Raw genomic sequence first — 72,089 nt, forward strand, 5'->3', positions numbered from 1 at the left:
TTAACTTATTAGTTTCATTTTTAACTAATTGATTCAATTACTTAACTAATTATTTTCAATGCTTGAAATTTTATGTCTTAACTAAAACTCTGCAATTTATTATCTGAAACTCAAAAATACATAATTAAAACTAAAAAAATCTTAACTAAAACCAAGAAAATCGTAACTAGCTTAAACTGGTAAAATCATAACTAAAACTCGGAAAATCATAACTAAAGCCATGAATGAAAACTCAAAAATACGTAACTAAAACTCAAAAAACCTTAACTAAAACCAAAAAAATCGTGCCTAAAACTTAAAAATTCATAACTAAACACATAGAAAATCAGTCCAGCAATTTCACTAAGAATACCATTATTTCAGAATTATAACTAAAACTAAAACATAATTATTCTTAACTAAATACAAAAAAAAGTGTAACTAAAACATTACAATTCTTAACTAAAACTAAAACGAAACTAAAACAACTAAAACAACTAAAGCACCAGTATATTCGACCAACATCAACAACGGTCACAGTGCTTCCAACTACGAATCCTCAGTCTGCAGCGATTCTATCACAGTATGGACACCTCAGTCTGCAGCCAGACCGCCACCACCGCAAAGCCTCCTCCTCTTGTCGGAAACAAGAACAAATCAACTACATCCACATAAGCTGAAAAAAGGTAAACCTAATCAATCCAATCTAATCGACACCAAAAACCTAAAGGATTGACAACAAAAACCTAATCAATTCAATCGAAACGAAACAAAAACCTAAAAACAAAATCGCAAGAGTTGACCTAATTACATCAAAAATCGAAATCCAAAAACTCATAAACATAGCTTCAACCATCAAAATCGACAACAATAAAAAAACGAATTACATACCTTGAAGATTTAGTTTGAGTGAGAGAGAAGCCGGAAATTTATAGGTTGCGCAAAGGAGATTAGATTTCCGACAACCTTCGATGGCACAGCGGCAAGGCGGCGACGCCGGATTCTCCTTCCTCTCTTTCCTTCGCCGCTCTGGTTCTCGTTTCCCCATCCCGCCGACCACCAGGATCTCCCGCTGCTAAAAACCGCAATAGATTTCGCTGTTCTCCTCCTCCACCACCACTGCCGCCGCTTCTTCTGTTAAAAATCATCAACAATTAGGGTTTCAAAAATCAAAATCGAAAAAATTGAAGAATTCAGAGGAGAGATAAAAGAACAATCCAGATGAAGGAGAGAGATGAGGAATTACCTCAACAAGCCACCACCGACCCACCGTTGTCTATTCCGTCGGCTTCTTAGCCATCTCTAACGGCGATTTGGGCAGGCAACGATTTGAGGAGAGAGAGAAAGGCAAAGAGATTATGAGGAGTAAGAAATGAATTAGGGTGAAAATGTAATGAGATGATATGATAAATACGTATATATATATATATATATATATATATATATATATATATATATATATATATATATATATATATATATATATATATATATATATATATATATATATATATATATATATATTCATTAGAAAAGCTAAAGGTATGCTTACGTCAGCAAATTACGTGGCAGACTAAGTGCCATTAAGGCGGTCTTACGAGAAAGACTGCCTTACCTAAAAGTTTGTATTTACATTTTGACTTTTCTTTCCAACTTCACAAAATCTTGTTTATAATGGGTGTACAGTAATTTACTGTACACCAAGCTCATTTTAAGCAAGTCCATTAGACTCACACGTGTGAGTCCATTTGGATTTATTATTATTATTTTTCTAATTCGTAAGGGGTATGTCTTCCTCGACCTGTCACTCGCTCTTTCTTTCTCTTCAACAATTCTCCCCTCTTTTCAATTCTCTCTCCCCTCTCTCTCTTCTGCGATCGAATCTCTTGCTTCTTCTGCGGTTTCTTCTACGATCTGGCTGCGTTTACCTGGATTGTTCCTCAAGGTTAGTTTTCTTCATATTTTCTTAATCTTTTCGTTTTTTGATATTTAGGTTTTCATATTTTAGGTTTTCTACTGGATCTTCTGCGATTGTTCTTCAATGTTTATAATTTTTCAATGTTATGTTTTGATTTAGGTTTTTTATTAGGTTTTATCGATAATTGCGATTTTTAGGATTTATTCTACGAATTATGTTGAGATTTTGTTTTAAAAATACTGATCGTCTGGAAGTTAAATAACACACCAGATGTAATACTCATGGGGACTTTCATACTGTGATTTCACGAAGGTATTTATTACCAGAACAGAAGACAAAGCTTGGATTTATGGATTACTCCGTAGATGCTATGGAGTATCTAGTTAATTTCGTAGGCTTTTGTCGAAGCCCTAAGGAGTAACTATAAAGCAATTGCAACCAAATCTAAACTCATGACTGATTTGATCAGTAAGAGGAGTCCTAGCAGCAAATGGATGATGTCTTGTTGTGGATTTCAATTGTCTAATTTGTGATTTTTTTCTAAGCTGACGTTTGAATTGTTGATGGGAGGTTGTTTTGGAGTATTTCTCCTTCCTGATATGAAAAGGTTTTGTGTTTACAAATTCATACGAATAGAGTATTGTCGACTATAACACCCGAAAATTGCTCTTTTTTTAAACTTAAGGGTTGGCCTGTTATACCTGAACAAGCAATCTGTTTACATTTTTACCTTTCTTCAGCTAATGTGTGTCATGCAATATGTTTTATTCTACACCTTGTAATTTTATGTGTTAAAATTGTGGTTTTGTAGGTTAAAGTAATGAAAATTGTTCTAAAAGTTAAGATAGTCTTCCGTCGTCTCAAGCCTAACTTTTACTTTTAATAACTTAACTTTAACGACTAAAAGTCTGACTTTTATATTTCTACCTTTCTTTAGCTAATGTGAGTCATCCAATATTTTTATTGCACACACAGTAGTTTTTTGTGTTAAAGTTGTAGTTCTGTAGGTTAAAGTTATGAAAATTATTCTAAAAGTTAAGACAGTTTTCTGTTATCTCAAACCTAACTTTTACTTTTAATAACTTAACTTTAACTACTTAAAGTCCGACTTTTATATTTCTCCCTTTCATCAGCTAATGTGTGTCATGCAATCTGTTTTATTCCACACCTTGTAATTTTATGTGTTAAAGTTGTGGTTTTATAGGATAAAGTAATAGAAATAATTCTAAAAGTTAAGACAGTATTCCGTCATGTCAAGCCTAACTTTTATTTTTAATAACTTAACTTTAACGACTAAAAACCTGACTTTTATATTTCTACCTTTCTTCAGATAATGTGAGTCGTCCAATATTTTTATTGCACACACTGTAGTTTTTTGTGTTAAAGTTGTAGTTTTGTAGATTAAAGTTATGAAAATTGTTCTAAAATTTAAGACAGTCTTCTGCCATCTCAAACCTAACTTTTACTTTTAATAACTTAACTTTAACTACTAAAAGTCTGACTTTTATATTTCTCCCTTTCTCCAGCTAATGTGAGTCATGCAATCTGTTTTATTTCACACCATGTAATTTTATGTGTTAAAGTTGTGGGTCTGTGGGTTAAAGTTATGGAAATTGTTCTAAAAGTTAAGACAGTTTTCAGTCATCTCAAACCTAACTTTTACTTTTATTAACTTAACTTTAACTGCTAAAAGTCCGACTTTTATATTTTTACCTTTCTTCAGCTAATGTGAGTCGTGCATTATTTTTATTTTCACACATTGTAGTTTTATGTGTTAAAGTTGTAGTTCTGTAGGTTAAAGTTATGGAAATTTTTCTAAAAGTTAAGATAGTATTCCGTCATCTCAAACCTAACTTTTACTTTTAATAACTTAACTTTAACTACTAAAAGTATGACTTTTATATTTTTACCTTTTTACAGCTAATGTGAGTCGTGCATTCTTTTTATTTCACACATTGTACTTTTTTGTGTTAAAGTTGTGGTTTTGTAGGTTAAAGTTATGGAAATTGTTCTAAAAGTCAAGACAATTTTTCGTCGTCTCAAATCTAACTTTTACTTTTATTAACTGAACTTTAACTGCTAAAAGTCCGTCTTTTATATTTCTACATTTTTTTCAGCTAACGTGAGTTCTCCAATCTTTTTATTGCACACATTGTAGTTGTATGTGTATTTAGTTGTAGTTTTGTAGGTTAAAGTTATGAAAATTATTCTAAAAGTTAAGAAAGTCTTCCGTCATCTCAAACCTAACTTTTACTTTTAATAACTTAACTTTAACTGCTAATAGTCTGACTTTTATATCTTTAACTTTCTTCAGCTAATGTGAGTCATGCATTATTTTTATTTTCACACATTGTAGTTTTATGTGTTAAAGTTGTAATTTTATAGGTTTAAGTTATGGAAATTGTTAAAAGTTGAGAAAAGTTTTGTACCGGTCTACCCAATATGCAAATGTTTGAACACTAAGGCTATTAGCTCAAATGGAAGAGCAATGTGCATTTATGTACATGGTGTGGGTTCAAGTCCCATATAGCCTACATACTATTGGGTTGTGTTTTGATATGCCCAGAAACGACTATTCAATATAATTAAATTCATCCCTAAATTGGTAAAAGTTATCCAAAATGCCGACTTATTTTTCAAGTAAAACCAATAGCCTATGTAGGATTTGAACCTACATCTCCGCGCAAGTTGCACGGTGCTCGGCTAGTTGAGCTAATAGGCTTACAAAAATAAACACACACAATGTAGAAGATGAAAGACAAATCATGGCTTTAGAATTTATAGTAGTACATTGTTTCATCTGCTAACAATATTAACCTGAAAAAAGTAGTGGCTTCATTCTTTTTTAATACCCAAATGAAAATTTAGGTGGAAATTTGAAGTTAATTGATATAAATTTCATAGGAGATTATATTGAAATGGAATGGAAAATTCTTTGCTTGCAGAATAAGTGATTCCCATGTGAAAAGGGAAGTAGTAAGATTTTAATATTATGGCTCAACATTTAAAAGAAATTGTATATGATTGATGCTCAGGCGATAATGAGAGAGACAAAGATGAGTTCAACTAGTCAATCTACTGATATAAATCATCAACGCAGTCAGCTAATTGATCCTCCATTTCCTAAGTTCTTCACACAAGCCCCTCAAAGACTGCAGAATTTTTTCAAGGTTGGTTTGTGATTTGTTTATGGTGTTCATGTTCAGTTTGTGATTTGTTTATCAGGTTGTGATAATCTAAATTTCCTAAAATTCAATTCATGTGTAACACTGAATGTTTTTTACAGTCACATCTTACAGGACTAAGGAAAACATGGCAGAGAAAAGATGTACGTAGTACACGAATTGCAGCAGGATATCAGAAAGGAACAGAAATCTTCGATTGATTTGGAAGCTGGTCTGCAGAAGCAACTGCAGCTTTGGCTTCTTCTTTTTTAGTACTTGATTATTTTATATGTTTTTGTTTTACCTTCTGTCTACTCTATCTACCCTTTCATAATCAAGGTGTTATTTATTGGTTGCTCTATATGTCCACTACCCTTTCATAATCAACATGTTATGTAGTTTACAGATTTTGGGCCAAAGTTGGCACTTAACCATCCTCAGCATTTTCAGCAGCATCATCAGGATGATCCTTAGGAGAACTATTATACAAATCAAGAGGATCACACCATGACTGGGAATGGGATAGACCTTGTTTATTTCCTCAAATTCCATGTGCTTAGTAACTCACATTCACATATGGTGCCACCGTGCCAGATCATGGTAAAACTAGTAGTATTCATGATGGTAGCAATACTCCACTAATAATAGTATTACCAACAGAGATGGAGGTTTTGGTGATCCTTTTTGAGAGAGAGGATATAGCTACGACCACCAACAACATGACGCGACTACTGCTGGTATTTTGTCAACAACATGAACATTTGCTAACAATCTTATGTAGGAGCTTAACCTATAAACGGCATACTTTACTTACAATTGTTGAAAACATATACTCTACATCTCCTGCTCCATATATAAACAACTCCACACCTTCGCATCCCAAACTATTACCTGTATATGACCAACTTTAACCACAAAAAGGATAACTTTTAAGCAAACTAAGTACCTAGATACATTGATTTTATATCAACCTATATTATACCACAGAGAATAACAAAAACTTACCAAGCCAATTTCCATCAGATTCAGCAACATTATACTACAACTTAACCATCAATCACAACAAGCAACACTAATAAATATATTCAATCCAATTTCAATTAGAGCGAAAGTGATGTTACATCCCAATGGAGAAAAAATCAAGCTCAATTTTAGAGTATTAAACTGACTAATTAAGAATGGCAAGAAAAAAAGAGCAGAATCAAGACCTACGAATAGTTCAATCAAAATCAAATCAACAAGGCATACGAATAGATCGACGAATTTTCCACTATGAATCTAGCAAAACAACAACTAAATCTAAAAAATGTGCTTATATACCTAAATTCCTCAATCTATCAAAAAAAGAACTAAATTCAAATAGGTTTGATACATACCTGATACCTACACGATGATCCTCTGCGAATTGGGGTGAAGATCAATCTCATGAGGGAAATTCAAGCTCGAATTTGAAGAATTTGATCGCAAATCTTCTTTAGTCTTGTTTTCTCTTCTTCTTTCTTATCGCTCTTTGGAAGACTTCCTCTTCAAGTTCGATCTGAAATTCGAGATTGATTTATCTTCTTCAAGTTCGATCTGAAATTCGAGATTGATTTATCTTCTTCAAGTTCGATCTGAAAATCGAGAATGATTTTGCAAAATTTATGGCGTTTCTCTATGCTTTGGTTTTGGGTTTTTTTCAAAAGAATTCTCTCTCCTCTTCTTATTTTGGCAGGGATAGGTGAAACCACGGTGAAACTGTGAAATGCTACTGTTTCAAAAAATATCGCACGTAGAGAGAAGACCAGCATTACACCTAGCCTGGATGGGGGAGGGCGGGTGGTGGAGACTAGGGGGGAAAAGGGGGGAGTGGTCGAAGGGGGTGAGGAGGTGAGGAAGGAAGGGCTAGTTACGAGTGAGGAGATAGGGCTGGGGAAGGAAGATAATTGCCCGGGGGTGACACTGGTGGTTAGCAGTGATCGAAAGTGGAAGAGGGTGGCCTGAGTTAGCAAGGATGATGGAAGGGCATGAGAGAAGGTGGAAAAAGGGGTAAATGGGGGGGGGGGGGGGTAAACGTGACAGAGTGGATGTGATGGAGGTGGATGCTATAGGTATCCCATCGAAGAGGTTCGCTAGCATTGATTGTGAAGTTGGTCCGTCGGCGAGCAGTCGCGATGGGGTGGATTCTTTGGCGGCGGTGGGCTCGACCCACCCCCGCCCACCCCAATGAGTCTCCTGAGCTTTAACTGTAGGGGGCTGGGCAATACCCCTGCAGTTAATAGCCTCCGTAACCTAGTACGGAGAGAGGCCCCGTCTTTGATTTTCTTGTCAGAGACGAAGCTTAGTAGTAGCGAGATGATGAAGGTAAAGGCAAAATTGGTAGGGTACGAAGGCATTGCGGTGGACAGTTGTGGAAGAGCGGGGGGCGTGGCCCTTCTGTGGAAGAAAGAAATTGTTGTGGACTTGCGGTCGATGTCGGTTCACCACATCGATGTGTGGATTAAAGAAGGCCTTGGAGAAGTGGAGTGGTGATTTACAGGCTTTTATGGATGGCCTGAGGTACAAAAGAGACACTTGTCATTGCTGTTACTGAAAGAGTTAGCTGAAGGAAATAATGCCCTTGGTCCAAGTATGCATTCTATGTTAAGTCTAATAAATGCGATTCAGTATTAATTAAAAAGTTAAATAATTCAGTGAGATCAAGTGAGCTGAATGCCTAGCTAGAGGCCGCTTCAGTTCAAGTGGAATTAATGATATTAATCTACAGCTTACTCTTGACTGAACCCGTAGGGTCACACAAATAGTACGTAAACGGATCAAGTATTTAATGGCATTAAATACTCCATCTATGGATATTCGGAATCGACGGATCTTGGTTTCAGTGGGAGCTGAGATCGTCACAGGCAAGAAATGAATACTCCGGGAACGATGATATTGCCGGAAACGGAAATATGGATCGTATCGGAAATATAAATATTATCCAAGTCGTAGATGTTGCCGGAAAAGGAAACATGGTACGTATCGGAAAATATTATCGGAAATGGAAATATTGCCGGAATCGGAAATATTGCCGGAAACGGAAATATTGTCAGAATCGGAAATATTATCGGAATCGGAAAATAATTCCGGAAACGAAAATATTAAATATTTGTTCGAAACGGAAATTAATTCCGGAATCGGAAATATTAAATGTTGTTCGTATCGGAAATGAATTCCGGAATCGGGAATTTAATCGGAAGCGTATCGTACGAATTAGCATCGGACGAGGCCCGCTAGACGAAGGCCCAGCACGAAGCCAGGCCATCGCCCAGCGAGCCGCACGCAGCAACGCACGCCTCGACCAGGCCAGGCCCAGCCAAGGGCGCGCGCGCACGCAGCACGCAGCACCGCACATGGGCTGTGCGCTTGTCGTGGGCCGCAAGGCCTGCGCGGGTGCACGGCTTGTACGATGCGTGTGCGGGAAATCCTAATTCTATTAGGATTCGTGCGAAGATTAAAATCCTAATCTTATTAGATTTGCTTTGTTATTTAGAGTCCTAATAAAGTTCTAATTAACAAATCCACATCCTAGTAGGATTAAAATTCCTTTTCCATACCTCTATAAATAAGGGCCTAGGGTCATTATTTATATATAAGTTTTCAAGTATTCAAAGCTAGGATTTTTAAGCAGAAAAATCAGCCATAACTCTTGCCCATTTAGCCGAAAATAAGTAGCACCTTAAGGGAGATTCTAGTTGGTCAATCTTAAGGCGGATCCGGACGTGCTGTGGACTATCTACGGAGGGACGACACTTGGAGTCCTAAAGACTTGTTATTGTTCGGTTCGGGCGCAGCTAGGGAAGGCACGCAACAAAGAGTATGCATCTAAACTATGCTAAATGATTATGTGTAAATAATATGCTTTCCTGACTTTATGGTTTTTTCCGCATGATTTATGAATTGTCATATGTATCATAACCTAACAGTGGTATCACGAGCCTCTTATTATTTTCATAATCTAAATTGCATGAACATGGTTAAATATTACAAATTTGCAAGAATTAAAAGGGGTGATTAATTTTCGTAATTGTTAATTAATTGCAAATTGCGTTTATTTAATTATACGTACGCTGTTTTTCGGCAGTTTCTTCGTTACTCATCCAAATCCAGTGATTTTTGTGTCAATTCCACATGTAAAAGGCATTCTAAAATTTTGACAAAAATAATATTTTTCGGCCGAACCCAGAATTCTCAAATTCGAAGCCTAACTATGACGTTTTGGAGGTTTTAGTTTTTCGAATGCAAAATTTCGTAAATTTAAGATGTTAAATTAAATATTTGCGATTCTAGTTGATAAATCTTGAATTTTTGATTGACCTACTGTATATGTTTAACAAGTTTGAATGCCTAACCTTGTTAATTATGCAATCTAATTTGTAATTATGATTAATTTGTTGAAAATTGGAATAATTTAGAATTAATTTGATTTTCATAATTAGTTATAATTTAATTAGATACCTATGATTAAAAACCACCATAAAAATTGTAAATTTATGTTAAATTTTAAATTTTTATGACCTAGACTTGAATCCATGTTAATCGGAAATCAATTGAATAATAAATTTTCGATTTTTCGCCCTAAAATTATGAAATTAATATTATTTATTAATTTGTCATTAATTTTGAATATAAATTTTAAAATTTTATGCGATTCGCTCATATAACTTGCACGCACAAAGCAATGGACGCTACGTGTTACCCTTAAGGGTGTTGTATAGTGCGGGCATGTGACGACGAGCAAGGGAGCTCGTCGCCCATGCGGTACGAAAGCAATGAGCAAGGCCATGGTGCACGAGCACAAGGCAGCAGCCCTGCCTTGTGTCGTGGGCTGTGTGCAATGGGCGAATGGGCGAGGGCGAGAGCAAGGCACGAGCAGTCGCGTGTGGGCAGCAAGCGAGCTGCGCCACAGCGCGCACTGCCTCGCGCAAGCGTGCGGAGCCTCGCGCGCAGCGAGCTCAAGCTCGCGTGCCACGAGTGCTACGCCCAGCATCGATCGCTCGCGCGGAGCGAGCGCTGTTGTGCGTGCAACGAGCGCTGCGACCAGCGATGGCGTGCGAGTGCTTGTTGCGACATGCGACGAGCGCTGCGCCCAGCGATGGCGTGCGAGTGCTTGTTGCGACGTGCGACGAGCGCTGCGCCCAGCGATGGCAAGCAGCTCGCTATTGCGACGTGCGACGAGCGCTGCGCCCAGCGATGGGCTGCGGCAGCATGCTCGTGCGTCGAGTGCTGGCGCGCGCAGCGAGCACCAGCTCGCGTGATGCCTTGCGATGGTGAGCAGCGGCGATGCGACGCAGCGCATGGGCTGCGCGCACATGGCCAGCGATGGCTGTGTGCGTGTGGCCCATGGGCGTGCGATGCGTGGGATTGTTACGTTGCGATTAAATCGTTTTGAAATTTTATTTTGAAATTTTCAGTTTACGTAATTTTAATTAATTTTAAAATTAATAATTTAAATTATTTTCTTGGATTTTAATTTTGGATATTGTAATTATAATAAATTTTATTTATTCTAATTATTTTACTAAAATTAAAATCATGAATTAATTTGAATACGACTGAAATTAAATTAAACTTTTTGGATTCAATTATAAATTTATATGAGCTTTAAATTTTAATTAAATTTGTATGTTTCCGGTTAGACTAGAAATACATTTTTATGTTTAAAATTAGTAAAGCATATGAATTTATTGGTTTAAGTGGGAGCCACTTTTAGTCATAAACTCTTGATTAGGTCTACAAATCCTTAAGGTTAAAACAACTTGATTAGAATTAATAAGGACTGAATAATTGGTAGATTATCGGTGCCCTTGATTAATTGCTGCAAATGTTTATGTGATGCATAATGTGTTTTACTAACCAGCTATGTGGGCCATTCATGATAATGAATGGGTGAATGGTATATATTGTATATGTACTGTTTTGCAGGTTATGAAGTGACTAGTATGACCCAAATAGGATAGAAAATATGGTCTGCGTACCATTAATTTGAATGTAATTGGTCTAAAGTACCAAAGTTGTTTTTCAATTCAAATATGGTCTGCGTACCATCAAATAGTTGTAATTAGTTTTAATTATAGCTTATTCTATTTGAAGAAAATGATGCCTCCCACAGAGATTTTCAAGACGGACTTTGAAGTTAAAGCTTCAAGATGAAGTCGGGCCATACTAGATCACATTAATCTTATGCATGTTTTAAGTTACTAGTTGTTGGACCGCGCGCTAACGCGCGTGGTCCCCCAAGATATTAAAATCAATTGCCAAAACTAAATTAGCAAACAAGCAAAACGATTAGGAGAGAAACCCCGGAAAAAGGAACTTAGGGAAAAAAATAACAATTGGAAAGATTACATGATTCATTAATACGTATGTTAATATGTTAGGGTTGGATATATCTACGTAAATAACAATTTCCATCAATTTTGTTGCATTCCCGTGATACATAAATCTAAAACATAGTACTTCCCGTTGGAAACTAAATAATATTAATCATAAGATATACTGCTCCTTCAAAGTTTATGGAGAACTAAGATTTGGCTACCTCTCCTCCAATTCTTTAAAATGGCTGGACTTCATCTCTAATTCTTTCAGTTTAGTGTTTACTTTCTAGCACTGCTTCTCTGTTTCTTCAATCGTAGCTTCAAGCTTCCTTTCTTCTTCTTCAACCTTTAACCATCACGCGGGTAGTATTTAGTTGCAAACCAACACTCAATATTAAAAATAGAGTAAATTTATGTGGTATCCCGGTAGAATGGTTTTCAGCTGTAGAAATTAAGCCACTACATACCAGGAAACACCCAGCAAATCCATCAGCCTTCTCAATCAACTCATCCACAAGAAGACCAGAGACATTGTTATCTTGTCCAAGCAATGAAGACGAGGGCTACATATTGGTCCCTATTCCAAGTCGCCATCCAGTTCCCTTGGCAATGGCAAGGTGATCACTTGTAGGTTGGCAATGGAAATAAGAAAAGAAAAGCAAGATTAAAGAAATATGGGATTGCATTACCTATTATCATATTTACATTGATACCAAGATTAAGGGCTTTACTAATTGTATCAGCACTGTCATGTCTGGGAGGGTCAAATAAGGGCAATGAACCAACAAACTTCCATGGACCTCCTGGACTCTCAGCTCTTTTGTTCTCTCCGGTACTTCTTACAGAAAGACAATAACAAAAGATGTACTTAGTCATCTCTAACTCACAGAAGAAATATGTGAGAGAGCTTCATGCACTTGAAGCATTGACATAGGGCCGGTCCGCCTGATGCACAAACCTGTGTCGCAACAGCTAGAGATCTGAGCCCACGATCAGCATAACTGTCAATAACAGCACGAACCTTCTTTTTGACAAAGATCGATGATCTATAAATATATAGTAAAATGATACAAACTATGCAGTCTCATGCCTACAATGATTAGCACAATGGCGAGTTGGCTCTTCCATTTACATGGCTAGTTTTAATTAGTATGTAAACAAATAACATACCTGTTCAGGGGCACCTTTAATCAAAGTAAGCAAACTGCATGTACTTGATCTCCTTGGAAAGTTTCAATAAAAGAGATTTTTCTAGCAAGTCTTACTTCATTTGATTTGGAGTAACTTCATCAGTAGAATCGCACTTGAACGTTACTCCCTTCTTTTCGTTTCCAGAGCGATTGAAATTCATGCAGACTTAACCTTTAACCTTTACCAAAATAAGTTGAGATAAATATACCCTTCACCTTTTTAGCTAAGCTCATTCCCAGTACATAATTCTCATAACCAACATATAATTAATTATTAGTTGAAATAGGAGAGCCTACGTGGGATTTGAACCCACATCTTTTGTGTATTTGCACAATGCTCTACCATTTGAGCTAGTAGGGTGATTAAAGAAAAAAGACCTGGTAAAAAACAATAGGCATTAGGAACCTCTGACTTGGATATGATAGCGTTAGTATTGTGGCTTATATTCACTACTTATCTGAAATTATGAGGAACAAACTTTGAAGTCCCTTCGGTCGTCATGAAAGAATGATTGACTCACGATAAGAGAGTTCCTAGGAGATGTTTAGGCCACCGATTTTTCAATATATAATAAACATATAAAGGAAATGAATAAAAAAAAGTTATCCAAGCTTCAAAATTTAGCCTACAAATTCAAATCCATTCTTACCTGAAGCTGCCATCACCCATGACACCATCTGATGTCCTTTGTCATACAAGTTCAACCAACTTTACGATCCTTGCATAAGTATCTTTTCAACGTACAAATTATCATTAGTAAAATAAACTTTATCCAAATAAAAACCATTTTCTAATCAGTAGCAGTGAAATCAATTCATTAAAATCAGGTTACTCAGCTATAAACATCCAATACATTTCTCCAAAATAATTGGAATATACTTAAATCAACAACAAAACAGGAATAATAACAGGATACCCATGCACCCAACTCTCAAAATTTGAAATTATGCTCTATATATCGACGCATCCCCAAAGATGTGTGCAAGAAATACTATTTCATGCACCAACTACACCTTATTCTCAACCTCGAAAGGCGAAAAAGCTACCCAATTTTCATCTTTTCCTCCACTACTAACAATCAATCACATCTCAGTACCAACCACATTGAATTTGGCTTTTGTCAAATTATGCAGCAACCCCAAAAATTGAGAGCTCCATAAACTAAAAAAAACATCCAGAAAGTGATCTAGCTAGCACCGTAATAGTAACTGAAGTAAACACATTAGTTCATAATTCATTCCCCTTGTAAGGCGTAAGAGAATTCACTGTTTTATTTTAAAAAGTAACTGGATTAAATACATTAGTTCATGTTTCATTCCTTTCGTAAGGCGTAAGGCGATTCAATGTTTCATCGTACAAAAACTTAGAGTAAATACATACCATAGGAAAGTAATTTTAAGAACCAGAAGATCCTTTAACCTGACTGAGATACGGATCAGAAAAGAGAGGAAAGAAATGCATAAATTGAAAAAAACTGTAAGCATCAATGAATTCAAGATACGGATCAGAAAAGAAATGCATAATAGAATATTGTTTTGATACGGAGTCCCCTGTAACTCTGTAAGCCATCTTTCAATTCCTATCTTTTCTCAATTTATATTTATATTTTTAAGGGTTTTGCAGTGTCCAAATTCTTATCTTCTCTCAATTACTGAATTGTCTAGGTCTAGGCATTAACATTTTGATTTTAGGTTTTGATATAGGCTGCACAATTGGGCTTTAATGTTTAATTAATTATTAAAGTTTCTAATTTTAGCCTATATAGTACATTTTTTTCCTTGAATTTAAGTTTGAAGTTACACTGGTTGCGGTTTGTGGCAGATAAAATTTCAGAAATGCAGGATTTTTTAAATTTGTCATCTGTAAAAGTCAAGATTAAACCATTGAGGAATTTACTCTTATATGATACTTCAAAAATCAACTGGGAGGAGATAAAATATAGAACCAATAACAGAACAAACAATTAAGTAAATCATCAAGAAAAGAAAATGAACAACTCACCAAAATGATTTAATTTCTCAACATCCAAAACTAAAGCAGGTTGTTTAGCTTCAGCGTAAATCCCAAAAAGCTTTGACACATTAAGCTCCACGGTTTGATAAAAGATCACATCATCTTCAAGCCATGAAGCAATAGAAAGCTCATCATTTTCAGGACCCTGCATATAACAAGTTTACATAACATTAGATAGGAAGGCAAGCAAGGAAAAAAAATATGCAGTGTAAAAACTTAACCTTGACAACAAAAATCTGGGCGAAGACACAAGTTAATGAGTACATATCCAGCCAGGATATTCACAAACTTCAATTGTGAAAGTGAGAAGATCATAGACAAAGACATTACCTGTACGAGCTCGTAAGAATCGTGTTTTCAATAGTCCTTAGTCGTTTTCTGCGCCGTGGTCCAGGGGACGGTGAGCACAAGAGCCTGTCTTGTAAACATATAATGTAGGCACATGATTATAACAGAAAATATGTCGGGCGTAAGCATGAAACACTCAGTTGTGGACATAATTATGAATACCCTAAAGCCAACAGTATACCCATGTTTATGCAGTTCCGACAACCATGTTCAAACACCAACTAAAAGGAGCAGACCTGCAGGAAGAACAAAAAAGGTGGTATGTAGTTGCAAATTTTGACAAAAACTGTATCTTCATAACATCTATTCAAAAGCTGCTATCTCACTTATTGATCGAAAGGGTTAGCTGCACACTATGCAATATACATACAATCCATGTTTAAGTTAAGTTTCATTTCAAATGGTTTTTGATTTCCAAATAAGAAACAATAAGTTTCTGATTAGGTACCACATGCAACTCGAAAGAAACTGTTGCTGAAATACTGACGAAGTTACAAGAACAACATCACTATTAAGATGACCTTCTAAGTTTACTTGGACTTGAATGTAGCTCTTGACAACCTGTTGCAATGCCGACTAAAGACACCAAAAACTCCCAGAATGACGGCATATAGAAAACATGTGTGGATTATATTCTAAAAACAATAGGCATAATGTTATAAAAGAGGTACGGGGAAATCTTAGACATTTATCAGATAGTATGCAAATAATTAGGTAATTAATTGACTTGATAAGCTACTATGAACATTCTCAAGAAATGAACCATCAAAGTTCATGCTCTAAAACCAAAGAAAGAAATAAAATAATATTTTAGAATATGATATAATAAGATTAAATTGGTTTATAGACAGTTGGGTTACCTCCCAAAATCAGCAGGAAATAAAAGGAAACGCAAAGGCTGCACTAATGCTATTATGAACATTCTGCACCTTAAAATTCTTTAGAAGCTGATGCATAAGAGTGAAAAGGAGAAACTTGTTAATATGAAGATGAGAACGGGGGGGTGGAAGCAGAATAAACCCAACTGATAAACTTATGCAGAATAAACCCAACTAATAAACTTATTCAACTGATAAAATTATGAACCCAACTTACAACAAATTTAATTAGCCTGATTAAAGTGGCCAGTAGCCCGTGTCAGAACTCTCGACCTTGAGAGTGATGATTTTTCCGGTAAGAGTCTTGACGAAGATTTGCATCTGTACAAGATCACAAACAGATCAATAACTGTATAAATCATACTATATTGTCAAGACAAGCAACAATTAAACAAGCTTTTGATCCATTTATACCAGCAAATATTGCTAGTTAAACCACCTTTTAATTAAATCCCCTACATTGGTTTAAATAATGGGATATTCAATCTAACACCCAAATTGCATAAATAAACAATAAAAACGTGCAGATTAAAACCACTACCACCAAATTAACTACCTAAGAAGAAAATAATCAAACACTTTTAACACGATTCTTATCTAAAGAACAAACCCTAAATTGAGGACCGCATTGATGTTGATGAAGATGAACTCGGAGGAATTAGCATTTTTCGATGAATAAGTCTTGCTGTGTGTGACGAAGTTGGAGAGAGAAGGAGTCTTAGTGTTCCGACAGGAAAAATTGAAAACGATCCAGGAGGTGGATCAGAAGAAAGAAAGGAAAGGAGAAAAGGGATAGCAAATTTTTTTGGAAATATGCAAGGACCAAGAATCGAACCTTGGTTGATTGAGCAAGGCTGATAGAGCTTTCAAAGGGAAGGAAAATAAAAACTTTCCTTATGAATAGTGAATTTCACCTAAATGTGACTCAATACACTATTGTTAAGCATAGTATTTTGAGTTCATGCATTTTAAAGGTTTGGGATTTATTGCTTTTAAATATGTCTTAAAATGCATGAGATCAAAAGCTTGATTATGTTGCATGATTAAGGATTTTAGTTCACTTAAAATCTAACCAACATAGTAAGAGCCTTAAGTTCCAAACTTAAAAATTGAGTTAAAAGGTGCCATGCCAAAATATACACTTGCTTGGATATCCTTTACATCAATCTAGTAATAGTTTTCGCTCAGCGAGGTGTTACTTATTGGTCCTAAAGGGGCAAGGTACACAAATAATTGTGAGTACATGTTAGTTTTGGTGAAACTCAACGATATAAGTAAGGAGTCCTTTTATGTCGTGGAAAAATCGATAGGTTTACCTAATAAGTTCTTAGACGTACCTATCAACCAAGAATAGTTTCTAGACTATTAGCAAAAGGCTTTTGCTTACCTAAGATGTTTTAGGATTAAGTCGACAAACTGTGCTTAGTTCTTCAATGATTTTAGGATCTTGGAATCATTTTATTCACACCTGCCGGAACACATAACTTGAATAAAATGCTTAATGAACATTGAATTATGCATGAATGCTAGAATTTAAGTTTATTAAGAGAAACTGTGAATGGTTATTTATTTGTTTATTCTTTTCAATTGTAGTTTTAAATATGGCAAACAACAATTCATTCAACATTCGATCAATTCTCGAAAAGGAGAAGTTGAACGGGAAAAACTTCCTTGACTGGCAAAGGAACTTGCAAATAGTTCTTATGCAGGAAGGAAATGAGTATGTCCTAGAAGAGGCGATGCCCGAAGCCACAGGCGACGGGGTCACTCAGGCAGCCCTCAATCGTTGGATTGATGCCAACAAGGATGTGAAATGTCTAATGCTCGCCACCATGAGTGCAGATCTACAGAAAACGTTCATCAACTCAGATGCTTTCACAATCATCAGTGAGTTGAAGAACATGTTCCAAGATCTGGCTCGAGTCGAAAGATTCGAGACTCATAGGCAAACTCTTGAGACCAAGCTTAAGAAAGGCGAGCCCGTAAGTCCACATGTTCTCAAAATGATTGGACTCATTGAGAATATGAGTCGGCTGGATCAGCAATTTTCTCAGGAAATGGCTATAGACACCATCCTCCATTCTCTTCATAGCGGGTATGATCAGTTCAAGCTGAACTACAGTATGAATAGTCTGGAAAAAAACGCTCACTGAGCTTCACGGTATGCTGAAGACCGCTGAAAAGACGCTCAAAAGTGATAAGCAGGATGTGCTTATGGTGCGTGGGGGCAAGTTCAAGAAATCTGGAAAGAAGAGGAATGCTAAGAAAGGTGGCAACAAGGCCAGCCCAACTAAGCAAACTGGCGCCAAATCTGTAAAGAGGAAGGTCAGTCAACCCACTTCTGAATCCGAATGCTTCTACTACAAGAAGAAGGGGCATTGGAAGAGAGATTGCTTGAAGCTAAAGGAAGATCAGAAGAACGGAACAGTCGTTCCATCTTCAGGTATTTTGGTTATAGACTGTATACTTGCTAATTCAACTTCTTGGGTATTAGATACAGGTTGTGGCTCACACTTATGTTCCAATCCACAGAGACTAAGAAGAAGTAGAAAGTTAAGCAAGGGTGAAGTCGACCTACGAGTGGGAAATGGAGCACGGATTGCTGCATTAGCTGTAGGAACTTTGAAACACCCCGACAATTCTCTCTTTTCTAAAATAATCTTTTAATATAAAACGTAGAGAATTATCAAGGCATTATCGCCCGTGTGAAAACGTAACGGCTTATTCAGAATTTTGCAGCGGAAAACATAAAACTAACTTTAGGTTTATAAATAATCGATTACAGATTTAGTCCCCAAAAATCATCCAACGAAAATAAGGAAATATAAATAGTACGACAAGTTTAAAGTCCCAATTAACAAACCCAAGTTAACTTAGCAAATCAAAACTAAATACAAGCTCTCTATTCCCGATCCCAATGATGCAACATCTTCAAACCTGAAGATGGACAATGTTTATTGATCCTTAGAGACTGCTCACCAAAGATTGGGTCATCACAGGATCAATAAGGCATAGCCATGATCAACATGCACAAGCAAAAGCACGTAATCAGCAAAGCTGAGTACTACATACTAAAACAATAATAATCCTAACATGATACTGTTGAACGAACACACCTAACATGGTACTAATAAAACACGAGTAAGGGTAGACAAAACATGTTAATTTGACGACAACACTTTACTAGGCTAGGCTACACTGGAATAGACTTTTACAACAATAACATTATTTTAATTGAAATAGTCAATGGACCGAGTTGCTACTAGAAACTTCTTCTTCTTCACTAAGGAAGACGAGGTACGGGCGCGACTCCGTAAACCCCAATGACCTGCGATATCGAGGGACTTTTAAATAAAAATAGAACCGGTGATCAATCCGGCCCCAGAAAAAGTCATAGGCTACCCATGACCCCAACTCCTGATTGTCCGTCACTTTAGACGTGCACAGTCTAAAGCTATTGCTACTCATTTTCACTTTACATGACTTAACTTTTAATACTTGGTTATGACTCATCAAACATAAATATTATATTCAACAAGTAAACACAACTTCTTTTATCTTTGAATTAAACAAGTGATCACAACGTTCGACCAAGAGCCAATTCCAACCATTTTAATCCTTCCTTTATCCATATTTAAAAACCTTTATTAGGTATAAGGTTCAACTACCAAACAAGGTCCTCGGCCCTTATAAAGTAGTGAAAATCTAAAGAGGAACAACGATCAATAAAGATCTAAACCAATATTAAATAATATCAAGTTCCACAAAACCAACATGCTTGCATCAATATTCCATGCTAACCTGATTCAATTCTTATAAATAAAGTTCTATGCTCAACGCATTAATTCAACGACATTGAACATGAAATTCCAACATAAACAAGTTCATAAATATATTCATCATATTCTCAATACAACACACATCCAAGCACACGGTATGTACGTACCTTGTGTAAACAAACTGATAGGCCACTTTAACGAATTCAAAAGTCGCCCACAAAGAATTCTCCGCCTAAAATAATCAAGAAACGTACCCAAATCAATTCCTAATAATTTACAGCAACACTAACGTACTCTAAACACATCGTAAACATATTTAGAACATTCCCCAATATCGAAACTTAATTAATTAACTTTCTAGAATAGTGATTAATTCCCTAACGATCCCTAATTATCATAAACTCCAACAAACGTTCCTTTTTAAAATTTCCAGCAATATAAAATACTTTCAAACGTCCACAAAACATAATCCACGTTCTTAAAATCTTAAAAATAATAGCTTTAATAATATATAGTCATTCTATTATGATTTAAATCATTAAAACCTTAAAAATTCACACTTTAATAATTAAAAACTCTTATTTCAATTCAATTATGTAATCTGAAAGTTAAATTATTAATTAAGCATAATATATAATCTGAAAATCTAACTTAATCATAAAACTTATAATTTATATTCAAGAAACATGAATTAAATTATTAAAACTCCATTAAAACCCCTAACTTAACGTAATTAACAAATCTGAAAATAATTAAATTAGTTTCAACAACATATAATCTGAAATTTTATAACTTAATCATAAAAATTATAAATTTAATTCAAGAAATATAAATTAATTTAATAAATAAAATTAAAATAATTAGTTACTTAGGGTTTAAGAAATAACCAAAAAAAGGAAGAGAGGGGAGGTGCTGGCCGGCGGGTAGGGCAGCGCGACGGAGCGGATCGACTGGGCGGCAGTGCGACGGTTGTCGTCGTGATGCTGGGTGGTGGTGAGACTCGCGGAGAACTGTGTGAAACAGAAAGGCAATTGAGGAGGAGAGCAAGAAATAGCAGCGTGAGAAAAGAACGAGCAAGAGGAGAAGGGACTACCGTGAGCGGCGACGGCGATGGTCCGGCTTGTAGTGGCGGCGGCCGGCGGCTGAGGCTGGAGCGGTTGCTGGCGGTGACAGGGCGTGGCTTGCGGTGTTGCTGCGCAACAACGAAGGGCTGAGAGGAAGGACGAAAACAGAGAGGGAGGAAGAGACGACGGAGGAGATGAGGAGGGATTGGCTTACTGGCGGCGCGGGCGGACGGCGGTGGTCGCCGGCGAGGGTTCAGGGTGGCGGCTGAACAGAGGGGGGAAGAGGAAGCAGGTTCCACGAAATTGGGAGGATGAGGGTTGAGGGTTTTTGGTGCTTGATTTTCACGTGAAATTGAAAAGGGAATGGTTTTGGCTTTTGTTTCTTTTGTTTTACGTGAACTCAACAAGTGTGGGGAGTTTTGGGTTTATCTATTTGGGCTTTGTCAACTTGGGCTAGGAATTAGAATTGAGTTTGTTTGAATCCAAAACCGGTTATGATTATTTTCCAAATTCCAATGTATTTCGTAATTCAAATTCTTTTCAACATAAAATTCTAAAATCATTCTTGATTGCACGAACCGTTAAAATATTTAGGATATATTTAAATAAAATTAAATATACATTAAATATATAATAAAGTTCTAAAATCGTTAAATATTTAAAACGTAATTAAAATAAAATAAATATACGTTAATTATATATTTATTACTTAAAATTCATAAATTCTATTTAAATATAAATAATGTACGTTAATATATATTATAAAATTTATAAATTTACGGGGGATTACAATCTACCCCTCTTAAAAGAAGTTTCGTCCCGAAACTTGACACGAGAATTCCCCCATTTCTCAAAAGCTTTTAACTTATTCTTACTAGAGAAGTACTTGTGCTACCTATGTGCACTCTTTTGCCGACTCAAAGCTGTTTGTGTTACTCATGAACACCTTTTCTTATGCGGAGAATCTATTTGCTTTGCATTAACTTGTAAAATTTGCTAAAATAAGCAATAAAATGCATAAAAATTCCATAAAATAGGTAAAAAGCGTGAATTTCTATCGCATTCTACCCCCCTTAAAGAAAACGAGTTACGCCCTCGTAACTCACCTCAGGGAATAGCTAACTAAAATTCTCTTTCGACGAATTCTATCCTCAAAATTCCTATTTCACTAAAACTACTCACTTTAGAATTTTCACAACAGATGACGAAACAAAAGAACATGTCACCACGAATTAAATAATGCTTGACTTGCGCGGAGTTAATAGAAAAGTACCAGAATCCATATCGGCAGATCGTTCATCCTCATTCTGATTCATCATGTACAACTTTCCTGGAGCCTTATTCGGGTTGTTGTTATCGTTTGCAGGCTTATTATAGTTCTCTTGATTGTTTTGTGCCCCTCCAGGCTTTGAATTTTGACCTCCAGACTGGTTAAACCTCACTTGGTTTCCACCTCCATTATTATTTTGTTCCTTTCTGTGCTTAGTGAAGCACTCATACTCCCTATGCCCCCTTCTCTGACAATAGTTGCAGGTCACTAATTCTCCTTTGCAGTTCTTACCAGGGTGATTGTTACTGCACATTTTGCAATGATGCACTCTCTTAGATTGGTTCGAGTTATTGTGGTGCCCCTGATTGTTTCTTCCCTGGAAATTTCCATTCCCATTCCCATTTCCATTTCTATTCCTTTTAAAGTTTTCTTGGTTACCCCCAGCATTAAAATCTTTTCTCTTTTCCCCAATTATTACAGTTTTCTTGTCCCTTCTAAACTGCAGACCATAAATATGAGCGGCTCTCCCATACACTATGTCTAAGGATGTAAAAGTTTCCCCACCTAATCCCAGTTGAATTTCATCAGTTAGCCCCTGCTCAAACCTTTGAGCTTTTAGCTCCTCAGTAGCTACCACCTCAGGTGCAAACCTCGATAAAGCTATAAACTTGCTATAGTATTCAGCAATAGTCATATTCCCCATCCTAAGGTTGATGAACTCCTGCGCTTTCTGCTTTCTCATAAAAGGAGGATAAAACTTCCCCCTCAAGGCAACTATGAATGAATTCCAATTGAATCCCTCGACAGCACTTAGTCTATTTCCATTTTCCTTCCACCAAAGGTCGGCCTCATCTTTCAGATAAAGGACAGCTTGACTTACTCTCATACTCCCAGGGCAACTCACAGCCTCAAATAGTTTCTCAAACTCCCTAATCCAGTTTTCCAGGAAGGTTGGGTCTGCTTGCCCATTGAAATACGGTGGCTTAACCTTAGAAAGTCTTTCAAACATTTCCCCTGCAGAATCGGGGCGCTCAGTTCTCTCCTGGGTTAGCTTTTCCGCCAAGAGGCGAATCGCAGCAGCTAGATCATTGTTGTTGGCCATTCTAGAACGCGACCTGCAATTAGTATATTCTACTTTAGGTTTGAAACATCACCTATACGTTATCCCATACAATTTAATACTTGAATTGACCATAAAGATCGCCTCAACCAACAATGTTCACATTAATACACATCATTTACGAAGGCACGACAATCGTTTACGAAGGTGCAACGATCGTCTACAAGATGCAATAATCATTGGAAAATAATCATCCTCAATAATTCACGAAAGACATTTACACACTACACATAAGGCATAACATTTTGAATCATATTGGTAATGAGGATCTAGATTGACCCTCACTTCCTTTATGTACTCAAATCATTTAATATTTTTTTGTGGCAATTGAATTGATCCACAATTCACACTGAGTATGCAAACAATTAATCCACGACGTACTACCTAGAGGTTGGAGTATTATGGAATCCTCAAAATAGAATAAAGGACATTTCCTTGAAAACTTTAACTTTTATTGCTAACTCCATAGAGGTTTATTACATCCTTGAAAATAATAAAGAACATTTCAAACTTCAATAAACTTAAACCTTAAACAGTTGTAGCTTTGCTACTTATTCTTTAAAACATAAAAGAGCTAATTAACTATTTATGACTTCAAAATATTTGTGGCCTCTTGCCTATGTATTGCTCCTGAAACTTGCGGAGTGAAATTTAGATCTCAAGATCATCAAATTCTTCCTCAGGGTCTTCATCTTCTTCCATATCTTCATCTTGATTAGGCTCATTTGCCGCCTGCTGTTCACTTTCGAGCTCTGCATCTGAATCACTAGAAATTTCAATGGTTGGCTCATGGGCCACTAGGTTAGGATTCTCTGCCTCAACACCTACATTCTCATTCTCCACAACTACATTATTTTCCTCTAGGTCATTATTTACACTTATTCCCAAAGGTTCTTCTGTAACTGAATCCCCAACATGACTCCCTACGATTTTACCGTCTCTAAACCCACTTTCTGCCGCTTCAATAATGGTGGTCAGAATTTCTGAATCATATTTCCATCTACCATCCCAAGTCCCATACTTAGTCAAGTTTGGAGTTCCATTATCAGAATGCATGTCTTTAAACTTTTCCTTGAGTTCTAGGTATGGAAATTTGTTAGGTAAGCAATTAATGATAGTGGCTGCTATGATATCCTTTCTCATTAAGATAGATTGCCCTTGAACTTTAGCATAATATTCACATCCAAACATGATTTTCTTCACGTAAATATCTGGGGTTTCTATATCAAGTTTCTCGAAGGATCCTATGTTGGTATACTTGGAAAGAAACATTTTATTCCTGAAATAAACAATTCAAGGTCTCACTAACGATTTTCCAGCCAAAACATAAACAAGGTTCAATGATCAATAAGTTTGGTGGAATCAAACAATTCTTTATGCACATGTAAATGTAACACTTAAACAATTAGCACACGCACGTACATAACAATCAATTTCTAATGCTAGCGTTGACTAGTCACTAATGCACATATAATTCTATCTTATATGCCCTTCTTATACTACCCATCTCTCATAAGCTAAAGCATTGGAATAATTTAAATAACAAGGTAAAAGGACGCTAATATAAGAAAATTATAACATAGAATAATAACATAAATAAAAATATAAAATAAATAAAATGAAATAAGTTAAGAAAATGCGTAGCGAATAAATTCGAGAATAAAGTTAAAAAATTCGAAAAGATTTATATTTCCTAATTAACGAATTCTAACTCTTGAAACAACTAAAAAAAATTGAACTCCTTTTTAAGAAAAATGTATTCATATTATTTTTATTTATTTGTTTGAATAATAAATAATAAGAAAAATAAAAATGTCGAAAGTATCACTTTAACTTGGAAAAATAATTTGATTTCGAGCGTAAATAAGGAATATCGTATACTTCAAACAAGGTAAAAGGAAATCGGCCCCCCAAAAAAAAAGTACCAATTTTTGAACACTATAATCCGTAGAAGCTCGATTTTTAAGAAATTTATTTTAAATAACTAGATAGTTAGGCGTCTAAAAATTTATTAAAATAAAACCTTAGCTTCTAGATACCACTTTGAAACACCCCGACAATTCTCTCTTTTCTAAAATAATCTTTTAATATAAAACGTAGAGAATTATCAAGGCATTATCGCCCGTGTGAAAACGTAACGGCTTATTCAGAATTTTGCAGCGGAAAACATAAAACTAACTTTAGGTTTATAAATAATCGATTACAGATTTAGTCCCCAAAAATCATCCAACGAAAATAAGGAAATATAAATAGTACGACAAGTTTAAAGTCCCAATTAACAAACCCAAGTTAACTTAGCAAATCAAAACTAAATACAAGCTCTCTATTCCCGATCCCAATGATGCAACATCTTCAAACCTGCAGATGGACAATGCTTATTGATCCTTAGAGACTGCTCACCAAAGATTGGGTCATCACAGGATCAATACGGCATAGCCATGATCAACATGCACAAGCAAAAGCACGTAATCAGCAAAGCTGAGTACTACATACTAAAACAATAATAATCCTAACATGATACTGTTGAACGAACACACCTAACATGGTACTAATAAAACACGAGTAAGGGTAGACAAAACATGTTAATTTGACGACAACACTTTACTAGGCTAGGCTACACTGGAATAGACTTTTACAACAATAACATTATTTTAATTGAAATAGTCAATGGACCGAGTTGCTACTAGAAACTTCTTCTTCTTCACTAAGGAAGACGAGGTACGGGCGCGACTCCGTAAACCCCAATGACCTGCGATATCGAGGGACTTTTAAATAAAAATAGAACCGGTGATCAATCCGGCCCCAGAAAAAGTCATAGGCTACCCATGACCCCAACTCCTGATTGTCCGTCACTTTAGACGTGCATAGTCTAAAGCTATTGCTACTGATTTTCACTTTACATGACTTAACTTTTAATACTTGGTTATGACTCATCAAACATAAATATTATATTCAACAAGTAAACACAACTTCTTTTATCTTTGAATTAAACAAGTGATCACAACGTTCGACCAAGAGCCAATTCCAACCATTTTAATCCTTCCTTTATCCATATTTAAAAACCTTTATTAGGTATAAGGTTCAAATACCAAACAAGGTCCTCGGCCCTTATAAAGTAGTGAAAATCTAAAGAGGAACAACGATCAATAAAGATCTAAACCAATATTAAATAATATCAAGTTCCATAAAACCAACATGCTTGCATCAATATTCCATGCTAACCTGATTCAATTCTTATAAATAAAGTTCTATGCTCAACGCATTAATTCAACGACATTGAACATGAAATTCCAACATAAACCAGTTCATAAATATATTCATCATATTCTCAATACAACACACATCCAAGCACACGGTATGTACGTACCTTGTGTAAACAAACTGATAGGCCACTTTAACGAATTCAAAAGTCGCCCACAAAGAATTCTCCGCCTAAAATAATCAAGAAACGTACCCAAATCAATTCCTAATAATTTACAGCAACACTAACGTACTCTAAACACATCGTAAACATATTTAGAACATTCCCCAATATCGAAACTTAATTAATTAACTTTCTAGAATAGTGATTAATTCCCTAACGATCCCTAATTATCATAAACTCCAACAAACGTTCCTTTTTAAAATTTCCAGCAATATAAAATACTTTCAAACGTCCACAAAACATAATCCACGTTCTTAAAATCTTAAAAATAATAGCTTTAATAATATATAGTCATTCTATTATGATTTAAATCATTAAAACCTTAAAAATTCACACTTTAATAATTAAAAACTCTTATTTCAATTCAATTATGTAATCTGAAAGTTAAATTATTAATTAAGCATAATATATAATCTGAAAATCTAACTTAATCATAAAACTTATAATTTATATTCAAGAAACATGAATTAAATTATTAAAACTCCATTAAAACCCCTAACTTAACGTAATTAACAAATCTGAAAATAATTAAATTAGTTTCAACAACATATAATCTGAAATTTTATAACTTAATCATAAAAATTATAAATTTAATTCAAGAAACATAAATTAATTTAATAAATAAAATTAAAATAATTAGTTACTTAGGGTTTAAGAAATAACCAAAAAAAGGAAGAGAGGGGAGGTGCTGGCCGGCGGGTAGGGCAGCGCGACGGAGCGGATCGACTGGGCGGCAGTGCGACGGCTGTCGTCGTGATGCTGGGTGGTGGTGAGACTCGCGGAGAACTGTGTGAAACAGAAAGGCAATTGAGGAGGAGAGCAAGAAATAGCAGCGTGAGAAAAGAACGAGCAAGAGGAGAAGGGACTACCGTGAGCGGCGACGGCGGTGGTCCGGCTTGTAGTGGCGGCGGCCGGCGACTGAGGCTGGAGCGGTTGCTGGCGGTGACAGGGCGTGGCTTGCGGTGTTGCTGCGCAACAACGAAGGGCTGAGAGGAAGGACGAAAACAGAGAGGGAGGAAGAGACGACGGAGGAGATGAGGAGGGATTGGCTTACTGGCGGCGCGGGCGGACGGCGGTGGTCGCCGGCGAGGGTTCAGGGTGGCGGCTGAACAGAGGGGGGAAGAGGAAGCAGGTTCCACGAAATTGGGAGGATGAGGGTTGAGGGTTTTTGGTGCTTGATTTTCACGTGAAATTGAAAAGGGAATGGTTTTGGCTTTTGTTTCTTTTGTTTTACGTGAACTCAACAAGTGTGGGGAGTTTTGGGTTTATCTATTTGGGCTTTGTCAACTTGGGCTAGGAATTAGAATTGAGTTTGTTTGAATCCAAAACCGGTAATGATTATTTTCCAAATTCCAATGTATTTCGTAATTCAAATTCTTTTCAACATAAAATTCTAAAATCATTCTTGATTGCACGAACCGTTAAAATATTTAGGATATATTTAAATAAAATTAAATATACATTAAATATATAATAAAGTTCTAAAATCGTTAAATATTTAAAACGTAATTAAAATAAAATAAATATACGTTAATTATATATTTATTACTTAAAATTCATAAATTCTATTTAAATATAAATAATGTACGTTAATATATATTATAAAATTTATAAATTTACGGGGGATTACAAACTTACTATTTGTCGTTGCCCTCCGGGCTAGTTTTGGAACTGGAAGAATGTTTCCATGTTCCAAGTCTTACTAAAAACATCATTTCAGTTTCTTGCTTAGATGCTAAGGGATTTTCCTTTTTAATAAAAGACAATAGTTGTTCGTTTTATTTTAAAGAGATGTTTTATGGATCTGCTAGATTAGTCAATGGACTTTATTTATTAGATCACGACAAACAAGTATATAACATAAATACCAAAAAGGCCAAAAAGGATGATTCAGATCTCACCTATCTGTGGCATTGTCGATTAGGCCATATAAACTTGAAACGCTTAGAAAGACTTCAAAAGGAAGGAATTCTAGAACCATTTGACTTAGAGGATTATGGTAAATGCGAATCTACTTGGCAAAATGACAATGCAACCTTTCTCTAAAGTTGGAGAAAGAGCAAATGAAATATTGGGTTTAATCCATACAGATGTATGTGGACCAATGAGTACAAATGATAGAGGTGGTTTCAGCTACTTTATCACTTTCACTGATGACTTCAGTAGATATGGTTATGTCTACCTAATGAAGCATAAGTCTGAATCCTTTGACAAATTCAAGGAATTTCAGAGTGAAGTAGAGAATCAATTAGGCAAGAAGATTAAGGCACTGCGGTCTGATAGAGGCGGTGAATATCTGAGCTATGAATTTGATGACCATCTGAAAGAATGTGGAGATGGAATTGACTCCTCCTGGAACACCACAATGGAAAGGTGTGTTGGAACGGAGGAACAGAACCTTGCTAGACATGGTCAGGTCAATGATGGGTCAGGCCAAACTTCCATTAGAATTTTGGGGACATGCACTAAATACAGCTGCACTCACTATAAATAGAGCTCCGTCTAAAGCTGTCGAAAAGACTCCATATGAATTATGGTTTGGAAAGCCTCCAAATGTGTCTTTTCTTAAGATTTGGGGATGTGAAGTATACGTCAAACGATTAATTTCAGACAAACTTCATCCAAAATCTAACAAATGTATCCTTGTGGGCTATCCAAAGGAAACAAAGGGGTATTACTTCTACAATACATCTGAGAACAAGGTGTTTGTTGCTCGAGATGGTGTCTTTTTGGAGAAAGATCACATTTCCAAAATGACAAGTGGGAGAAAAGTAGACCTCGAAGAAATTCGAGTCGAACAACAAACTCTAGAGAATACTCAAGATGACATTCAGGATGAAACTCAGAGATCTTTAGAAGAATCTGGTGAGAATCATGGTCAATCTAGAAATGTTACCCCGCGTAGATCGTAAAGATATAGATCTCAACCAGAAAGGTACTTAGGTATTTTGACAAACGAGAGCTATGACGTTCTATTACTTGAAAGTGATGAACGTGCGACTTACAAACAAGCTATGACGAGCCCTAGCTCCAAGCAATGGCAAGAAGCCATGCAATCTGAATTAGACTCCATGTCTGAAAACCAAGTATGGGATTTGGTCGATTTGCCAGATGGCTACCAAGCCATTGGAAGCAAATGGGTTTTCAAACTGAAAAAGGACAAGGATGGGAAACTTGAAGTTTTCAAAGCTAGATTGGTTGCAAAAGGTTACAGGCAAGTCCACGGTGTGGATTACGATGAAACCTTTTCACCAGTTGCAATGCTAAAGTCTATTCGGATAATGTTAGCAATCGCTGCATATTACGATTACGAAATATGGCAGATGGATGTCAAAACTGCTTTCTTAAACGGCGTTTTAACAGAAACTGTGTTTATGACACAGCCTGAAGGTTTTGAGGATCCAAAGAATGCTAAAAAGGTATGCAAGCTAAAGAAGTCAATCTACGGATTGAAGCAGGCATCCAGGAGCTGGAATATACGTTTTGATGAAGCAGTCAGTGACTTTGGTTTCATCAAGAACGCAGACGAATCTTGTGTATACAAGAAGGTCAGTGGGAGCAAAATTGCTTTCCTAGTATTATATGTCGACGACATATTACTTATCGGAAATGACATTCCTATGTTGAACTCTGTCAAGATTTGGCTTGGGAAATGTTTTTCGATGAAAGATCTAGGAGAAGCACAGTACATATTGGGCATCAAGATTTACAGAGATAGATCTAAAAGGATGATTGGACTTAGTCAAAGCACTTATATCAATAAGGTGCTTGATAGGTTCAAGATGGCGGACTCCAAGCGAGGCTACCTACCCATGTCTCATGGAATAACTCTAAGCAAGACTCAGTGCCCGAAAACACTTGATGAGCGTAGACGAATGAATGGGATTCCATATGCATCATTGATTGGTTCAATAATGTATGCTATGATATGTACACGCCCGGATGTTGCGTACGCACTCAGTGCTACGAGCAGATACCAGTCAGACCCAGGAGAGGCGCATTGGACTGCTGCCAAGAATATTCTGAAGTACCTGAAAAGGCACAAAGATGACTTCCTGGTCTATGGTGGAGATGATGAATTAATTGTTAAAGGATATACGGACGCAAGTTTCCAAACCGACAAAGATGATTTCAGATCACAGTCTGGGTTTGTCTTCTGCCTCAACGGGGGTGCAGTAAGCTGGAAAAGTGCTAAGCAAAGCACCATTGCGGATTCTACAACTGAAGCGGAGTACATTGCTGCACATGAAGCAGCAAAGGAAGCTATATGGCTAAGGAGGTTCATAAGTGAACTTGGTGTAGTCCCCTCCATTAAAGGACCAATAGCCCTGTATTGTGATAATAACGGAGCTATTGCACAGGCAAAGGAGCCTAGACACCACCAGAGAGTCAATCATGTACTTCGTAGATTTCACCTTCTACGAGAGTTCGTTGAAAGAAAAGAAGTCGAGATAAACAAGATTGGAACTGATGACAACATATCAGATCCATTGACTAAACCTCTGCCGCAGGTGAAGCACAACTCGCACACTGCAGCTATGGGAATCAAGCATATTGGAGAATGGCTTTGATGTCCCTGTTTAATGTTTTAAAGTTTTAGAGTTTAAATATTTGTAAAACATTATTGGTTAATCATTCACAACAAATGAAAAGAATTCATTTTTCCATTTAATTAGTGGTTTATTAAATGACGAGTCCCTTCAATTTGACGATATATTCAAGATAGACTGTCAGGACCAGTCCTGTGACTAAGAAATGTCTATCAAGTGAACTTGAATGTCAAAGGTTGAAAATGGTCCCTAGTCGGAGTTTTCTATAAAATTGGACGCATAGAAAACGTTAGACGATTAGAATGCAAGATGACTAGTAGTTCTGTTTCTTGAACTATGTGGACATGGCAATGTCATAATCATTTGCATAGATACTTACTTTGGGAAGACTAGTATCGGACAAGACCTATGAAACTTTACTGTAAGAGATGAAAATCTGTCATAAGTAAATTTCATTAAAATTATTAGACACTAAATCCTCAATACCTGAGTGATTTGAGATTACTTGTTTGAGAACTGGTTGCTTTGACGTTGACCAACCGTCACACCGTAAAAGGAGGCTATAAAGGCAACGCTCAGGTAATCACCTATCAAACGGAGTCTAATCTCAAGATCGCAAGATTGGGATTGTCCTCCCATAAATCGGGATGAGATGCTTAAAAGTTGTACAAGGCCACTCGGAGAGCTAGAAACTGTGAAATGCATGGCCGTGCTCGGATGAATCATAGGCTATGATTATCTGTTTATTTGATCAGTTGAACTCTGAAACCGAGGAACACCTCTGGACATAATAAGGATGACAACTCTTACCTTATGTTCAAGAGCAAGCATCGAGCGACAAAGGAATTAGGAAATGCACACTTGTCCCTAAGGACAAGTGGGAGACTGAAGGAAATAATGCCCTTGGTCCAAGTATGCATTCTATGTTAAGTCTAATAAATGCGGTTCAGTATTAATTAACAAGTTAAATAATTCAGTGAGATCAAGTGAGCTGAATGCCTAGCTAGAGGCCGCTTCAGTTCAAGTGGAATTAATGATATTAATCCACAGCTTACTCTTGACTGAACCCGCAGGGTCACACAAATAGTACGTAAACGGATCAAGTATTTAATGGCATTAAATACTCCATCTATGGATATTCGGAATCGACGGATCTTGGTTTCAGTGGGAGCTGAGATCGTCACAGGCAAGAAATGAATACTCCGGAAACGATGATATTGCCGGAAACGGAAATATGGATCGTATCGGAAATATAAATATTATCCAAGTCGTAGATGTTGCCGGAAACGGAAACATGGTACGTATCGGAAAATATTATCGGAAATGGAAATATTGCCGGAATTGGAAATATTGCCGGAAACGGAAATATTGTCAGAATCGGAAATATTATCGGAATCGGAAAATAATTCCGGAAACGGAAATATTAAATATTTGTTCGAAACGGAAATTAATTCCGGAATCGAAAATATTAAATGTTGTTCGTATCGGAAATGAATTCCGGAATCGGGAATTTAATCGGAAGCGTATCGTACGAATTAGCATCGGACGAGGCCCGCTAGACGAAGGCCCAGCACAAAGCCAGGCCATCGCCCAGCGAGCCGCACGCAGCAACGCACGCCTCGACCAGGCCCAACGCAAGGCCAGGCCCAGCCAAGGGCGCGCGCGCACGCAGCACGCAGCACCGCACATGGGCTGTGCGCTTGTCGTGGGCCGCAAGGCCTGCGCGGGTGCACGGCTTGTACGATGCGTGTGCGGGAAATCCTAATTCTATTAGGATTCGTGCGAAGATTAAAATCCTAATCTTATTAGATTTGCTTTGTTATTTAGAGTCCTAATAAAGTTCTAATTAACAAATCCACATCCTAGTAGGATTAAAATTCCTTTTCCATACCTCTATAAATAAGGGCCTAGGGTCATTATTTATATATAAGTTTTCAAGTATTCAAAGCTAGGATTTTTAAGCAGAAAAATCAGCCATAACTCTTGCCCATTTAGCCGAAAATAAGTAGCACCTTAAGGGAGATTCTAGTTGGTCAATCTTAAGGCGGATCCGGACGTGCTGTGGACTATCTACGGAGGGACGACACTTGGAGTCCTAAAGACTTGTTCTTGTTCGGTTCGGGCGCAGCTAGGGAAGGCACGCAACAAAGAGTATGCATCTAAACTATGCTAAATGATTATGTGTAAATAATATGCTTTCCTGGCTTTATGGTTTTTTCCGCATGATTTATGAATTGTCATATGTATCATAACCTAACATTAGCATCACAGGGGAGTGCACCTTGGATATGTATGGGGGATTTCAATGAGATAATGTATGATTGTGAGAAGAAGGGGGAAGAGATAGAGCTACATGGCAGATGTCTAACTTTCGAGATGGAGTGGTGGCCTGTGAGCTATGAGATTTTCCTTTCTCGGGCTACGAGTTCACATACGATAACGGACAAGGGGGAGAGGATAATGTACAATGCAGGTTAGATAGGGCGTTGGTGAATGATTCGTGGCTAGGGTTGTTTGATAAGGCAGTGGGAAGAAACTTGGACAGGGAGTGGTCCGATCATGCCCCAATAATGGTGGCTTTGTCTAGGAACGAGGGAGGGGAGGAGCGGAGAGAGTGCCCATTCCGGTTTGAACAAATATGGATCGAGAATGAAAAATGCGAGAACATTATTGATGAGGCATGGCTGGTGGGGGGACCGTCGACGGTCGAGAAGATAGCTTTTTGCGCCTCGGACCTAAAGGCGTGGAGTGATGATGAGTTTGGTCGAAAGTTTAGGGAGCTTCGAAAGAAACAGAAGAAGCTGAAGGAGCTTAACGGTGGAGGTCTTAATGCGGTGCAGCTAGATCGTCGAAAGAAGGTTGTAAGGGAGATCTCGGAGTTGCTACACTTTGAGGAGGTATACTGGAGACAGAGATCACGTGCGATTTGGCTCTTTTCGGGGGACAAAAATACCTCTTTCTTTCATAGGAAAGCGACGCACAGGAGGCAAAAAAATCTGATCACAGGGCTAGTAGATGAAGATGGGATTCGTAAGGTGGGCAATGAAGAGGTGGGGAGGATAGCCAATAATTATTTCGCCTCCATATTTTCTTCGTCGGGGTGCTTGGAGGTGGATAGGGCACTCGACGGTTTGGATGGTAGGGTTACTGAGGATATGAACGCCATGTTGAGGGCACCATATACAAAGGAGGAAGTGTACCAAGCCCTAAAACAAATGCATCCTCTTAAAGCTCCAGGCCCGGATGGTATGTGCCCGCTCTTTTTCCAAACTTATTGGCACATTGTTGGGAATTCAGTAACCAACATGGTGGTGGGAGTGCTGAATGGTGCCCCGTTGGCCGACACGGTGAACCATACTTTCATCGCTTTAATTCCTAAGAAAAAGGATGCGGATAGAATGGTCGACTTTCGGCCAATAAGCTTATGTAATGTTATCTACAAACTAGTGTCGAAGGTGCTAGCTAATCGGCTGAAAATGTTCTTAGATGATATCACTTCAGTTAATCAAAGTGCCTTCACCCCCGGGCGGCTAATTACGGATAACATTCTTGTGGCTTTCGAGATGTTTCATTTCATGAAGAATTTGAAGCATGTGGAAGGCTCGTTGGCATTGAAACTGGATATGGCCAAAGCTTATGATCGAGTGGAGTGGGAGTTTCTTAGGGCATTGATGATAAGAATGGGGTTCGACGTGAGGTGGATTGAGAGGGTCATGCATTGCGTTGAATCTGTGTCTTTTTCGGTGCTTGTAAATGGGTTCCCTACTACGAAGTTTAAGCCGGAAAGGGGCTTGCGCCAGGGGGACCCGTTGTCCCCGTATCTCTTTATTCTTTGTGCGGAAGCGTTGTCGGGGCTCATTAGGAAAGCGACGGAGCAGGGGATTATTCATGGTGTGCGGGTTGCGCCCACAGCCCCTTTGGTCTCGCATCTCTTTTTTGCGGACGATAGCATTATCTTCTCAAGGGGAAATGTGGGGGAGGTGGATAAGATAAAGGAGGTTTTGGGGGTGTACGAAAGGGCGTCGGGACAGCTAGTCAACCTTAACAAAACCACGGTATCCTTCAGTCGAGGTGTAAGTGCGGGCAGGAAAGAAGAGTTGGCGGGTCTGTTGGGTGTAGGGGAGGTGGATATCCATGACAAATACCTTGGCCTCCCCACAGTAGTAGGGAGGTCAAAAAAAGTAATAACTAAAAGTGTTCGGGAAAAATTATGTAAAAGGCTCCAAGGGTGGAAGGGAATGTATTTATCAAAAGCGGGAAGGGAGGTCTTGATTAAGGCAATTGTCCAATCTATCCCTACCTACGCGCTACGTTCGATGGTATCACACTATTGGTTGGGTCAGAAAAAAGAGGAGAGGAAGGTGCATTGGGTGGCTTGGAGGAGGATGTGCAGGCCAAAGGCAGTCGGAGGATTGGGCTTTAGGGAATTTAAATTATTCAACATGGCACTATTAGGTAAACAAGCATGGAGACTTATCACTAATCGGGGTAGCTTGGTGGAACAAGTGCTTCGAGCTCGCTATTATCCGAGCGGGGACTTTATGAATGCAGACCTGGGGACCAACCCGAGTTACACTTGGAGAGCAATTTGGGGAGCGAGATGGGTGGTAAGTAGGGGGTTGAGGTGGAGGGTTGGTAATGGACAGCAGGTACGGGTGTGGAAAGATAGATGGATACCACGGACCCAATCCGGTCTGGTGATTTCCCCACGTGGTGGAGAGGATGAAGAGATGCGGGTTAGTAGTCTCCTTGACTCATCAGGCATGGGGTGGGACTCAGTACGGTTGGGTCAGTTGTTCCTTCCATTTGAGTGTGAGAGAATCCGAGGTATTCCGGTCAGTGCTCGCAGACCAAATGATGCACTATATTGGGACCTGGAGAAGAATGGCTCTTATTCCGTACGATCGGCGTACCGAGCTATTTTTGGCGACGAGGACGGGGAGGGGAGTGCCAACTCTTCGGAATTGAATGCAGGTATGTGGAATAGGATATGGAGTGCTCGCACACTACAAGGGTGAAACTCTTTTTTTGGAGAGCTTGCGTTGAGGGACTGCCCACAGCTTATGGTCTGCATAGGAGGATTCCGAGTATGAAGGGGGTGTGTGGAGTGTGTGGGAAGACTGAGGAAACGGTGATTCATGCTCTTAGTGGGTGTATATTTGCTCGGTTAGTATGGGAGAAACGGCGTTTGTGTGAGGAAGTGGATGGCAACTTCAGGTCTTTCATGGAGTTCGCGGAGGCATGCCTCACTAAACTCTCGAGCAAAGATCGTGCGCTATTCATGACGTTGTGTTGGGTGGTTTGGGGTGCCCGTAATAAATGGATTATGGAAGGTGAGGCTTTTGAGGTGGAGAGGGGCATTGAATATGCGGACAAGCTCTTATTGGAGCTAGCAGGCGACGAGGGGGGGATTGAGGAAGAAGGGAATCAGTGTGCAGCAGCTGAGGAAGGGTGGAAAGCACCAAATGGCGAGGTCGTTAAAATTAATGTTGATGCAGGGTGTCTGCAGGGATTAGGCTCGAGTGTGGGTGCAGTAATCAGGAACGCAAATAAGGAGGTCCTCGCGTGCGCGGTGTGGCATTTTTCTGACATGTGGGAGGCAAAAATTGCTGAAGCAAAGGCGTGTACTATGGCCTTCTTGCAGCGGAACGTGGGATTGGAAGAGTGATACTGGAGAGCGATTGCTTAACCGTAATCAATGCGGTTCGATCAAAAGAGGAAGGGGGCAGCCTCTTTCACCTTGTCCTAGATGATATTTATCAAATTCTAGACTCTTTTGAGAGTGTTAGTTGGGCTTTTGTTAGGAGGAATTGTAATAGAGTAGCTCATGTGTTGGCTCATTGCTTGCCATGGTCTGTTGGTAGACGTATCTGGTTGAGTAGCTTCCCAGATGACATTGCAGTTTGTTTAGCCCAAGATTTTTCAAGTAATGAAAATTAATGCCTTTAGGCTCCCTCAAAAAATAAAATAAAATATCGCACTTGTAATAGTTTGGTGTAACCTATTGCGGACAAGATCAATTGTTCCAACTTTTCCCTTCCCTTCCCTTCCCTTCCCTTCCTTTACTAACGTTGTAGAAGAAAAAAAAAAAAAAAAAAAACTAAATTCGGGGCAGAGCTTGAAACAAAAGTCGAGGATTCTTTGAATTTCCATTCCTCTACCATCTTGAATTTCTTGTTTCGATCCAGGCTTATTGCTTGAGTGTAGAAGATAGAGAGGTTTGTTAAACACACCGTTCGTCGTAAACATTTGCAAAGCATTTTCCAACACCGGGCTATTGACAACTGTGTTCGAGTAGTGTTATCGTAACTCACTCTCTACTCTCTACTCTCTACTCTCTAGTCGGCGCCGCCTCTGTCAAACTGCCAAGTGCCAACCACCTCTCCTTCTCTGCTGCTCATATTCTCGGTAATCATCTGCAACTCGTTTGAATCCATTTTTCTGTTGATTTTAATTTATATTTTCATTGATTCTAAAATGTTATTTTCTAAATTTGTCAGACGGTTTGTTTGTTTTGGCGTTGTTCATAACGGACGAAAATGGCGGCTTCAGGGTCAGATACTGCAGATTCTTCATCATCTCATGATAATACAGAAAATAATCTTCAGGTAATTCTCAATATTCATTTTAAAAATTCAATTTATCTATATTATTATTATTATTATTATGTTTATTCAAAACCCAATTTAATTGGAAGCAAAATACTAATTAGGGCATCTTATTTTTATATGGGTAGCCATTCTTTGTTCTTCACAGAGATTGTTCTTCCCCTCTCTCTTCGTCGCGGCCGAAATCCAGGCGGAAGTTAAATGAAGAAGCTCTGCATGAGTTTGACGATCATTATCTCACTAATCTGAGAATTAGTGCTTTTCATTCCGTGTGGTCCAATATTGAGACTACCATTAAGGTAAATTTGTAAAGAATGTCCTGTATAGTTATTGATTTCCCTCCCCCTTTTAAACATTTTGTTCCAACACGGCAACACCTTACACTTTTCCAAGATACATTCGCGTTGATTAGAATTGGGTTTGAGGGGTAGACGATGAGTGTGCTACCACTAAAAGTTACTTCAAATAAGAATGGTAGCGAATTTTAAGGTGTTGTGTTCGACAAGTTTTTGCTCGAATGCAGCTTCTCAGGATTATATAGGACTTAGAAGTTGTTACTCAAACTCAGGAATGGAAGCATAATTTTTTGGGGTGATGGAATTCCTTGATTATATTTTTTTTAACAACTATTTTAATAGTTCATTGATACATTTCTTAAAGACTTAAAGTGATCATGTCAAACTAAAAATAAAACCTTGCACTATGTCTGGATAGGAAAATTAGGAGGGGAAGGGAGGGAAGGAGTGCATTTTATTTTCCTTATTTGAATAACACATAGGGGAAAGGAATTGGAGATATACGTTTTCCTTCTCCTTTTGATAAATCAAATCCCTCCATTATTGGGAAGATTTGAAAGGAAAATGGGAGGTCTTCGTCCCTCACCTCACCTCCCTTTCTCTTCCCTCTTTTACCTCCCTCTCTTTCCCTTAAAAAAGCTAACCAAACAAAGCGCCAGTGTTTGAAAAACTATTTTTTTCTTGCAGGGTGTCCTCAGAGACATCAATTTAAGCATATTCAATGAAGTGGATTCCTGGGTTCACCAGTCATTTAGAGCGGTGAGATCTTGTGGGGAACCAGGCTTTGCTGAAGCCACTCATCCATATCCTATAGCTCTTGATGCCTTGTCGAAACAAATCTTTACTGGGTTTGTATATACTAGTAATACTTCTATCCAAGTATTTATTTGTGCTTATATCTGAATGAGTGGCATCCTTAATTTTTTGAAATAGTGTCATCCTTTATTTTTTGTTGCACTTGTATAATTCTTGAAGCATTCAGTAGCAAATGGCATGGAAATTACGTAGAGAGAAAATAGAGAGCATAAAGTGGATGCGTGGGTGTGGGAAGTGGGGAGTGGGGACTCAACTTAAGAGAAGACTTAGAGAGAAAAACCTACTAAAAATAGATTTTACTATACTTTATTATGGGACATCCATCATTGTAGATGTATACTTTAGTATGCGTATGAAATTCTCAGGACGATAGATGCCTAGAGAAAATGATATTTCCAAAGCTGTCTCTTTGGGTGTCAATGAGATTGTCGTACTAGTGATTTCTTCTTAAGCTTATACTACTATGAGTTTGACTATCAAGTAGCTGGCATAATCAAAATGATAAATTTAATACTCAGGGTTTAAAATGTCATGTATATTATTTGCAGAAAACATGGAGTTTGTTGATGATCAACTTACCTTTGAAGAACTTGGCAATCACTTGAAGTCTAGCGGCTGCCATGTAGCTAACATGTCGTCACTGGACTTCTCAGCTAAGAATGGGATTGGTGGTTGTTTGACTCGCTTATTGAGAAAGTTTCTGAAGGTTACGCTGGATGTAAGTCCCTTGTATTATATCCATGCCGCAAAAGATTCACTAGCTACAATCTACACTTTAGAGTTTCTAACTTTTGTGTTTATTGAGTAGGATGCTGATATGTCCATTCTGGCATCATGGTACTGTGGGCATATGGAGTGTACACCAGTGGTCTTAATCATTGAGGATATGGAGAGATGCTGTGCTTCTGTCTTGTCCAACTTCATTCTGATGTTAAGGTATTTAAGCTGGTTCTCATCCCTTGTTCATTCCTTGTTGGCAAGATAGAAGAAAATATAATTTGAGTTCACTTTTCTTGAGACAGATGACGTTTCATTTCACAGTTTTAAACGCCACTGAAGCATAACGTTTGCCTTGTAAAGTACATGCTCCATTAAGTTTATTATAACTAGCTTTTTAGCAAAGCATTGTTTTTTTGTTTTGTTTTGAGCAAAGTATTCTTGCTTTTGATTCATGATGGCCTCCATATTTGGTTGCTTCTGCATAGCTACTGTTGGACAGTGGTGAATATCAGTCTAATCCAGATACTATTTCTTGTTACGAAACATAATGGTCAAGCTGAAATTTTGGTTGGTTCTTGTTGGTCTTTGTTATTTTTGTCTTATTTGTCTTATGCAAATGATGAATAGACGCTTCTCTTGCACTCTCTGGTTTTAAGATAACTTCTTTGCACCCACTATGCCTATAAATCCTTAGTTTTGCTCTTTTTCTTTGCCAGCAAGTGGGTGGTTAAAATTCCAGTCATCCTATTAATGGGGGTTGCAACAACGTTTGATGCGCCAGGAAATATGCTGTCTTCAAACGCACTGTTGTGTCTGCGTACTTGTAAATTTGTCTTGGGATCTCCCACTCAAAGAATGGATGCTATTGCTGAAGCTGTTCTCTTAAGACCTTGTTCATGGTTCAGTGTTGGCCATAAGGTGGCTCTTTTCATGAGAGACTATTTTCTGAAACATGATGGAACATTGACTTCTTTTATCAGAGCCTTAAAGGTACAACACCTGATTCTATTTCACGGTTTGCACCTTATATTTTATGTAGAAGTTCTAGAGCTTGTGTTCTGATCGTTGCTCTTTTTCTCTTCTTCCCAGATTGCTTGTATGGAGCATTTCTCCTCTGAGGCTCTAAGCTTCCTGCTAAAAGACATAGATGCTGAAGATGATTTTCAGGTTTGATTCCTATCTACTCTTATAATTTGAAATGATTATCACCTCACTAGTTATGCATGTTTGATAATTTCCATCAACAGAATTTTGTTTTCTGTTGATATGGATAACCTTCTTGTTAACCTTCTTTTGGACCCACAAATTATCATTTTAATGAAGAAGTTTATGCCAAAGTTTGTCTGGCGAAACAACTAAATCTTGTGCTTTGTCGTTGCTTTAATCAACAATATGTATAGCTATTAGTTCTATATTTCTTCACCATTTAACTAGCTTTTGTGTAAAATGATATTCCCTCAATTTCAGAATACTGTATTGTATCCGATTTGACGGTAAAAGCTTGTTGACTCTGGTCAATAGTAAATATTCTTATTAAATTGACGCCTAGAGGTGTTTTGTTTGACTACCTTTTTTTAATTTTATTTTGCTGAGGTTTTGTGATGAAGAATAATAGTTAATGTAGATTCTTTGCATGAAACTGAGTAATATTTAGTATGCATCGTCATCTGTCTTATCTTTTAAAAGCAAAATTGCATGGTATTACTCTTTGTTTGTAGATCAAAGATACAAGTATTCTCGTAGTGTCTGCTGTGTATGCCTTATGGTGCTATATTCTAGACGAGATTTAGCATCAGCAACTACTTGGTGATAGAGTTGCCTCCATTATTGTTATATTAGGAATAATGAAGTCCTTAAACAGTTAAACCTAACACTTTCTATTAATTTCTCTCACATGTAGGAAATATGGAAAGAGAAACATGCTTTTATTCAGGACATGGTGTTGAAATATTCTTCAGAACTTCTTTCTTGCAGAAGGTATGTAGGGATGCCATTTTATTCAAGTTTTTGTATATTGATGATTCCATTTGCTCTTGATATTAAGAAGTCATCCATCTTTTTATAGTGACAATGTTGGTGCGCCAACCAGTGAAAACTTGGTCCAAGCTATTGGAGAGCTCAAGAGACTCCACCAACGCTGGGCCACAGTAGTCAAGGTTAGGGGTCAAGCTCCTCCTTGCTGTTCTCCTTCATTCCCTTTTTTTCACTCCTTAGTCCCTTTTTTTCACCATGGTTTTTGTCCTTTTCATTTTGATATATTGATTATCTGACTTATCAATTTTCTTTCTGCATTGAATGCACAGCTCTAGTAATTGTCACTCATTGATTTTTTATCTACTTTTTCTCAACATTAAAATACTGGATTTTGTTAACATTTAAGCTTCATGCATTTGCATCTCGTTGCTACTGATGTGGTTGTGAATTCTGAATGTATAAAAACTAACAGATAGAATCTACTTGCAGTGCTTACAAGAAGCTGGAAAGCTCCAAAGAGTGCGGCTGTTAGATTTGTATAGTGAAGCCCTTGATCCTGATGTACATAGATCCATGATTTCTGATAACCAAGGGGAGTCTTCTTCAAGGAATGGGTCTTTTTCTAGTCAACACGGTGGGTTTTCCAAAAGAACTTCCACATTCAAAGCCGTGCATAAGGTAAGGTACGTATCATATTTTTCTGAATATGGTTGAGATTGTTTCCGATTTGCAAGATTTATTTGTCTTCAGCTTGTGAAACTTGATAAAGTATTTCTAAGAAATGAATCTAGAGAATGTAAAACACATAGGTGAGCTTGTATGAGCCTTTGAGCACTATCTTTCATCAACCCTCAGTGGTCACTAATGTTAGCAGAAGTGTTGTATTAAGCAGCCTATACATTAAGTAAAAATTTAATCATTGTTTTGTATGCGTGTTGGTGCTGTTATTTCTAAGTTGCTGAACATATCTTGGTGGGGGTGAAAGCTTTGGTTAGTAGTTTCATTGCCTAAACAGGGGTACCAGTTTCATAATTGATTTCACATATTTCTATTCTGGAGGTATGTTTTGAAACAACTGTGCTACTTCATCTATATGTCTATTAGTCTTCACTGCAAAACCCGCCTGCTAATTTTATACCCAGTATCTTCTAACATGTATCTACGCTGTACATTTTGTAACTTTTGGGGGTGGAGTGGGGGATGTTTTTGAGAGACAACATTTTAGACAGGAAAGATAATGAAGAGTTTTTTATCTGTTTTCCTGCAAATGTGGTTTCTATGAAATAATTTCATTTTGAGGCATTGAATAATGATCGAGGTAGGGGGCTCATTGTTCGCAAATTAGATACCGGGCATGGGTGCACAGTAGCACCTGGACTTAAAGGATTACAATATTATAAAAGAAGTAAAGAACTTGGGATATGTTCCTTCACATATGCTCATGTGCACTTGTGTTCTTTTGGTGCACGCTGAACAATGTGCACCTGGGTTCTCAGTTTAAAAATTAATGTCTTAAGTGGTGAGTGTACTTCCTTCCTCTTCATCTGATGCGTGGCCATTTTTCTGTTGTCCCTTTCTTTTGTTTCTTTGTGGGTTTTCTCGGGAAATAACCTTCCTTCTAATTCTTGAATGGGATGAGCAGGGCTGCCAACTGCAAAGGTCTAGATCATTTCTGCTATAAGTGAGATAAATACTGCTGCAGTAGTAGTTTTTCTTGTTAGTAATTTAGCATTGACTTTAGTATTTGTTATCCTTCCAAAGGTTGCATCTCTGCCTATGTCGAGATCTATACTGAATGTTATTATTGGTGGTTCTAAAAGAAGCCTTTAAGTTTTAACTAGGAGTTCGAACGAAAATTCTGTTTTATTGATTCTCGAATTATGAGCTTGACAAATTGAATACTTCAAGGCCTGACTTTGAGCAGGAACTTGAGCTGTATGACTATGTTTTTACAAAATACAGCCGTGGTAAACTGGTTATACTTGTATACTTTATCTTTAGCATCCCCTTAGCGAGGGGTTCATACTGTATATGAAGTTAATGTACTAGTCTACCAAACCTTACTCCTTATCGTGATCCAAAGTGGTTTCGGAAGCAGTTGGTATTCTAAGAAGCTGAAAGCTGATCTTATCTTGATACGGACGATTCACAGGTGGATCTCTTACTTTCTATGTATAGATCCTATAGGAGAATATTAAATAACTTCAAATTATACTTTCTTCTAGTTGCTGATTTATAAAAGATCTTTTCGTTATAAAATAAAAAACAAATCACTTGAAACTGTAAAAATTGTTTAATGGTGAATTTGCAAGGACTTCATAGTTTTACTCATTTGGTTTGTTGATCATATGTGGGAGTTAGAGTAAATAGTTAGGGCATCTGCCTTTTAATTTTTGCAAATTCATATAAGGACAATAAGGTGGTGGGAATTCATGATAACTAGACAGTGGATAGGTGAAGCTTAGATAATTACAATAAGCTAGGAATCATTAAAGCGTAGATAACTTCACTTATCTATCTTTAGTGTTTACTCAAAATTAGTGATATCAGTTTAAGATAAACTTCCACACATTTAACAATTTTTAAGAATATTTTGGTAGATTCAGAAAACTATGTACCCAAACGGGTGTCAGAGTATCTGTGTAAGAAGGCCAAGCATGACTGGCTACTGGGCTTTGCATTAGCACACGGCCTCTTACTCTTTGGGAACCCCAAATCTGAAGTTTTAGATACAAATAACTAAATTTTAGCGCCATAATGTAGTATGACTTCAAAGTGGCAGAGTTGGTACAGCATCTTTAGAAGATTAATTAGGACCAGGGATCAAAACCCTTCACAGTCCCCCCTCAATTTACCCACCTTTCCCTGTTTTCCTTCTAGATTTTCCTTTTTTTGGATTCTTTGAAGTTTTGTGTTCCATGTTTGGTAATGATTTTCATGTTTACTGTGTGTGTCTTATTACGAAATACTGCTGTGGTAAATTGGTAATGAGTTTCATGTTTACTGTTTGTGTTTCATGTTTGGTAATGAGCAGGAACAATATGAGCTGTATGACTATGTTTTTATTTTTTGTTGTTTTTTTTATTTTTTTTATTTTTGCTACCGAAAAAAATGTTGTCATCATGTAATAAAAATTAAATAGTTGCCTCCAAAATAATGATGATGTTTAGAAATTTTATACTCCGTATAAAGCTTCTTACCTAATATTTGCTTTAAATTTACGATTTTTTTAGGAAATGCCCCGAGGTTTCACGGAACGCACCAAATACCCCTCTTGTTTTCAAAAAACATAATATATCCCTATTTAAACTTAAGTGCATCAAGTACCCCTAGATTTAACGGCCGTTAGTGCTCCGTTAGCGTTACTTTATCTTTATGCCCTTACTCACCCAATATTCTCTCCTCTCCTCTCATCTCTGTTGTTTGACCCATCTTCTTCCCAGTTTACCAATTTCCCACTTCATCATCTTCTTCTTTCTCACTCCTGCCATTTTTGCTCTTTTCAAAAACAAAAAATATTTCGATGTCAAACAGCTTGGAATGGCTAATTGGGCATTTTGTTGGGATTAAATCAGGGGATACCAGGGAAATAAACTCCGAAAATTCATTACATTGCTGTTCTTATCTGCTGCTTGAATTAGGGTTTCCACCTGATCTTCGTTGGGTTTCAACCCTAATGATCGCAACAACGATCCTAACACTAATTGAGTCAATTTCCATCGTTGTTTCGATCAAATGACTGAAAAATCTCCCTCAATACTGCAATTTGCTCGTCGTCTAGCTTCACTCCTTCCTTATCACTACTCATTTCTCTCTCTCTTTTCCCCCTTAAATGTCTACTAATTATCGACTTTTCCAGAATGGAATATTTCAAATGCGATTGGTGAAACCCAGAAAACTAAAATCAAGGTTTTGACCAAGAATTGGCTGAACTCCAGAAAATTCGGTTATATAGAGAATTTTCGGATCACAAAAACAGGGGAAGAGAGAGAAAATGGTGTAATTACGGATCTAGAGGAGGAACTAATGGGGGAAAAAGGAGAAGATGGCGGATGTTAATCAGAAATCAAAAAAATTGACGTTGATTGCAATTTGGTGGTAAGTCAACGACAATTGCTACTGCATAATTGAATTTGATTACGAACCCTAACTATCAACCGAAAGGTTAAACAATTCCAAATTTCCAATTGAATACTGTAATTAAACTTCTCAATTATTTAGCAGATAATGTTAATTGGGAAATTAAATTAATTGAAGAACTTTGATTTGAAAGACTAAAGATTTATTATTAAAAAAAAAGTTTGACAAAGTCAAACGGTGTGCATTTTTCAATTAAGGGGATGATGATTAATGGGGACTATGGGAGTGTTTATGTGACCCGCTAATCAAGTTTGAAAATACCTTGTTTGCATCAATTGATTATATATTTATATGAATGTTTGGAATGGCTAATTGGGTATTTGGTACAACAAATTTAAAATAGGGGTATATAGTTTAATAAGTTTCTTTTAGGTGTATTTGGTGAATTATAAACATGACTGAAAGGGGACTAACTAAAGGTCAAAACTAGGGGCATTTGGTGCACTTAAGTTTAAATAAGGGTATATTATGGTTCATGTCATGGGCATTTGGTGCCTTCCGTGAAACCTCAGGGGCATTTCATGAAAAACCCGTTCAATTTAGTATTATTTTTGGTTACAAAAAGTTAGAGAACAAAAATATTTACTCTTATAAATAGCACACGGCCTCCAAAATGTTTAAGACGGCCCTGCAGCTGGTCAAGTCACCCAGTCTCATTTAGAGTCACTCTAGTAACGAAGTACAGGGTACACCCATCGTACGTAAGACTTCCAATTCGAGAATTATCCAGTGAAGCATGTACACTGTACTATGTATGAACTTTTTTATTCGAGTAATTACATTTATTAAGTACATTAATTTTCTGTTCTAGTTACGCCACACATATACTTCTGAACTTTAATGTGGTTCTCTTTGTGATTGGATATTTAAACATGTGTTTGACCAGGGATCTTCCATCAGCAGCATTGTCTGAATTGCTTAATAGCTGGGAGAGACATGCGGTTGACATATGTGAGGTATGATTATGACTTGTGGTATTTTACTGGTAATGGCTGATAGAATATATCATGGGAAATTATAATTGTGTGATACCAAATGTTTTGGTTGACTCAGTCAGAAACACTGCTTCGTGTTCTCTTAACCTTGCTGGATGCCTGTTGTAGGATGTTTCCTCTACCAAAAGAAAGGGTGGGGCTTCTCAGTTGACATTCGTTTGAAAACTAAACAAACAAAGAGAACTGCATGGAAGGAGAGAGTTTCCTACAAACTAGTGTTTGCTATTTTTATGATGAGACGACTTGTGTGGGGTCATGTTCTGGAGTCTCTTAGTCTTACAACTTAGGACAGCTTCAGTAGCAAATTGTTATATACTTCCTCCTTTTCTTTATAGTTGCAACACTTTGTTTTTTGCACTATTCACATAATCTACTTTGTTTATTTTATATGATCTACACATAAGGAAAAACATACTCCCTCCGTATTTATCTAAGGGATACACTTGCCTTTTCCGACCGTATTTATTTAAGAGATACACTTGTCATTTTTAGTAACTTATCAACCCCAACATCTAATTAAATAATACATCTAATTTACCCTATGACCCACCATCCTATTAAACAAATAATTTCAGAAACCCACCCCACCTCCCACCCCCCAAAATGACATGGTCCCCACTTGTTTATCTATTAAAATATATCTACCCAACCCCACTTGCTTTATTATTTTATTTCATTCAATTATTCTTCTTAATACCCGTGCCCGGCCAAGTGTATCCCTTAAATAAATACGGAGGGAGTATTCATGTAGGATCTTGTTAAATTCGTCTTAATATATATTTTCCGAAATTAAATATCACCTTTTTTATATAATTTTAACTTATCAACAATTGAAGATATTAATTGTTCAAGTTATGTGTTGGCAAGCATGAAAGCGAAGTGTTCAACTAAAAAGAAACGGAGGAAATGCATTTTTTCAAATGCATATATTTTGGTCTTTCTGGAAATTTGTCCACAGTTTCTGTTGCTAGACTTGCTACTTATTGTTACCGAGTAATATAAAATCCAAATAAATCCGAGGGTCTTATATCTCTGACAGCCTTGTCAGAGATGTGATTTAACCCCATCAGATTGAAAAACCTTTAATTTCTCTCTTTTTGATAAAAATTTCTTGAATTGCCTTTTAAGCTCTAAGATATCAAATTTGCAACACTCTGATCTCTTTCTTGGAATTTTTTCAAAGGGATACGAGGTTAGAAAGCCAAAGTGTGATTTAAGTCTGATGATGTACCTCTTTTTGGGTAATGGGTATTATCTAAAATATTGGAATGACAATGTGACACCAGAACTTATTTCGATGTGCATAACATCATATACATGAGAAAGATTTCTTACGTTTTTCTCTTGACGTGGTGTGGCTACATATATCCTTCTTTTGCATTGGTGAAGTGTACAATGGATGATCTATGTGGTTTGAATTGTTTTAGTGTTTACCGAAAGTATCCTGAGGATAGCATATCAAAGGAAAACACTAAGTAAACAAATATAAAATAAGAAAAAAATATAACCTCTGATTTATTTCGATGGAGTTTGTGTAAGATAGTGCCACACAGTGTTACCTAATACGCCGTGCACTTGAATAAGCATACCGGGTATGCGAACGCAAATCACTACCTAATTTTGTTTAATTAGTCCAAAAGTGTTCCATGGTACGAGTACATTTGTTCCAATAACATGTGTTTCCAATACGCGATTTTGCCAGGGGAACTGGTGTGTTAGGTAACATTGTGTGTCACAAAGTTGAGAACCAAAGTCGAATGTGGTAATCTTTCATAGAGAAATTCACACTTGTAAAAACGTCCATTTCCTTAGCTGAAAAATTGGTTGTGTGGGCATTGAGTGAATGCAAATGATATTTGTAAGAGGTGGTTTACTTTAATACACTACTTGTTAGGAAACTTAGCTACTTCTGCATGCAGATTTAACAATTATTAGTCATTCATCATTATCGTTACCACATTGCCTTCAAAGAGGCTCCCTCAACAAGTCAGGTAGGGGGGTATGCAATTGTAGAGAGGTTGTTTCCAATTAACCCATAAGGCGATAACGGGGTGACCATCTTCTACTTCATGAAAAGGAAGCGAAGAGGTTCTGAGAGCCATTTTGATTTAGTCCATTATATCCCAAAGGCAAAATAACAAATGGATCTTTGGCTCCATCAGAGATGGACATGAGATTTAACAATTGTCAGTATCTGTAACTTCCCGTTCTTTACCTTACTACATGTGCCTAATTTTGGCTTTATAAATGTTTTAACTTTATCACTTGGGAGGGACTAACTTTGGACACTTTCCTGTATGTAGTGAGACTGCATCAACAAGGAAAAAAGGGTTCACATATTCTGTACTAGTCTTATATGCGCGCGATGCTTGCGAATATAAGAAACATTTATGTTATTCCATTTAAACCTGAAATAACATGTAATAAAATATAAATAAATGCAATGCGTGCGAATATAAGAAACATTTGTATTATTACATTTAAACCTGAAATAACATGTAAAAAATATAATATAAATGTGATGCGTGCGAATGTAAGAAATAGATAAATTAGATAGAGCCGAACGCATATAAACATATTGATTAAAATGGTAAAAGTTTATTTAAGGGGCTAGATTGATTAAAATGCTTCTTTGGGCTTTTTCTATTGGGTAGGTTGTCATTATATTCTTTATTCTATAAGTGTGGAGGGTATTTTAGTAATCCAAGGGGACACCAAAAATGAATTTACTAAAATAACCTCAGCTCTTCACTTATATAATAGAGATAAATATCTATCTTCTTATAATCAACTAATGATGCATTGTTTCAATCATCCATTCTCACTCATTAGCCTGACGAGCATGATGGTTCTGCGGACTACTGCATTGATGCATATCGTGCACTGGTTTAGTCGATTATTAAAGATTATTTATGCCCAAGTCAAATTAGTCATAGTCATAAGGGCATATACACCTAGCATTTCAGGTTTTATCATCTTGCTCTGCCGTTAAGATTTGAGAGATGTTCAGATTCCAGTTACATATTGGTAACTATCATACTCTCATGGAGTTCCGTTTCTTTCTTTGTAGTTGCTGACTGTCTGGATAAGTAGCAGCTTTTCTTGATGTTAACACACAATAGATATAAGTTTGACGAATCTTCCCTCCAATTCTCTGCTGTTTAAATGTCTTTCTGTATTTTCTTCTGAGTAAAGTTTCTGTGGTAGGTGCTTTGTGTATGCTGCTTGTGCTTCTTAAATATACTATATGCTCAGTTGCTGGAAATATTGATCTTTAAAGTGAAAGCTGATTTTAACCTCTCCATCATTTTTCTTTTCATAGATTCGCGATAAAGTCAAGGAGTTGCAAGTATTGATGAATTCTGAGGATACCAAGAGTTCAGGAAATGATTTGGTGAACGTTTCTATGTAATTTTCTAGTCTATACTTTATAATGTTGTTGACTGAGATTCTCTGTTCTTCCTATTTTATGAACATGACTAACAGCTTTATTTAGTGACTCAAAAGTCAAAAACTCAAAACTGTAATGGTCAGACTTTTCAGTTAACTCGGATGTATCGTTGGCAACATGGCCCGACCCTGGTTTGGAAACGGAATATGAGAGGGACCTGTGAGGGTGAAAACAAAACAGTACCCCTTAGCTTCTGTTAGTGCTTTTATTTTACTTTTCCTTTTTTTAATGGGTTTAGCGGTCAAATGGATGGAAGTTAGTAAAAAACTAAGAATTAAAGGTTTCCATCCATCTCGAGGAACAAGACTGCCACCTTTAAAAGTTGAGGGACCTAACTGCCACTTTTGGCAAAGTTTGGGGACTCTCAGTGTGCTTTAAAAGTACCTTGAGAACAGCGCCACTACTCTCTCCCGTTTTTAAAAAAACAAATGAAGTAGATAATTAGAACATGATTTTTTTTCAATTTAAGAGCCAGGGGAGTACTGAAGTGTTGAAGCGGCTGTATACACCTTCACTGTAAGCCCAACTTCTTCACTGAGATAACACGTTTATCCGACCCTGTATTCAAGTTGCACCTTCGAGTCCCCTGCACCTGTATGTGCATCATAGACAAAAGAAAAACATTTTTTCCATTTACTATTTTGGCTTACTATAATAAATCTGAGGAAGGTGTATGTGAAAATTTCTGATTTGGCTAGTGTGAATATGAAATTTGATTCTAGTACCCACAAATAAAAAAGTTTTTTAGAGAAAAATGAAACCTTGGTATCTATGTGGACTGCATCTTAATCAATGCCATAATTCTTCATGTGTATAATATTATTTACATGTTATTCACTACAGATGCCAATAATTCAGAATTTTTTTCTCCTCCACTAAACCACTATACACATATAAGAGGGGAAACAGGAAAGATAAAGAGAAGACGGTCGATTTCAATGACACTTGAATCCCTGTGAATAACATGTTCTCTTAATCATATAACGTCCTCTAATATTTTTAGGTATTGGTAGGACTCGTAGGAGCTTCTTCCCCTGCTGGTGTAAATAAAATCTCTACGTCCTGAAGAGCAGGTGACTGTAAAGAAACATGTCATCATGTTAATATATGCATCTTATTAGGTGCCAAATTTTATAAGCTTATTGTAACTATCCTTGCTTTGTTGAGCAGTTGCTCGTGGTTTATTACATTGTTTGTTTAGTTGGCTGTTTGCATCTCATCATTTTCGTATTTGGATGTTGGAGGCAATAGGCAATATCATATCAGAGTTGAATACTTTGCTGAAGCCATTGTCCTTTACCTTGTAACGAGTGATTAATTTTCTGTACAAAATGTTTTCAGGAGGTCCCGAGGGACAGATGCACCTAAAGATCCAAAAGTATTGAACAAGAAAGCTGTTGCATTGATTGAATGGATGCTACAGTAATGATCATCTTCTCTTTGCTAGACAATTTATATTACTTTTGGGGTTTATTTATATATTTTGCATTATCGCTCTACCTCTGCTCGGGAATCCCTGGTTTACTTAACCATATTAAAAACCTTTTTTCATGATTTAAGAGGGTTCCACCATCAGTTTACTTTCTATTTCATGTAACAGTATGCAGGTAAATTTTATGTAATATGCTGGCAATCCCTAGAAGATTGTTACATACTTGCATCAATTCAGATTTATTTGTGGGCTTTGGGCCTGAATGGTTCTTATGTAGTTTCATGTTACAGTTGCAGATCCTTTTTATTTTCTGTTTAACCTTTACAAATCGAATAAAATTTATCGATGAGCATGCATGTCATGTCAGATCACAAAGAGTTTCCAGACTGTGACAGATTCCTCGTGAAAGAACTTGAGAAAGACTGGCAAAAGAAATATTTTGGACACTTGCCCTCTAATTTCAGTGCTGCTCATTGCGTTTTCCCTTTTTCCTTTCTTCAAGTGTTATTTAAGTTTTGTCCTCGGCTCTATTTGAAAAAATCACAAGTGATGCCTAAAGTTTCCACCTCCCAGCGTTTGAGATATCTGCAAAGCTTCAAATACTCTGGCTCTGCTACCTTTCTTTGGTAGTCATGCTAACCTCAAAAGTTCCTACATGTTACAAGTTTCTCTTTGTAGCATGATTGGTTGTGGTCTAAGGAAATGGATCTGTATCTATCTTTGTGTTTAAAATAATGAATTCTTTTGATTGCTGAGTGCTGACTCTTGAATCTTTATTGAATTCCTCAGCACTAATCCTTAAGAGACTACTACTGTACTTCTTTATCCACCAACTGATGCTCAACTCATTTATACCCTTACAATTCCTGCCACATAAACTTTGAACTTTCAGCAATAGTAAGTTCCTAAACAGGCCTTTGGTTCTTTTTATCCTTTTTTAAAGCCTATTCTAGACAAGCTTGATCCATTAAATGCTATGCCATGGCTATATTTTTTTAGTAGTAATGTCATTAAAGTGAGAATGTTTCTCAACAGTCTTTCCAGCTCACATGACCAAAAATATATTTCTCATCTGCTTCTGTTCTGTAGTTCCTGTTCCTAATCTTGTATGCTTGCTTCTGTCTTATTTGGGGAAGTTTGACCTGGACAACTTAGCTGCCGATAATTCTTAATTGTTTGATTAGCTTTAATTTCCTCTTCTTCCTACTTTCTCAATTGATGATCAACAAATATTTCTTTGACAGATATTTATATAACTAAGCTGACAGTCATAGAATAACGTTTTGTTTCCACAGGGATCAGATGAAGCCCATTGAGAGTTTTCCCTTCCATGAAATCTTGTGCTTTAAGACAGTTGAAAAGCTTCAAACAGTAAGTATTTTCTTGTTTGTCTTACACTTGTCAAAAGGATTCCATGTTTGCAGGTCCACAGCAGGGAATATCAATTCTGTAAACAGATGATACAAAATTAGAAATTTGGGATTTTACTAGTTAATGATGTGTTGTCATCCTGAGAACTCAGCCTAAGTTCCTAATTATCCCATCATAGCCCAATAGCCTATAACCTCACATGCTTATACCATTAGACTCATGCTTAACTATGGCCTTAAAGTATCTAGCTCATATACATGAAGATGGAGAATAACTTCAAGGGGGAAGTCTTCAAAAACAAGTTATGCTTTTGTGTCTCCTATGAACTTTTTGTATGCACCGAGGGCATCCTGTAGAATGTAACTTTTCTTTGGTTGAGTAGGTGGGACTTGGATTTTTTTTGTGAGGCAACAGTTTTATCTTTAGCTAAACAGATAAAGGGATCAATGACTGTTAATAATCTATAGACGATTCTTCTTTGTGTACAACTATTCATTATTGTAGTTTTCAAAGCATCATAACTTTCATCTTTGCTAGGCCTTACTGGGAGATCCTAGGAAAAGAATTCAAGCTGATCTGCTGGGGTTCCAGAAGTACCTGCACTGCAACTGCTGCAGCACCAGGGGAAGCAGATTGCTGCCATCTCTTCATGACACTTCAATTTTGTAAGTAGTTTCTCACTTCTGTTAAGTACTGGCACTAAGCTATTGTTTGTCTCGTTTTTTATACTTACATGATATTTTGCAGAAATATCATCGTTAGTGCTTCTTCGATCTACTTTTAGTGAGAGATTTTCCTTGTATTTGTTATATACTCTTTCCTTTATTGATTTATTATTACTCTGGAAAACACCTTCTGGGTGTCTGAATGTATCTGTAACATGGAACTCCAAAACCCTGCCAGCATCAGTATCCTCATTGGGAGGAGTCGTTTTTCTGCAAGAACTAGTGATATAGCTTTGCTAGCTTGTTAAATTGGGTGAAGTTACAGTCACTGGTGTTGCTTCTTGCTATAATATAGCTCTGCTAGCTGGTTAGATTGGGTGAAGTTACAATCACTAGTGTTGCCTCTTGCCGTGTCAGAGGGAGAACTCTAAATGGAGCTTCATCTTCCTCTGTGCATATCATGTACATCATTTTATATCGATTGTGTATTTGTTCTTGTAATCATTTAGAAGACATATTGGGTGATCTTGTGCTTCCCATGACTCATGAGTACCATAAATTTCGTTCCTTTCTTTATTGAAAATTACTAAATTTGTAATTTTCTCCTGTCAAGGTATATTCTGGCGCAAGAGCACGGAGATATCATTAATGTTCATGATTGGTTCCAATCTTTCAAGGCAATTCATGTAAATCCACCTACCAAATCTAGGAGTAAGTCAAAGCATTCTTCAACACCTAAGAAAAAGAAGGATATTGAACATTTCAATAACCACAGTGAAGCAGCGATTCAGTATCCTTTGGGATTCTTTTTTGCATCCTAGTTCTCTTTATTATCCTTATATTGATGACGTTTTTAGATGGTGTACCAAGGTCTTGTGTACTTTTCTTTTGGTTGGTAAGTATTATTCAGAATAAAAAACCAACCAATACAACGTAAGGATAATCAAGTAGAGACAGCAAATCTAAAAATCGACAATCCAAGAACACTATAGCCAACAATCTGGCCTCACAATAACAAACAAGAGTGAACCACTCATAGAATGTACAACCAATCTACATTCTTCTGACTAACTATCTTCACTATACAACCTTTGATTCTACATTTCTACCTAAAACATCATGTTTAACATCATCACAAACTTTTTGTACTTGAGACAACTTGGCATTCCATAAAGCATTATTCTGTTCTTGCGATATTATGTACCCCATAGCTACAATAGCAGCAGTGATAACTGTCTTCCTGAACTTAGAAGCCTTACATCTTTTTAAAACCCTTTGAATTGATGTAGGAAAATCTGTAGCTGTAGCTTTAATTCCGAGCCACAATTTCATGTCTTGGATACACTAATTACTATAGTTACATTGTAGAAGAAGGTGTTTATGAGATTCACAAGCACTCTCACAAATCGTACATCTATCAGAGTCAGCAATTCTGAGATGATGAAGCCTTTGTCTTGTTTGGAGCCTGTCATGCATCACTGACCAATCCATGATCCTATATTTAGGACATATAAACCTATCCCGAATCAGCCTTTACCAATGTATCTTTTGATCCACCTCTGTGACGTTCAAGTAACAACTTGAGATGGAGAACTCGCTGTTAGTTCACCATGTATCACTGAGAGCGCTATTGAGGAGCTTATCTTTGGTCTTGGAAAAATGCTTCCAGACCCAGCTGGAACTGGAAGGAGCTAGGTATTCTTTCCAATTCGTCTCTTTTATATATACAGTCTGAACCCACTTCACCCAAAGGTTATCAGTTTTACGAGTTATATGCCAAGCCTGCTCACCAACTACTTTGTTCCATAGGAGAATTTTCCTAACTCCAACCCTACCTGCGGACTTAGGGCTACAAACTTTCTCCCATTTAATGTAGCCGGGCCTTGAGCTAGTATGCACACCAGTCCACAAAAAAGATCTGCAGACCCTATTAAGTTTCTTGGACACAGATTTAGGTAGGATAAAAATCTGTGCCCAATAGACGTTAATACTCAGCAATACAGAGTTGATAAGTTGCAAATACTAGCAAAAGACAAGTTTGTAGAACTCCAGACTTTGATTCTCAAAATTGTCTTCTCAATTAATTGCTCTGTCAGCTGCATTTAGTTTTTTCTGCACTAATTGGAACAACACCCAAGGGAAGTGTACCTAGTCTGAAACAGAACTGTCAGTAAGGCCTTGCATCTCTGTACTGTAAGACTACATGCATATGTTGCAGATTTTGCCTTATTAGCTTGTAATGCAGTGGTAGCAGAGAAAAGCTGAAACCCCTGTAGCATCATCTGCACAGATTGCTCTTCACCTTATAGAACAAATCTAAATGATTAGCAAAACATAAATGATTTAGTTTCATACCCCCTACATCTTGAGTGAAACTTAAACTCCTTCTGTGAGCCAATATAGGACATAATTCTAGATAGATAGTCCATGCAAAACAAAGAGAAGCGGGAAGATAAGGGTCCCTCGGCCCAATCCCCTTTTGCAGTTGAAGAAACCAGTAGGGGGGAACCATTGGTCATCAAGGTGAAAGTGTGATTAGGAGCATTTGACAAACAAAATTCCAGTCTACAGTATCATCTGCTTTTTGAATGTCAATCTTAAACATACAACACTTCATTTCTTGACTTTTCCTGTACAATTGAACCAAATCTTGGTAGACCTTCCGACAACAAAGCACCGTGGTTACTAGCAATCACATCCAGGAGAACCAACTTCATCGTTTCACGTAACAATTTTGTTATGCATTTATAAATGACTGAGCTGCAAGAGATAGGCCTAAAATCCCCAACGGTGTTCGGAGATTTGACCTTAGGAATCAAGGTAATGGAGGTCACGTTAAGTTCTTTTAAAAGCTTTCTTATTTTGAAAAAGTCCAGCACCGCAGCTGAAACCTCACGTCCAATAATGTTCTACAAAATAGCTATTAAACCTATCAATCCCCGGAGCCTTCTCATTAGGAATAGAGAAAAGATCCCGAATGTAATTGTTGTATTGACTTTGTGGCTAGCTCTTGTTGACTTTAATGGACTATGTTGTGATCTTTCTTATATTGGATTTATTTCATGGCTATGTCTTGCCTGTAGCCTGGTTCTGGTGTGGGTTTCGATATTAAAAATAATTGGTCTTGGTGTATATTACCACTGCCTCCAAGAAACCGCCAAAATTTAGGGGAAGTGGACTAAATGTTTCATTCTTTATGTAAATTGCTGCCTATATGTTTGCATTGGAAATAGCCCCAATAAACAGGGAAATAATTCTGGTTTGATATCCTTAACCTTGTCTTTCAAAGAGCACGTTTTTGCAAGGCTATATCAGAGCTCCAGGTCACTGGACTACTGCGGATGCCTACGAAAAGGCGCCCAGATTTTGTGCAGAGAGTGGCCTTTGGATTGTAACAAGAATCATGAAGGCTTTACTTTTTTTTTATTGTGCCTTATCTGAAAACTGTGACAAGAATTGCGCATTTGTAGCCTGTAAGTATATTTTCCATGCCTTCATTTTCTCTATGATTCCTGCTTTTACGCTATTTACACGTCAGTGACAATCTGCAGATTCATCGATGCTTCATTAAGAGAAAGAGATATCCGAAGAAAGTCGTGGCTACATTAAAGTGAAAGCCTGCCTAATTGTTGGAAGGCTGGAACTATATTGGTTCAGCTTATATATGGTGTGTAATTGTGTATGAAGATGTGTGTATGTGAGAAACCCGAAGAGTCTATGCATATGGCATTTTCTACTTTAAACCAAGTTCAGCCTTGCTGTTTTTCGCGGTAAAGTAAGGAGAAGCGAAGGTGACGAAAGAGGGAATTTGAGGAGAAAAGGACACTCGGTGAAAGAGAAAGAGAATCGGACGGGGAAGTTACAGATGAACATGACATGGCAATGCACTGACATAGAATTTGGGAGTCAGACAGACTAAATTGTATTTTCGAAGTTAAAAAAGAAAAAAGAGAAAAAAATGAAATGCAAGGGGTACACGTGATGCTATATATTTATTTTATTTCCCTGTTATTAAATAGTATGAGTAGTGTAGATATTTTCCTCTGTTTTTTTTTAACATTGAGGGTTTGGATACAAACACTAAGAAAACAAGTAGATATCAAGAATGTCCATGCGATAACAAATAAATTGGGTAGAAAAGGTTAAGTATAATGGTAAATATAAAATAAAAATGTAAGGGTAAATGAGTATATGGTGTGTGAACGTATACTATAAAAGGACATCGTGCAAGTGTCCCTTCAAAAATGAAAAATGGTGCAAGTAATGGATATTTTCAAGTTGATTCATTAATTAGGAAAAAGATGAAAAACAACTTTATTTATTCATCACAAAAAATTGATAAATAATGCCCCGATTTTGTAATTCTTGTCCCTTTTCGTTTCCCATTTGCCATGTTAGTTCGTCCCTAAAAGATTGCACGTGAGACGATAAAGAAGCACATAGTAAAAAGATTCTAAGCATAGAGTATTTTCATCATGCCACATGTTTGACAGTAAAGAAGCACATACTTAGGTGGTGGTGGTTTTAAAAGTTTCATCTTCAATGTCTTGTTGGATGGATGTTGTCTTTGGAGCATTAATTAATTTCGTTTGGTTTGAGGGGGTTTGTTTTTAGGGTCTCTACTCCATGTTTTTGTTGTAGCTTGTCCAAATCTTTTATGATAATGTATTTATAGCCGGAAGTGGTACTCTGTAGTGGCCGAGCAATTTCCCCAAGATGTTATATCAATGTTGATAACTTGTGATTGCAATATTTTATAACTTGTGTTTGCTTGTTCCTTGGAAATAGACGGCATTACTATCACCAAACACAAAAGAATAAGAGAAGAGGAGTAGGTTCACAATCACCATTTAACAAATGAAAAGCACTAGGATCTAATAATCATCTAATAATCATCTAATAATCAACAGACAACAACCATAACAATAATACAATGACATCAAGGGGTTTAAGCTAGGAAATTTATTTGTTAAGAAGGGGTTTGTTAGTGAGCGCATGAACTGACTTCAAGAAGTTTAAGTGGAAGGTGGAGTTAATACTTCCTAATAGGTTATCATTTAGGATGGTGTAGTTAAATTTGTCATAGCGATTGTAGGTATATGTTTATAAGAATCAGCTCCACAAAAAGGAGGCAAGAATTAGGTTATACGGAGTAGGTGTGTGTCTAACTATCCACTTTACCTATATGGTTCTTGGCATTCTCATAAGGCTACTTTCATAGTTAGGGTGGTGAGGGATAAACACATATATAACAGAGATATGAAAAAGAATTGACAACTTATATAAGTCTACATAGGTGGCAAAGAAACTGTTTAAGGTGTTTAAGGCTAGGCCACATTGGCTGGTAAAGGAGATAATGAATATTGTGAAGATAGCTTATTCATTATTGGTGAGCAGGGATTTTGCATATAAGGTCGAATATGCATCTCACAAGTTGTTGCGTGGGTCCATGACAGGCTAAATCGCACTCCTATCAAAGATAAACCTAACGTTCACCAACTAAAAATATAGCAAGGGAAGCAGAGATCGTATCCACAGGGAAACAATGTTCTTTCTACTATTAAAAGACTAATCTAGACTATTGGTAACAAGAATTGGATTGGTTTGTATATTAAACTAAAGCAAATAATCAAATCGGAAGATAACAATATTAAAGGAATCTAGGGCAGCGGTTCACCATAAATGCAGATCGGGATTGGACAACGGACAATAACAATCAATTAACAATCATAACTAGGAAAACATGCATCTCTCGAATCTTATGAATTCCTTAGGATAGAACAACTAGCGGGCTCTCGCTACGTACTAGAAATAATTCCTATCTAATAGCCACAAACCAAAACATCAGATTTATACCTCTCGGCGCATAATCTAAGGTTAATCAAACTCAAATCAAAATAGTCCGGCCGAACAGAATTGACGAGCAATAATAATAAGCTATAGAAATTATAATCAATCAATCAATTAATCAAGTCCACATATAATCCCAATCATGCATTCATGGATCCCCTAAACCCTAGAAATTAAACTACTCACTCATGATAATAAATAACAAAGCAATTAACATAATAGAAAACATGATCAAGCAATAAGATAAATTAAAGCAAGAAGCAATACCTAATTGAAGAACAATGAATAATGAAAGCTTGAATTTTTGATTGAAAATAAAACTAAGTATTGGAACAAATTTGAGAGAATAATAAGTAGGGCTGAGCAAAACTATCTGAAAATCCGAAAATCCGAATACCCGATCCGCATCCGATCCGATTTTTTTGGATATCCGATCCGAAATCGATTTCGGATCGGATATCCGATCCGTAATTATCGGATACGGATACGGATACGGATCTTATTTTTTCTGAAATCGGATATCCGATATCCGAAAAATTATCGGATATCGGATATCGGATATCCGATATCCGACCCAAGATCCGAAATTGTACTAAATCCAAGTTTTTATTTTTTAGTTTTCAAAATCAAAACAAATGTTGCCCTAAACTCAAACTCATATCTCTCTCAGACTCTCACGGCCTCACGCCGTTTCTCTCTCTCATCTGTGTCCTTTCCCAATCTCTCATCTAGATCTCTCGCCGGCAACGATCGATCTCTCACCGGAAGCCCACTCTCACCTCTCACTGGCCGCTCTCAACTCTCAAGCTCTCGTTTCACGGCAGCGTCTTATCGATCTCTCACCGACCATAAGCTCTACTTCTGTTGTAATTCACCGGGTAATACAATTTATCTTAGTTCTTTGCTTTCTATTTTTTTATGTGAATTTGCAAGGTTGTTGGGGTAATATAATACTGAATGCCTGATTTTTCGATTTTTGGTAATCTGCAAGCTCAGGTTTTGGGTTTTCTCCTTCTAATTATTTTTGCCTTGTTGCTTAGTTGTTCGACATTATAGTCAGATTAGTCACCGGAGTACTTAACAGTGTGCAGTGGAAAAATTATATTTTACAATTTTATGGACTATTAGATAGCTATATATTGAGTTCGTAATATAATATTGAATGCCTGAGTTTTATGTAAGATGTGTGCTTTGTGTCACCAATTTTGGAGTAGAATATTTACAGTATTTACAGTATGAAAGATGTGTGCTTTGTGTTACCAATTATGGAGTAGAATATAGCTAGAACCATACCAGATTACCAGCACCGCATCACGTTTAAAAGTTAACTACCTAAGCAGTGTTTAAATGAAACTATATAGTATACACGGAGTATGCCTAATTGCAATAATTAATAAAAACAAAACAATATTTATTAGTTGGATAATTATGATAGATCTTCCCATGTGACAAAATCTTCAAAATATTAAATTAATCTATACTTATATTATGAATTTTATGATTTGTAATTCTTTACCGACATTAATATACTTCAAGTACTCCATTTGATAATACCCAAGTTTCTTCATCAATAATAATTAATTTAACTCCAAAGCTTAAATTCGGATGGATACAAAGTTTGTGACTTTGCAATGTCATTGTTGTTTTAGTTTTTATGTGAAATAAAGAGTCTGGTAAGTGGTAACAGGGATAGAAATTTGACAAAAAAAGTTTTGAATTGCTTTGCTCCTCTGCTTACTTAATTAAAGAGAAATTACAAGATTAACAAAAAGTTTTGTATTGCTTTGCTCCTCCTCTGCTCAAGCCTTTCTAATTGAGATATTGTTGCAGATTAATGGATGAAACGACCGGTGAAAGTATTACCCCCACCGGTCCCTCGAGCGAGGACCCTGTTGTTTCAAGTGCTCCTTGTGAAGGAGGTCAAAATCAACAAGAGCAAGGGGCTGCTGCAGTACCAAAAGCTCCAGCCAAAAGGCCCGCAACTGAAACTGCCACTGATGCTCAAAATAAAGGTAAGAAAAAAAAATCTTGGCTCTGGGATCATTTTGAGTTGATCATAAAAAATGGAGAAGAAAGAGCTAAATGCGTGTATTGTCCAACTGATGTTTGTGGTAGCTCTAAAACAGGCACATCTGTTATGAAAAATCACCTTCTTAGATGTAAAGAATACCCTCCTAACATCGATAAATCACAAAGGCTTCTTTCTTTGCAAAGTGAACAAAGTCAACAGAGTATGGGAGATGGCAGTGTTGGTGAAAATGTAACTGGGGAAAAAAAAGGGAAATTAGAATTTTGGAAGTTTAAGCAAGAGGATACTCGGAAAGCTTTTGCAAAGATGATAATAATGGATGAAATGCCATTTAGAGTTGTTGAGCGTGAGGGTTTTCAACTTTTCATGTCAGTTTGTCAACCAAACTTCCTCATTCCCTCACGTTTCACAGTGGCTAGAGATTGTTATCGTGTATTTTTAGATAAGAAAAAGAAACTGAAAAGTTATTTGAGCAAGTGTTCTTCTCGTATTTGTCTCACTACTGATACTTGGTCATCTTCTCAAACTTTAACCTACATGTGTTTAACTGCCCATTTCATAGATCAAAATTGGAAATTGCATAAAAAGATTTTGAACTTTTGTCCAATTAGTGGTCATTCAGGTGAGGCAATTGGTAAAGCGGTTGAAAAGTGTCTTCTTGAGTGGGGAATTACTAAGGTACTTACCATTACAGTAGACAATGCAAGTTCAAATGATGTAGGTGTCCAATATTTGAGAAAGAGGTTGCAAAGATGGAAGGATGGGACTGTTTTGGATGGTAAATATGTTCATATGCGTTGTGCAGCCCATCTTCTTAATCTTACTGTGAAAGATGGTTTAAAAGATTGTGAGGATTCAATCAAAAAAATTCGTGGTGCTGTGAAGTTTGTTAGATCTTCTCCTGCAAGATTACAAAAGTTTAAAAATTGTGTAAACCAAGAGCAAATTGAGTCAAAACGTCAACTTTGTTTAGATGTCGAAACTAGGTGGAACTCCACTTATTTGATGTTGGATTATGCTATGGTTTTCCGAAAAGCTTTTGATTTGCTTGAAAATTCTGATGGTGGTAAATACGTTGCTGAGTTAACAAAACAAGCTGGTGTACCCGTTGATTATGATTGGGATCATGCTTCTTCTTTTCTCCCTTTTCTTAAGATTTTTTATGATGCTACTTTGAGGCTCTCTGGATCTTTGTATTCTACTTCTAACGAATATTTGCTAGAGCTTGTGGCAATAAGCAAAATGATAAAAAGAAAGTGTGAGAGTAGTAATAGTGGTGAGAGGTTAATGGCTTACAAAATGAAGAAAAAGCATGATAAGTATTGGGATAATGTGGATAACATTAATTTGATGTTATATATTGCTGTTGTGCTTGACCCTCGTCGTAAAATGTTCTATGTCAAGTGGGCTATAGATGATCAATATGATTTAGACAAGGCTTCGAAGTTGTATGGCATGGTCTCCGATGCTTTGACTTCTTTGTATGAACATTATGCTTCTTCTCAAACTCAAAATGTATCTGTTCCTTCGGAAGTAGTAGATTTGGCTTCTATGGATACGGATGTATACAATGAGCGTGATGTGGCAGACTATGAATTTGAGAAGCATGTTGGTGCACAAGTTGTTTTGGAAAAAAAACTGATTTGGATAAGTATTTAAAGGATGATAGAGAGCCTAATATCATTGGGAAGAGCTTTGATCCTTTAGGATGGTGGAAAAAAGCCGAGGAGAGGTATCCAATAGTTGCTCTTATGGCTAGGGATGTATTAGCTATTCCGGTTTCCACAGTCGCTTCAGAATCTGCATTTAGCACCGGGGGAAGGATACTTGATCAATTTCGTAGTTCTCTTTCATCACTTATGGCAGAAGCTTTAATATGCGGACAAGATTGGTTGCGTGTTGCAAATCGCCCACTTATTATCGAAGAATGTATTGCTGAAATGGAAAAGATTGAGGAGGGTAATATATATTTCTATGTTACTCTTTATTTATATTATAAATTTCTGCTCCTTTTGTGTACTTTTAGTAGTAAAATACTAACATAATGTTTATTTTTTTTGTAGAATTGTCCTCATTGGTGGAGCAACCATCGGTTTCCGTCGTTGATGATTATTTCTAATTATTAAATTTCACTTGTTTTTTATATTTAATGTAGTTGAAGACTTTTGTAAACGATTAAGCGTTGTTGTTGAAGACTTGTAATTTTGTTTTAAGACTATTAAGTATTATGTGTTGCTTTCTGTTGGGATGGGTTTGCATACCTTAGTTGCTGACTTGTTGGCAGCACTGTGTTTTTAAAGATTGGGATGAAACAAATCCTTCCTGATTTATGATATTGTTTATAGGTATTATTTAAATTGTGAGCAAGACTGCAGAAGCTTATTTCTTAAATATTTTTTGTAGAAAATAATTTAAAATGATACAGGATAAAAAAAAATGACAGGAGCATTCCGGATATTTGATATCCGGATTATCCGATCCGAAAAATTCGGATATTCGAATATCGGATATCCGAAATTTTCGGATCGGATACGGATAACAAATTTCCAAATATTCGGATACGGATATCCGATCCGAATGTTGATTTCGGATCGGATATCCGATCCGTGCTCAGCCCTAATAATAAGCTAAGAAAATAAACTCAAGGTTCAAAACTAAAAATAAAAGGTGTTCTCTAAAAACAATTAAGGCTTGCTTATATAGTTTGCCCAAAATAAAGCCCAAAAAACGGAAATAAAACTCGCGCATAAGTGCTGGGGGTTGGCGTCGCCCGATCGGGCGTCGCTTCGCCCGATCGGGCGATCCACTCGATAGTCGGCCCGATCGGTCCAAAATCCGCCCGATCGGGCGGTTTGTGAACTCTCCATACAGCCTCCAGATTGACCGCCCGATCCGGATCGGGCGAGATGCGCCCGATCGGGCGCGCGTTAATGATTCCATATTGCTTATAAATCCGCCCGATGGTTGCATTTCGCCCACAGCTTCCAGGGCAATTTGCAATCTTCAATGTAGCTCGCCCATATCACTGAGTCTAACTCCCGGGGCTCAACCATAAGCATCCAAGGCTCCCGAAAGTCGACGATGGAGGTCCCGAACTTCTCGGACTCATATAGTGGCCTAGATCAACAATGAAACGGGTCTAAAACGACCAATTTCTCATAATCAAACCTGAAACTCAAGGCACACTCAATAACACACATTAGTACTAGAAACGGCTCTTAAGAGCACGTTTGACACATAAAAGCGCTAAGGGACGGGGGTAAAAATACTATATAAAACATGCATATCAAACCTCCCCAAGCTAGATCCTTGCTTGTCCCTAAGCAAGGAAATCATCGATGAACACAAAACCAACTTCACCCCCGACATAATTCAAAATGAAAAACATAATTCGAGGCAAAATCCAACAAGCATGCATCAATGTTAACCAATCAAATTCATTCAACCGCCAATCCACCTCAACAATCGTCACGCAAAGCGAACCACAAGTATACAATGGAATTCAAGACTAGTGCTCACACACTCGTCACTCATTTATGTGGCGGATAAAAAATGTACCCGTTCGCTCCCCTCCCAACATATATGTGTACAATGCCCTCCCAAACTCACAACACTCGTGTGTCTAGAAAAACATGCACTCAACCTAGTAGTCGACTCGGAATGTGTCATGTCATAACTTGCATTGATAAACAACTACTTTCACATTAATATGACTCTATGCACAAAGGTCGGAAGGTCTTCAAAGCTTGTAATGATAGGCTTAGGTAGAGGTGCGGTAAATTTGGGTAAAACGTGAGCTTAAAGCCTTGGCTTTGGGGAGCATAAATCCTAGCAAAACCATGGTCAACCACAAATGATGACCACAACCACAACTTCCCACTCAACACATGATGAAACAACAAACAAACCACACTATACTTTCTTGCCTTTCTTTCACAATTAAAATCAATCACTCATAAAGATAAGAAATTACAATACTTGAGTGAAACAATGCTTTGAATTTTCTTGAGAATAACGATTTTTCCTTCTTATTTTTTTTCTTGCTCAATCACTTTTTTTTTTCTTTTTTTCTTTTTTGGAACCTTCACACGATTTTTTTATTCTCCTCATCTCATTCATATTTCATTTCATTTTTTTCAACAACAATCATGATAAGAAGAACTTCCCTTTTTAATACTCAATATGCTCAAAATGTACCACACTACAACTCCCTCACCTCACTACTATTAGCTCCCCCAAGCTAGGCTTGAGACTAGTAACCAATGGGGAATTTACGGGCTTGTAATGTGGTTAGTCACCGAATAAATGGCACAAGCACAACATGGGTAGAAAAAGAGGGAACAAACGTATCTAATTTCATCTGAAGGCTACCTAAATAGAAAAATGCCTTCGTCCTCCACAATGTGCATGTATATGAGTCATAAAACATTACTAATAGTTGCAAACCAATACTCAAAATCAATGGCACACCAGGAAGCTATCACACATCCTAACCAAGTCAACTAGTCAAGCACCAAGTCCACAAGTAGTTAGTCGGAGTTGACTCATGTTTAGGCATCAAAACAATCGAACATCAAATCATGGCTAACACATTTACATTGCCCATCATCAAACACCAAGAATCAAAACAATTTTCAATCAAAGGGGCACAGGGAAGCATGATTTTGCATTCATCGGAACGTATTTTTGTATTTTTTTTTTTAAAGCAATAAACTAATCTAGAAAGCATTAAACACACCAAAATAAAGAAATGCGAAAAGAAAAGAAAAACATACCTACAATGTACAAGTAATGTGAAACCCCCCCCCAAACCAAATCAGACAATGTCCTCATTGGCTCAAGGGTATCGAACCAACTCGATCTCATCTCCATCATTGACGGCCATTGCCGCCATCATCATCATCACCATCATCTCGGCCACCATGCCCACTAGGACTCGCTCCCCACCCTCCGTACTGGGTGGGTGTGAAGGTGCCCATAGAACCCGGAGCTCCATATCCCTCCGCGGGATAGGTATACCAGGTAGGGTGCTCTTAATCTGGGGCAATATAGCCCTGCCTGGCAAACTGATCATAAAATGGGAACATGGTCCTCTGGTGATCAGTTGCGAACTCCCGGAACCCGAGCTCAAGTCTGCTCAACCTCTCATCAATGGACCCTTGCTCCTCATGAACTACCGGGCCACTCTGGGGCCTCCCCGTGTCTCGACGCCCCCTCCTGAAGTAGGTGCGAGGCTCTGGCTGGTACTGATGGGGCTCTGGCTGAGGGTCAGGCTGAGGCTGGGGGTCAGGCTGAGGCTCTTGCTCAAATCCAACAAATAGATAATGAGCCTGACCGGGTCTGAAACTAGTGCGGCCCTGAGGGTCAGGCAAGGTGAAAAGCCTGTTTCCCTCGAACATCCAGTACATGGCTCCCGGCCTAAATAACCCATGCTCCTCCTGTAGCCTACGGAGTCCAGCAAAATAAGCCAAATCAAGCAAGTTGCTACCCAGAACTGGAATCTGGTTAGCCTCAGTAAAGTTGGCCGTGGCCATGGCTATGTGGGTGATCAACCCACCAATGGTAATTTTGGTAGTATGTGTGGAGGTGGCTATGGAGTAAAATTGAGAGGCCATGTGATGTGCAAGGTTCATTTTGTAGCTCTCCTCTCCTTCGGAAACGTAGCCACCTAGGATCTCTAGCTCCGTACTCCTAATGTTCTGGGTCTCATCCCTACCAAAGATTGTAAATCCTAGGAACCTGTAAAAGACAATGGGTACCGGGTGTTGTATCTTGGAAGCATGCAAATGTTGAATACTCCCGGGATTATCATTGCCCGTAAGCTTTCCCCACATGGCGCAGTTGTTATGGGTCTCCTTAGGTTTCCTACTATATGTGGTAGATAATCCAAAAATCCTACCAAAATCAGATAAGCTCATGGTGTAGGTTCTATTCATCACACGAAATTGAACCGATGACACGGTTCGATAGCCATCCCTACGCACATTAAAACTACTCAAGAATTCTAGAGTCAACCGTCTAAATGTGAGACGGAGCATACTATACATGTTACTCATACCAACACCAACAAAAACACGTTTTACATCACGCTCAATTCCCATTTCATGCAAGGATTTTTGACATATAAAGCGAGTAGGGATTACCTCCCTCAATTTGAGGTGCATGAATCGTGCTCGTTGCTCCTCCGTAATAAAGATGACATCCGGAAAATCCGTGTCGGGCTCGAATTGCGGTGGTGGAGGTGGTGGTGTCGATCCCCGGGCTCGGCTTGTGGAAGCCTCATGTTGATTTCTTGGTACCCTCGTGCATTTTCTTTGTGGTCTATTTGCCATTGATGAAAAATCTGAATTTTTGAGTTTTTTGAGCTTTTTGGGTGAATTTGGGGATTTTGTGGGGATGAGAGAAAACTTAAATCGGTTAGGTGTAGGTTGTAGAGGATGATGAGAGGATGATTTTGATGAAAGAATTGTTGAATTTGGTGGAGATTTGAGGGAGATATGGTGGTTTGAAGTTTTTGGAAGTTGGGGTTTAATGGAGGAAGTGAGAGAAATTTAGGTTGAAGATGAAGAGGAAGTGAAGAAAGAAAGGGTGGAATCGTTGGTTTATTGCTGAAATCGCGTCGCGCCCGATCGGGCGACATTTCGCCCGATCGGGCGGAATGCGATCCTTTTCTTTTCATCCGTGCGCGCCCGATCGGGCGCACCTCGCCCGATCCGGATCGGGCGATTTGCGAATGCTCATTTTCTTGACTTTTTCCTGCCCAGAATCATCATTGACTTTTCCTCGAAAATTTCATCAACCGCCCGATCGGGCAAAATAATTTTGCCCGATCGGGCCTTCCACTCGTCTTCTGCGCTCGATCGGGCAAACAAACGCCCGACTCGGGCGTTCCACTCGCCAAACTTCCCGATCGGGCGAAATAATTTCGCCCGATCGAGCATTCCACTCGCCGGACAGCCCGATCGGGCATGCTTCGCCCGATCGAGCGGAAATAAACTGCAAGAAACTCATCCGTGCGCGCCCGATCGGGCGCACCTCGCCCGATACGGATCGGGCGGTTTGCAGCGTGCTTGGCCTTGTGCGTAATTTCACTTTCTCGAACTTGGAGATTTAGGCCTGCACACTATTAAACACCCAAACAGCGTAATGCTCTCTTCTCGCCTCACTAACACCAAAAACAATACTTAAACACACTTAGGTATGGAAATACTAACTAAACACACAAAAATAGAATGAAAAAAAAAAATCAAACTTATACTACTTAAAGCGATAAAATACGGGTTGCCTCCCGCAAAGCGCTGGTTTATTTCTAGGTCCCGCTCGACCTTGTTACCTTGAATATGCAGTTTATGAGGCGGAGGGATTGAGGTGATGGACCTCAACCACTCCTACAGTAGCCCCATCATGGTACAACTTCAGACGTTGCCCGTTGACCTTGAATCGTTCACCATTCTCATTCTCTACTTCAACAGACCCAAACTTGCTTACCATAGTCACAGTGAACGGCCCAGACCACCTAGACTTAAGTTTTCCAGGAAATAACTTAAGCCTAGAGTTAAAAAGTAGAACCTTGTCGCCCACCGCGAACTCTCTATGCAAAATGTGATTGTCGTGCCACTTCTTGGTCTTTTCCTTGTAAATTCGGGCACTATCATAGGCTTGTAGTCGGAATTCATCGAGCTCACCCAATTGAAGTAACCGCTTCTCACCGGCTAGCTTTGCATCCATGTTGAGCTGTTTGATTGCCCAATAAGCCTTGTACTCCATTTCTACTGGTAAGTGACACGCCTTGCCATACACCAACCGATACGGGGAGGTACCAATAGGTGTCTTAAAGGCGGTTCTGTATGCCCATAGAGTATCATCTAGCTTATCGCTCCAATCCTTCCTAGACTTTGCCACCACTTTCTCAAGGATAGATTTTATCTCTCGGTTGGAGACCTCAACTTGACCACTCGTCTGAGGGTGGTAGGCTAGTCCAGTGCGGTGATAAACTCCATACTTGCGCAGGAGCGCATCCAGATGCTTCTCATGGAAGTGTGACCCTCCATCACTGATCAAAGCGCGCGGAACCCCAAATCTAGGAAAAATTATCTTCTTGAACAGGGAGATGACTGTCTTAGCATCGTTAGTAGGTGAGGCAACGGCTTCCACCCACTTTGACACATAATCTACAGCAACAAGGATATACAAGTTACCCTTGGACGATGGGAATGGTCCCATATAATCAATTCCCCACACATCGAAAATCTCAACCTCAAGGATCCCGTTCTGTGGCATCTCATACCTCCTCGAAATAGTGCCGGCCCTCTGGCACGCATCACAAGCCATAATAAAAGCCTGTGCATCCTTGAACATAGTAGGCCAGTAAAAACCACATTGTGACAGCTTAGCGTTTGTTTTAGACGGTCCATGGTGACCACCATAAGGTGAAGAATGACACCTACTGATAACACCTTGAACTTCCCATTCTGGAATACAACGCTTGTATAACCCTTCAGCAGTCTCACGAAACAAATAAGGGTCGTCCCAAAAGTAGAACCGGACATCATGTAGGAATTTCTTCTTCTGTTGATATGAAAGATCGGCCGGAAGAATTCTACCTACAATGTAGTTAGCAAAATCTGCGAACCATGGTGACTGACTGGCAAGTGCAAGTAAATGATCATCCGGAAATGAATCATCAATCGGTGTAGATCCCTTACCATCGTCATACCTCAATCTAGACAAGTGATCTGTAACCACATTCTCAGCCCCTTTCTTGTCGCGGATCTCTAGATCGAACTCTTGTAGCAGTAGTATCCATCGAATAAGCCTAGGCTTGGCTTCCTTCTTAGAGAGCAGATACTTAAGGGTCGCATGGTCAGTATAGACTATCACCTTGGATCCAATCAGATAGGTGCGGAATTTATCCAAGGCATAGACTATAGCTAGAAGCTCCTTCTCAGTAGTTGCATAATTAACTTGAGCTTCATCCAAGGTCTTACTTGCATAATAGATGGCATGTAAAACCTTCTCCTTTCTCTGACCCAGCACTGCCCCAACTGCATAATCACTTGCATCACACATTATCTCAAACGGAATATCCCATTTGGGAGAACGGATGATGGGAGCCGAAATCAGTGCCTGTTTAATCCTGTCAAAGGCTTCAAGACAAGCATCAGTAAACACAAACGGGGCATCCTTGAGGAGGAGCTGGGTAAGTGGTTTAACAATTTTAGAGAAATCCTTGATAAAGCGGCGATAAAACCCCGCATGACCAAGAAAACTTCTAACACCCTTCACATTAACTAGAGGGGGTAATTGTTCAATCACTTGGACCTTAGCTCGATCCACCTAAATGCCCTTATCAGATATCAAATGTCCCAAAACCACCCCTTCAGTAACCATGAAATGACACTTTTCCTAGTTCAAGACTAAATTGCACTCTTCACATCTTTTCAAAACTTTAGTCAGATTTAGCATGCAAGAATCAAAAGAAGTACCATAGACGCTAAAATCATCCATAAACACTTCCATGATAGACTCAATAAAATCAGAAAAGATACTCATCATGCAACGTTGGAAAGTAGCAGGTGCATTACACAGACCAAAAGGCATCCTACGATATGCAAAGGTACCATAGGGGCAGGTGAAGGTGGTCTTTTCCTGGTCGTCTGGATGTATGGGAATTTGAAAGAAACCAGAATAACCATCCAGATAACAGAAAAACTTGTGACAGGCTAGCCTTTCTAACATTTGATCAATGAAGGGAAGGGGAAAATGGTCCTTTTTAGTAGCAACATTAAAACGCCTATAATCAATGCACATGCGCCAACCTGTGACTACCCTAGTTGGTATCAACTCATTTTTTTCATTTCACACCACAGTTGTCCCCCCCTTTCTTAGGCACTACCTGAACGGGACTCACCCACTTAGAATCAGACACAGCATACACTATACCCGCATCAAGCAATTTCATAACTTCAGCTTTTACAACATCTTGCATGACAGGTTCAAACGACCCTGGGGTTGAATGCATTGTTTATGATTTTCATCTAGATGTATCCTATGCATACAAAAGTCAGGGCTAATACCCTTTAAATCATCAATACTGTACCCAATGGCCTTTTTGTGCCTTTTCAACACAATAAGAAGTTGGGATAACTGGTCTGCATCAAGTGCAGTACTGACGATCACAGGGCAAAGTTGTTCATTATCTAAAAACGCATACTTAAGGTTAGCAGGAAGAGGCTTAAGTTCGGGTTTCTTTACCTCTTTAACAGAACAAACCGGCCGAACTAACCTCTTCAATTTGGTGCTCTCCGGCTCAGATTCTCCACCATTAAGAGCCAACTCCAGAGCATCCACTTCAGCACTCCAAGAACTGCTATCACCTGCAGAAGACTCACAACGAAGCACTGCCTCCAAAGGGTCTCTTTCGAGAACTTGGGAGACGTTATCACGAGTAATAAAATCGACTACATCTATGCGATAGCATTGTTCCTCCTCTAGCATGGGACTTTTTAAGGCACTATTCAGATTAAAAGTCACCTTATCATCCCCAACAGACAATGTCAATTTCCCACTTTTAACATCAATTACCGCCCCCGCCGTGTGAAGGAAGGGTCTACCTAAGATTATGGGAATTTGAGAATCCTCCTGCATGTCTAATACTACAAAGTCCACAGGTATATAGAGTTTACCTACTCTAACAGGGACGTCCTCTA

At 37.8% G+C, this 72,089-nt stretch overlaps 2 protein-coding genes across 3 annotated transcripts; both read left to right on the forward strand.

The window, feature by feature from the left end:
• The first annotated feature begins 37,108 nt into the window (after positions 1 to 37,108).
• On the forward strand, positions 37,109 to 57,517 carry LOC110797423 (origin of replication complex subunit 3). 2 transcript variants are annotated; one of them, XM_022002540.2, is made up of 19 exons: positions 37,109 to 37,441; positions 37,534 to 37,641; positions 37,770 to 37,940; positions 38,625 to 38,799; positions 39,302 to 39,471; positions 39,562 to 39,689; positions 40,190 to 40,463; positions 40,563 to 40,640; positions 41,374 to 41,450; positions 41,539 to 41,629; positions 41,937 to 42,130; positions 46,474 to 46,543; positions 49,905 to 49,990; positions 51,375 to 51,455; positions 52,761 to 52,836; positions 53,374 to 53,501; positions 54,115 to 54,291; positions 56,791 to 56,974; positions 57,053 to 57,517. In XM_022002540.2, the coding sequence occupies exons 2-18, from the start codon at positions 37,573 to 37,575 to the stop codon at positions 56,894 to 56,896; spliced, it is 2,151 nt and encodes a 716-aa protein (XP_021858232.1). In that variant the 5' UTR covers positions 37,109 to 37,441; positions 37,534 to 37,572; the 3' UTR covers positions 56,897 to 56,974; positions 57,053 to 57,517. The 2 variants fall into 2 exon arrangements, with proteins under 2 accessions (XP_021858232.1, XP_056683459.1); XM_056827481.1 differs by lacking the exons at positions 37,109 to 37,441; positions 37,534 to 37,641; positions 38,625 to 38,799 and having other exon boundaries at positions 37,801 to 37,940.
• A 2,219-nt stretch (positions 57,518 to 59,736) lies between these two features.
• LOC130459861 (zinc finger BED domain-containing protein RICESLEEPER 2-like) lies at positions 59,737 to 63,737 on the forward strand. The gene is made up of 3 exons (XM_056827482.1): positions 59,737 to 60,229; positions 61,182 to 63,339; positions 63,444 to 63,737. The coding sequence occupies exon 2, from the start codon at positions 61,186 to 61,188 to the stop codon at positions 63,037 to 63,039; it is 1,854 nt and encodes a 617-aa protein (XP_056683460.1). The 5' UTR covers positions 59,737 to 60,229; positions 61,182 to 61,185; the 3' UTR covers positions 63,040 to 63,339; positions 63,444 to 63,737.
• The last annotated feature ends 8,352 nt before the right edge of the window (positions 63,738 to 72,089 follow it).

Source organism: Spinacia oleracea, chromosome 4 (genome assembly GCF_020520425.1).
Source record: "Spinacia oleracea cultivar Varoflay chromosome 4, BTI_SOV_V1, whole genome shotgun sequence".
NCBI classification, from domain to species: Eukaryota; Viridiplantae; Streptophyta; class Magnoliopsida; order Caryophyllales; family Amaranthaceae; genus Spinacia; species Spinacia oleracea.

Bases quoted from the DNA above. Each gene is read 5' to 3' on its own strand.
- LOC110797423 (XM_022002540.2), top strand. From the start codon at position 37,573: ATGGCGGCTTCAGGGTCAGATACTGCAGATTCTTCATCATCTCATGAT. The intron at 39,472-39,561 runs GTAAGTCCCTTG...TTTATTGAGTAG, and splicing joins TTCTGAAGGTTACGCTGGAT to GATGCTGATATGTCCATTCT. The intron at 54,292-56,790 runs GTATCCTTTGGG...TGTCTTTCAAAG, and splicing joins CACAGTGAAGCAGCGATTCA to AGCACGTTTTTGCAAGGCTA.
- LOC130459861 (XM_056827482.1), top strand. From the start codon at position 61,186: ATGGATGAAACGACCGGTGAAAGTATTACCCCCACCGGTCCCTCGAGC.